The sequence below is a fragment of the Oryctolagus cuniculus genome, chromosome 19, assembly GCF_964237555.1.
Source record: "Oryctolagus cuniculus chromosome 19, mOryCun1.1, whole genome shotgun sequence".
NCBI lineage: Eukaryota > Metazoa > Chordata > Mammalia > Lagomorpha > Leporidae > Oryctolagus > Oryctolagus cuniculus.
This window is the reverse complement of record NC_091450.1, coordinates 13,134,967-13,207,055: the sequence shown is the minus strand read 5'-3', so window position 1 is coordinate 13,207,055 and position 72,089 is coordinate 13,134,967. Positions and strand designations below refer to the sequence as shown.

Genomic DNA, 72,089 nt, shown 5'->3' with positions numbered 1-72,089 from the left:
AATAGAAACGGGCTTTTCTATAAATGTGCTAAAATTAATAATAGTGGAAATCAAAACACACTTACACACTCCTGCACCTTGTGTTAGAGGGCACTATAGATGTGTCCTCCAGCTCAAGGATGGCCAACAAATCTTACAACTGCGCTTTAAACTTGTGGACTGTGAGGGCTTGGGAATTTAGGAGGCTTTTCCAAACTCTGAAGCAGTGTAATGACCGAGGTCAAACTGGACACAGGTGGCTGCACAGGAGAGAGAGAGGGGGGAGAAGGGGCCAGAGTAGCTGCGCTAGTAATAGCAGCAGTGAACATGATTTTGCAGGCTAAAGGGTCTTTTCATCATTTTCCTAAGCCCAGGTAAGCCGCTTCTAATTGTTCTGATCCATCTGATCATTCTGGACACCTTGGAAAAGAGTCGTTCAGACCTGGATGACAACTGATGTTGAGTTTGAATTGTAGACAATGATAGCTAGCTGGGAAGTCATTCATGAGGTCGCGAGTGAGTTAGAGAGAGAGCAGTCTTTCATGTTTGGGTGTCAGAAGGATTGTCACAGCTTCCTTCATAGCCCCCTGATGTTGCAGTAATTATGGTGCATGAGTAAGACTGAATATGAGATGTGGATCTCATTTGGGGTTGTTAACACTCTTCTCTCTGGCCAATCTCAAACACCAGGAGACCATTCTCCTGGTCCCTTTTACAAAAGAAAATAAATATCTAGTGCTGAGTGTTTGGTCTAGCACTAAAGACACTGGCTAAAATGCCCACATGCCATCTCATGGGGCATGCGTGGAGTCTTAGCTCTGCTTCTGATTCCATTGTCCTAACAATGCACACCCTTGGAGGCAGCAATTATGTCCCAAGTAAACGGGTCCCCAGCACCCTTGTGAGAGACTTGGATTGGGTTCCTGGTGCCTACCTCTAACCTCAGCACAGCCACAGCTGTTACAAGCATTTGAGAGGCAAATTGGCATAGGGGAGCTTACTCTCAATATCTGTCCATCTCTCTAATAAATAAATAAACATTTTTTAAAAAGAAGGGAAAGATTCGCCTTCAAACAGGCACCCAGAGCACTAGAGACTTCTCTTGGTATCTCTGTGGCCCCAGGAAATGGTTACTAGCAAGTTTTCTGGATGGATCCTTTCCTGGACAGCTTATTTCCCTGTGTGGTTTCTTGCACTTCACTCTTATCTTCCAGCACTCACGTATCGCATGGTCTATACTGAGAAAAGTCTGCTCTTACAAAGATGCCAGACTGTCAGCTGCATGTGCCTCAAGAACCAGGTCCTGTAGTCTTTTTACAGAGCAGGCTATTCTGGGGGAAAAGGCAATGGACAGTCCAAAAGGACATGTAGGATTGCACTGAAGAATAAAAAAAAGTTGATGCAGGAAGCCAGGTGCAGGCCAATGGGGTGGGGTTGAAAAATGAGTGTCAAGAACTCTCAGAGGTCCTATCTTGAGTCTTCACTTCCATTTGCAAAATGAGAATGTATCTGTGTTGCCTGAGGTCGCCTGGAACCACTGACTTCTCACCTAGCACGCTTTCTTCTACACTCACATCCGGGATTCAGGATATGAACTACGGGCATCTGAATGTGGCTTTGCCTAACAGAATGATCTTCAGAAGGGGTGTCTACAAACACCAAGAGGGCGTCTTTCTCAAAAGGCAGATGTTGAGTGTATTATTGATTATGAGTGTGCTCCAGGTTTGCCTCATTGGGGTCCAGTCCAACCTTTATAAATGATCTCTGCAAGGCAGAGGGTACTAAATATATCGGGGGCATACCACTGGATAGACCTAGAACTGTGTGTTTGACCAGTGTACTTACCTTTCAACTGCCCTTTGCCAACTCAACATCCACCTCTCAACAAGGTCTTGGAGCAATTGCTTCAGATAAGCACGGTAGCATCCCAAAGAGACCATTAGTAAGCATCTCCACTCAGAATAACTAAACAACTAAACAAAAGAAGGAAGTTTTAGAAATGACAGTCGTTAAACCCAAACTAAGTAGCTGTGAAATCTCCATCATTTATTCTACTCCTTTACTTATTTGGCAAGCATTTATGGATCATAATTATACTAGGTGCTACAGAATTGACTCTCCCCATGAAACAGAAAGATGTTCATCTGTATGGAGAAACACAGAATCTGTCCAACCAGTAAATAAGAATAGATAGGGGCCGGCGCCACGGCTCACTAGGCTAATCCTCCGCCTTGCAGTGCTGGCACACCGGGTTCTAGTCCCGGTCGGGGCGCCGGATTCTGTCCCGGTTGCCCCTCTTCCAGGCCAGCTCTCTGCTGTGGCCAGGGAGTGCAGTGGAGGATGGCACAAGTACTTGGGCCCTGCACCCCATGGGAGACCAGGAGAAACACCTGGCTCCTGCCATCGGATTGGCGCGGTGCGCCGGCCGCAGTGCGCCGGCTGCGGCAGCCATTGGAGGGTGAACCAACAGCACAGGAAGACCTTTCTCTCTGTCTCTCTCTCTCTCACTGTCCACTCTGCCTATCAAAAAAAAAAAAAAAAAGAATAGATAGGATGGTTTCCCGGAGAATGTAGGGTTCTAGAATTTGATGATCAAGGGAACCATGGACTGTAGAAGATATTAGGTGTTTCCTTCCTATATTTTTCAACTTGAGAGAAGAGTTGATACTGAACTTTTGAATTTCTAACTGAGGAAGGTGTTCCAATTTCCTGCCACTGCACACTCTGGGAGGTAACAGATCATGGCCCAAGTAGTTGGTCCATGCAACCCTCATGGGACACCTGGACTGAGTTCTTGGCTCCTGCTTCAGCATGGCCCAGCCCCAGCCATTGAGGACATTCAGGGAGTGAACCAGCAGATGTAAGTACTTTCTCTTTGACTCTCTCTCCCTTTTTCCTCCCTCTCTCCCTCTCAAATAAATCAATGATTTTTTTGAAGCCTAACTTGTTTTCTTCCCCACTTCTCTCCCTAACTGGAAGAAACACAAAATATCCTGCAGAAAACCGAAACACAACGAGCTGAAATTGCAGGATTAGATGAACCAGATTGGAAAAAAGAAAACGTGCGCAGTTGTTAAAAGATTGACAGCGCTTGTTCCATGTCTGGCTTGCCTCTGCAGGGGTCTATGAAAATGAATACCCAGAAGACACCATGCTGATCTGGGCTGGATGGAAGCACATGGTCTTCCTCCTCCTCGTGTATCAGAAAGGCTCAATCCCCTTGGCAGCTCTACCTCTGCCACTTCTTCGCTTGATGCTCAGCTAAACCTCTCCTTTGACAAAGGCTATTTCCCCTTAAATGTCGTTAGGGAATGAGTTCTGTCACCTGTTTGTTTCTAAGGTCACGAGAACAGCCTTGAGACAAGCAAAAACTCTGCAATAAATGGTAAAAGGAAGAAAGAAGTGATGTATGTTCTTTCTGATAAATCATGGAGGAACAATATTTAGTAACCCCTTTGATTCCTTCCATCCCTAGAGAAAAGGGCAGGACATGTTCGAGATGATGGCTGCAGATTCCACTGTGATTTTTCCCCATCAAAGGCAATGCCTTCCGATAGAGCAGGAGATAGCCCCTGCTCTGTCATTTAAAGGAAAAATGCATTTCTCAGTTTTTATCCCAGCTCAAGTGCTTTAAAGGGTGCCAAGGGAGAGGCCTCTTTCTGGAAATGCTTAGGAGGGCTTTGGAAGGAAGGGTTTTCATTACCCTGGACATCCAGCCAGGAGGAAAGAAAAAGCAAGAAGAAAACTAGGAACTGTTTATGCCATAGGCAGCAGGCCAAGGACGGCGTCTAAATCATAGGCTCGCAGACCAGTCCCCAGGCCAAGATGAAACCCATCATCCATCCATTTTGCTGCATTACAAGCAGCAGAGAATGCAGATAGGGGTCTCTATAAATCTCTGGTTTGTAACCTCATCTGGGCCCTCAGCCCTGCTGTTCATTCTGTTTGTTGGTCCCTAGGCAATTCTCTTTTTTTCCCCAGCCCCCTTGTGCTGACTTCAGAGACTTCTCCCCATTTTCAAACTTTCTATCTCTACTTATGTTCCCTCCCAGTTTTCCTCTTGGTCAAGGGAGTTGGCTTTGTGGAGAAGTCATGATTATGTCTCCTTGCCTCTTTGCAGCTGCGTTCCCACATCTGTCAACTAGAGACAGTGATAATGCCAGCCTTAAACAGGTCAGTGTGAGGGCTAGGTGAGAAGATGCAGAGAAGGAGCTCAAAATAGGGACAGACCAACAGGAAGAACTCGGTGAGCTCACTGTTACTGCTGTTACCATTATCGTTATCCATTAATAAGATTACTATCTGTGGCATAAATTCTTTTTTTTTTTTTTTTTGACAGGCAGAGTGGACAGTGAGAGAGAGAGACAGAGAGAAAGGTCTTCCTTTTACCGTTGGTTCACCCTCCAATGGCCGCCGCGGCCGGCGCGCTGCGGCCGGCGCACCGCGCTGATCCGATGGCAGGAGCCAGGAGCCAGGTGCTTTTCCTGGTCTCCCATGGGGTGCAGGGCCCAAGGACTTGGGCCATCCTCCACTGCACTCCCTGGCCACAGCAGAGAGCTGGCCTGGAAGAGGAGCAACCGGGACAGAATCCGGCGCCCCAACCAGGACTAGAACCTGGTGTGCCGGCGCCGCTAGGCGGAGGATTAGCCTAGTGAGCCGCGGCGCCGGCCTGTGGCATAAATTCTTAATTCCTCTGCTCGTGTCTCATCTACTTTTCTGTTAGCTCCTAACTCCTAACCTCTAGGTTCATGTACTTGAATTGTTAATCATCTTTTTTTCATTTTCTCCTTAGATTTAACATCAATCCAAAACAGATAATCCCAATCTGAATTTAAGACATCACAAAAACTTGCTGTAGCACTTCTCAAAATACCATAAAACAGCCATCTTTTAGGCCGGCGCCACGGCTCACTAGGCTAATCCTCCTCCTTGTGGTGCTGGCACACCGGGTTCTAGTCCCGGTCAGGGCACCGGATTCTGTCCCGGTTGCCCCTCTTCCAGGCCAGCTCTCTGCTATGGCCAGGGAGTGCAGTGGAGGATGGCCCAAGTTCTTGGGCCCTGCACCCCATGGGAGACCAGGATAAGTACCTGGCTCCTGCCATCAGATCAGCGCAGTGTGCCGGCCGCAGCGCTCCGGCCGCAGCGGCCATTGGAGGGTGAACCAATGGCAAAAGGAAGACCTTTCTCTCTGTCTCTCTCTCTCACTGTCCACTCTGCCTGTCAAAACAAACAAACAAAAAAACCAGCCATCTTTTGAAAGTGGATTGTACCCTCGCTCTACTCTCTCACTAAGCCAAATAAAATGCTTTGTCGGCTCAGTGATGATGTCATCATTGCCAAATACAGAGAATATTTTCAGGCCTAATGTATTTGATATCTCTTTAGTGTTTGACCCTATTGGCCAATCTCTTGTTCCATGAAACACTCTTGATCACTCTTCCACAGAATTCCTCTCCAATACCTCTCCCCTCTCTGTTCTCTCCCGAGCTCTTGTTCACAGACACTCCTCCTCCTCGTATTTTTTCATTTAATGGCAGAGGCTGCTATCCATGGTCCTGTTTTCATTATATGGATGCTCTGGATGGTCGCCTTCACTTCCGTGGTTCAAATAAGTCATAAGCTGACTCCCAAACCCATATTGTTAATGACCACTATCCCTAGGACAGCTGTTCTCAATCACCTGCACAGTTGCTATCTACCCCCCTTTCCTCTGATGACAGAACCCTGTTTTTGCTTTGGTTAGAGTAACACTGTGTGCAGGGAAAGCAGAGCACCTCTTTACCTTCAAGAAATGTTTTCCTAGCCCAGGGCATTTTTTCAACCCCTCACAATTCCATCTATTTATCAGTATCAAAAGTCATCTCTCATGATACACCCTCAAATCCAGTGTCCTTTCTGCATCATCATGGTTATGAAAGTTACAGGTTTCTCCCCCGAGACCTCTCAAATTTTGAGGAGCTAATAGAACACAACACATCTATTGATGGCCTTCTCCAAAAATATAGGGTCAGTACATCTAGCGTCCAATGAATCATATGAAATGTAAGACTACAGACACCCCTTCTAAGGTAAACAACTCCCAAAGATTCTATCTTGAGTTAAGATCAAGTACTAAGAATACAAATAGTTGGTAACTTTTAAGTAACCCTGCCTTTATTGATTTGAGACACAAAGTTACAGAGAGAGGAAAGAGGAGAGAGGAGAGAGGGGAGAGGGGAGAGGGGAGAGGAGAGGGGAGAGAGAGAGAGAGAGAGAGAGAGAGAGACAGAGAGAGAGAGAGAGAGAGGTCTTCCATCCACTGGTTCACTCCCCAAATGGCCACAACAGCTGGAGCTGGGCTGATCTAATGCCAGGAGCTTCTTCCAGATCTCCTATGTGGATGCAGGGGCCCAAGCACTTGGGCCATCCTCCATTGCTCTACCAGCCCATTAGCAGGGAGGTGGATCAGAACTGGAGCAGCCAGGACTCAAACCAGTACCCATATGGGATGCAGGTGCTGTAGGTGGATGCTTAACCTACTCTGCCACAGCACCACCCCGGGGTGATCCTGTCTTCATGCTACTCAGTCTATTTGCAGATCACCTACCTTCCTTCACAGCCAACAGTACCTCATTGTCTGTGTTTTCCCTCTCCACTACTTCTCGTCTCTCCCACTTAGACTGTAAGATTTGACAAATAATTAGAAAATATCTACAATCAACATTTATATTGCCTTAATATTCTTTATTTTATGTGGAATTCTGAGCTCTCCCCACTCCCCAATAGTGGTCTTCCTTCTATTAAGCCAGTCCCTTTATTATTTATAGTCCATGCTGCATATGGGACCATGTTAACAGACAAGGGAAACTGGTCAAGACATCCCCTTACTAATAAACTAGTCATAACCCGTGTATTATTCACTTCTGCACAACTGAAGTGGGAGCAGGGGCTACAGGGACTTCACTGGTTCATGTGACAGATTTCCAAGCAGCGGCTGGCTTTAGCTGTAATGTATAGCTAATAACTTAATCATACGGGCAAGTTTGCTCCTTTTCAATCCACTTCTCCTTGTACACTTTGTCTCCCAGTGTTTTGCTGGTCTCTTAGCTTCATTCACAGACTTTCCATGGGATATCATTATTGCTGCTTGCAGTCAATCCAACTTCCCTCTTAACAGTTCCAGAGAAAAAAGTATTTTCCCAAGAGCTCCATCACAATGGGGCAGAAGGCCCCTCAGGACCTGGAGTGCTGTCACAGTCTGGCTGGAGTCACCCTTGGAGCCACACAGAGCCAGCCCCCATCACTTCTAACTTGTGAAACGTAATTATTGAATTGGGGGGAACGATTGCAAAAGGAGATGCTGGGAAACCAATTCACTGGGTCTCATTGTTCCCTGCTGCCTCATGATCTATTCCAAAGTCCTCAGCTTAGCACATAGGCATCTTTACAGTCTGCTCCCAAGCCCCCCTTCACCCTCCTCTTTGGAAGCTATTCCCTACTCAGTGTCCTGCCACACTGATTCATCATCAATCCCTACACAGCTTTCGCTGTACCTTGTACTTGTAATATCTTCCTTACGCCAAATCCTTCCTTTTCCTGCAAAATATTACTCATGCTTAATGTTTAAAGACCCAGCTAAAATGTGCCTTCTGTTTTTTCCCAGCTGAACGCGTTGTCCCATCCTCTGCACTCCAAACGCGCTACTATTCCCCTGAAGTTCCTGGGATGCCACTTTTTTGAGGCACTGTTTATCACTAGACTGTGAGCTCCTTGGAAGGAGGAATTTCTCATTTATCTCTGTTCCCTCGATGCCCGTCCGTGGGATTAATATGGCAAACGTTGAACAAAGGGCTGGATGAAGGATTTGATGATGCAGTAAATACGTTGTTTGATGAAGACAGCACCAGGCTGAGTCTTTCGTCTTCATCTGGGCCCACCTTGCACCTCTCAATCTCACTTTCCGGATTGTTGCTTCTTCCTCCACGGGGTTTGCACATCTCTCCAGAAGGGCTCATGTGAATACATGAAACAGAAGAGCTGTCCACAAGCCTGCAGGGACCTCAGATATTCTTCTTCTTCTTCTTCTTCTTCTTTTGTAGTCATTTTTTTTTTTTGACAGGCAGAGTGAACAGAGAGAGAGACAGAGAGAAAGGTCTTTCTTTTCTGTTGGTTCATGCCCCAATGGCCGCTGCGACTGGTGCACTGCGCTGATCCGAAGCCAGGAGCCAGGTGCTTCTCCTGGTCTCCCATGCGGGTGCAGGGCCCAAGCACTTGGGCCATCCTCCACTGCACTCCTGGGCCACAGCAGAGAGCTGGACTAGAAGAGGAGCAACCAGGACAGAATCTGGCGCCCCGACCGGGACTAGAACCCGGTGTACTGGCACCACAGGCGGAGGATTAGCCAAGTGAGCCGCGGCGCCAGTTGGGACCTCAGATTTTCAATACGTATTTTCCAAGTGATGATAAGCATCTGACTTTTCATCTATAAACACGGTTAAGGACCACATGAGGTAAGATCAATAGTCCGGGAGGGACAGTTTTTAATCCCTTCCTCTTCGGAGATGTCACAACCTCACTCAATGTAGCCCTTCAGTCTACAACTAAATACCGTCAGCTTGGAGAGCTTTTTGTCAACATAGTGTTTATTGAGCATTTACTTACCAAGGGTCGGTTGCTGCTCCCTCTACATGGAATGCTGTTCTGCCAGATACTCCATTGGCTCATTGTCTTACTCGATCAGGTCTCTGCTCAAATGCGTGCAACTCAGACAGGCCTTCCCTGACTACACCCACTTGTAACAACCAACACTTCCACCTTGCAACTCTGTTCCTTTCGCCTGTATTTTTATTCATAGAACTTCTCAGTGCCTGTTGATATAATATGACCTGCATTACCTGTATGTGTTTCAACTGCTTGCTGCCTATCTTTTTCTTTTCCTTTTTTAAAAATATTTATTTATTTTATTTGGAAGAGTTACACACAGAGAGAAGAGAACGAGAGGCAGAAAGAGAGAGAGAGAGAGAGAGGTCTTCCATCCACTGGTTCACTCCCTAATTGGCCACAATGGTTGGAGCTGCTCCTATCCAAAGCCAGGAGCCAGGAGCTTCTTCTAGTTCTCCCATCCGGGTGCAGGGGCCCAGGGACTTGGACCATTTTCTACTGCTTTCCCAGGCCATAGTAGAGAGCTGGATCGGAAATGGAGCAGCCAGGACTCGAACTGGTGCCCATGTAGGCTGCCGGCACTGCAGGCAGCAGCTTTACCCACTACACCACAGGGTCGACCCTGCTACCTGTTTTTTTCAGTAGGACATAAGTACTTGGAGGCCTGGAGCTCTCTGGATCATGCCCATCAATTCTCCCTGAGCTCATAGACATGCAGAAACAATCATATCTATCAAGTCAATGGAACAATATCAGGCCCTTTCTATACGAGGTACTTCAAAATGTCCATGGAAAATTTTAATTAGAAGTAAGTTTATTTTGGTGCATAGCATTTTCAAATCTATGCAGTTTTCCATAATGCATGTTTTCCATGAACTTTTTGAAGATGCCCTGTATGCATGGATTTCAAAAATTTTGGCACTAAAATAAGCTTATCTTTTAATACTACTTAATAACATTTTTTATAAACTTTTTGAAGACCCTCGTGGGTTGTTTTACTCGATTTGACCCAGTGGCCCAATGAGGTAGGCACTAATAGTCTATTTTACAGAAGGGGAACCTGAGACCCAGAGGAGTTACGAGGTTACCTTTCAGGCCACGTAGTTTGTAAGTGGCTGAGTCAAGTCTCACTGCGTGTTTTCCCCTGTGGGACATCTCCAGGATTCACTTGGAAAGTTGAGATGAGATTGTACATTCTTCTCAAGCACCTAGTGGGACATTTGCCCAGTCCGGTTGCCATCCATTCCCTGTCGCCATGGAGACCCTAGAGGGAAGAGATTTACTACGCTATTGCTGGGCTGTCACAGATGAGCTACAGCACTGATTTCCTAACCTTCAGCCTGCAGTTATAAACTGGTTCCCTGTCTGAGATGTCACCTGACTTTTAGGAATCCCATTCTGCAGATGAAGACACAAAAGATACAGAGTTACGTCATTCCTCGCCAGGAGGGTTCCCAACTTTCCCCTTCCTGTTTATTGGTTAGGGAACAGCATATACCCAAATAGAGAGCATCCATACACTAGGACCAGGGCTTCCAACACCAGCCACACAAGATGTTTGGTCCTTTCTCTATACAGAACTTTTTAACTTGTTGGAGTTGGCCCAATCGGTTCAGAGTTCATCCTCCTATAAAACGGCCATTGTATCATATTCCTTCAATCATGGAGGTTGTTGCTCATGGATAGCCTGTGTTGCTAAGGATGACCTTGGGAAGAGGTCCCCAGATGACACTATTCTAGCCACCCACTTCCTGGATGCTCGATCTCACAACGTGCTCTGTGACCAGAGACGGCGAATGCCATCCAGAGAGAAATCACCACAACTTCTCAGAGATGACCTTATTCCACCACTGGGGAATGGCTTGCATAACTTTTACCCAGGAAAATTACTGCACTTCACCAGACTGTGAAACAATTTCTACAATATCAAAAATGGAAGCCAAGTAATAATAAACTAGATACTGGGGACACATATTTGGTTGAATAGTGTATAGAGCATATTTGTAGTATTCAGAACAAAATCAATTTGCCAAACTGTTTTATCCCAGTCACCGCTTCACCTTGCTTCCCACAAGTCCTTAGGGTCTTACACCAACCTACTTTATGATAGGTGTGTCTGCCCCTAAAGGATTCAAGGTTTATCAACACAGGTACTTCTAATGAAGCAACAGGTGGAGATTGCAAGGCCTGTAACACATAATATTTTTTTTAATAATACTGTGAAAAGGAACAGAAACATCAGTTATCTCAACAGCACCCTCCCTTTTGTTTGGAGCCTATTGTCACATGTTATTTCAGTGGCTGCGCACAGTGTCATTGGGACTGGTTCTCAAACTCTAGCATGCATGAAAATAACTGGAAAACTCAATAAAAAAAATACTGGTCCACGGCCCCTGGAGATTCTCTTTTGGTAGTTTTGAGGCAGGGCCTGAAATTCTGCATTGCTGAAGTCTTCCAGGAATGCAGATACTGCTGGTCCATGCTCCATGCTTTTAGCAGCAAACAGGAAATATCATCATACCCATTTCACAGGTGCAGACACGGGCTGTCCTCTTCAGATAGGCTTATAAAAGACAGCGAGAGCCTCTCCATGTACTGAAAACAATAGCAGCTCATTTCTCTGGCCATGAGCAGTGGGCTCCAGAATCATGCCTCCATCTTTAGTAAAGTCCTTTCTATCACCGCAATGCTCATTGTAGCTCTAGGCTAGCTGGGTGCAGGGAGGGAGAGGTGAGCTAATGTGTTGTAATGAATATTTTTACAAGCTCATTAAGGAAAGATGTATCGGGCCTAATGAGCAAACAATTTTCTTCTCTACTCCCACTGCTAAGGTTAAGACCTCCCAAGGTCAAAGCCAAGCCATCCCCAAGCTGCCTTCTTACAATGTTCCCTTGATGTTGATTAAAGATAATTTATTACAGATTCAACTGTGAGATTGGGGGTGTAGTGGGGGATGGTGATAGAGGGAAGGAGGGGCCTACATTCTGACTGATGAAACAGAATGATAATCAATTCTCAGAAAATTATCTCTTTATGAGACTCATGTTTACCTCCATATTGGGCAAGGGATTTCACAGCACGTTGCATTGTGGTTCCTGATAAAGCCATTGAAAAAACTTTATCTGCAGAATTAGGAAGTGGTGAACTATAAAATTGCTAATTATTTTCTAGTAAATTTACTTTTAAATAACTTTAGACATCAATTACAGGCACCATTAGGCACCATTAAGCACTGGGTGTGTTTACCAAACAAGGGCCGTGCCTTGCTGGTTTTTGTCCCATCTGTGTGGCCTCATCACTCAAGCTCCCCTCAGCTCCCCTCCCAAGTGCTTCTCAGACACAGCATTTGTACCAACAACTGAAATTAAACTCCATAAGCAATGACAGGCTGTTTCCATTTCAAGTGTCATTGCCTGGTCAACCCTGCTGGTGTCTTAGATGAAGGTTAGTATAGGGCAAGATTTTAATTCTAATTGTCAGTTTGGGCTACATCTCCTAGTTGAGCGTTTCTGTACCATTGCTGCAGTTTAGAATCACCTGGGGACTTAAAAAAAATAATAATGATATGTCAGGACCCCATTTCATTACATTTTCACTTAAAATTTTTCTTTTTAATCCATCCCGAGTGCCAAGGAAAACAAACACAGCCTCGTCTGTCCCCAGCTGCTGGCTCGATTAACCACCATCTTTCTCCTATCTCCTGTACCTTGAGTCATGTGGAAACTGAAGTTCAATACCAAGCTGGAGCTGTGATGTCTTGGCTCAGCGGTAACAGTGGCATCCAGTCAAGGGCGTCTCTCCCGGCCCAGTACCCACAAGGCTGAAGCGTCTTTAGAACCGCTAATCTGCAGGAGACCTTTCACAGAACATGTAGACACGCATGGAGGCAGGGAGGCCTGTGTTCTCAGTTTCCTCTGGAACTGTGGGAAGACCTCAAGTCCCTCACCTGTTGACAGGATGAGGGCTACACACCTCAGCTCTGTGGTGGATGTTCAGAACACACACTGCAGAGTGTGTGCCTCTGTGTGCTAAGCCTGGCTCTGCCACCTTCTAAGCTTTATCACTTGGTTCACTGTGCCCCAGTATCTCATCTCATCTTGGTTACTCCATAAGATTGTTGGGAGGATTACATGAATATAAGAAAAAATAAACAGAGGGGCCGTTGCTGTGGCATAGTGGGCTAAGTCTTTGCCTGCGGTGCCAGCATCCCATATGGGTGCTGGTTCAAGTCCTGGCTGCTCCTTTTCCAATCCAGCTCTTTGCTGTGGCTTGGAAAAGCAGTAGAACTTGGCCCGAGTGCTAGGCTGGAGAACATGGCCCAAGTGCAGCTGTGTGGGAGACCTGGAAGAAGCTCCTAGCTCCTGGCTTCGGATGGGCCCAACTCTGGACTCCACCTGTTATGGCCATTTGAGGAATGAACCAGAGATAGTGGTTCACTATCACACTAGGGAGTGAAAGATAGAGGGTCTTTCTCTCTGTCTCTCCCTCTCTTTTTCTGTAACTCTCTCTCAAACAAATTAATAAAACCTTAAAAAAGATGAACAGAATACTGGACAGAGCATAATGGTAGCTTTCGTATAAAGCTAAGACCACAGGATCTGAGAGTAGAGGCAATCTCCCCATGTTTATACTTTTGTAGAAGTGTGAGGTCTTGTCAGTAGTTACCCTTTCAAGAAATGGTAGGAAGGGAGCTTCCACTTACTTCTTTTGTGTGGTAGAGTAGCCAGCACAACTGATGAGAACACAACAGCTATTGCTTGCTATAGGTGTGATCACTCTTCACGTGTGACATGTTTCTGGCTTTCTCCAACCAGCCTGTGCTTAGAGAGAACTGGAGGAGACAGCACCTGCTCTCCTACTTCCTTCCTTTCTGGTGTGGGTCAACTCTGTCTCCTGTGATACAGAACAGCATGGCCCCCAGGGCTTGGGGGAGTAGAATCTGAAGCCCCTACTCTAGGAACCAAGTCTACACATGCTCTACAAAAGGTCTTCCTCCGTGGGGAGAGAGTCAAGGAAGAGTTGGCCATCAATGAAGCTGACGACTGAGTTCCCACCTGCTGATCAGTTTCTTTCCTTATTCCCTTGAGCCCAAACCTGGAACAGCTCTGAGGTGGGTTTTAAGGGCCAGAATCCAGCACTGCAAGGTGGTCTTTTTCTCCTCTCCGTTCCGTTGACTTGATTCACAAGCCAGAGTCGGAACTGTTCAGTTCCCTTGCTTGATATACCAGTCCCCTGCTCTTGCCCCAGCACCTACATGAACTTCGTACATAGGACATTTGTGAAGACCAAGTTCACATCATTTTTCCAGTGCATGGGGTGGTAAAGTTGGGGAGGAATGGAAGGATGCTTCCTGTGCATCCAGCCACGCCATTGGTGCTTCATTGTCCTTCCCACACCACTCCACTCTGGAATCAGGGCTTGAGTATTCCATGACATGTGGCACCTGGACCACCCATGAATGACCTGCAAGGCTAACCTGCCGTCTGTTTTGTGGCTTCACCTGGATACTACTTCTGCTCCTGCTGACCCTTCCTGAATATTCATGCACCTCAAAATCACGTGGAAAAATTAAAAGGAAAAAAAAAGGGGGGACAGGTGTTTAACTTCATGGCTTAACCAAGATTAAGATGGCTGAGTTCCTTATTGGAGTGCCTCTGTTCAATGATCAGCTCCAGCCCCTGGCTCCAGTTTCCTGATAAAGCAGGCCTTGGGAAGCAGTGATGAACTCTTAATTAATTGTGTTCCCACCACTGATATGAGAGACCTGAGTTAAGCTCCTGGCTTCAGCCCCAGCCCAGCCCTGGCTGTTGCCACCATCAGGGGAGTGTACCAGCAGATGGGAGTTCTTGTTCTGCTGCCTCTCAACTTTAAAAAAAAGGCTTATGGGAAAATGGAATGAAAATATAAGCATATTTCAGTGTGAAATAATTTGAACTCCATGCATTATTTTTTCATCATATACATTTTCTTTGATCTTTTGGAAACATTTGTCATAACCTTTTCCCAAAAAAGTCCAGAAATTCTGGTAGGAATTGCAGGGGCTGGGCTGCACTGGCTTTTGGTGCAGGAGAGATTTTGAGTCTTAATAATGCAGTGAGCACGGCTGTGAGTCCCCATATGTATCTGCAGTACCAAACAGCAAATGCCTGGCTTGTGAGCTCAGCGATGTTAAGTGCTTGGGGCCAGTAAGTAGAATGTTGCAATGCATTTTCCTTAGCAAAATCTGTATTCCAGGGCAAACAGCTATGAAAGGAGAGGTTGAGAAGATTAATTGATTCTTTTTTATTATAACATTTCTTACTGTTAAAAATTATAAAGTCAATATAATAACAGTATGGGGAGAGTTTGGAAAAGAGAGGAAACTAACTTCCTTAAATACCAACATCTAACACAACTCAAGTCTTACTGTTAGGCCTTTTCTTTCCCTTCCATTCCTAATACATACACAGGATATTTTGACACAATCACCATCATTACTTTATTCAATAAACAATTACTGGGCTCCTATTATGCGTGTAGCCTTCTGCTAAGGGGTCAAAGCCGTAGAAGACTTGGCCCCTGGTCAGGGCTTGCGCCCAAACAGACATCAACACCAATCATTCTAATACAAAGAGGCATCTGTGTTAACAGAGGCTGGGTCTCTCTAAGGTCTGAATCCAGGTCAGGAAGATCATGACCTGGTTCTACTTAATGCTCCAATTTGTCAGCCAGGACTGGTGATTTTAGGATCACAGGACAACGTGGTAGTATTCAAAGATCTTGCATTAGGTCCGTTTGTCACAATTCTACAATTGGAGGTGTTTTGGAAGGGAGGACCTAGTGATCTGACAAAATGGAATTCATATGAATACTAAAATAAGTTAGAGAATTTACATGAAAATCTAGGCTCTTTGAGTTCTCTTGAGGATTAGGCAGCATTGAGCCTGGCTTCTCTCTAGGGAACAAGGAAAACGAATTGAGGCTGCCCCATTCAAATGAGGCAGTGTCTCTGTTTGCTCCCTGTTGCCCATTCGTTACCTGTCTGGCCCATATGAGCGTGGACTTTTGCACGCAGCAAGGCCAGAGTCCTTCCAATGGATCCCATGGGACATCATCTCCTACCACCCTACTGTTCTCTTTGTGTTCCTGCTACTGACCTCGTTGCTGGCCCCAGGTGCACCCCATCCTTCCGCCTCAGTGTCCACACTCAGTCTGGAAGGCTCTTCTCCCAGATGTCCACGGCCTCATCCATTTGCCTCCCTCAAGTGTTCACTCCAAGGTCATGCATTCGCATGCACTTCAAACTGCAACCTCTGCTCTCACCTTATTCTGTCCCATTTCCCTACTTTAATATATCTTTTGCTTTTTACTGCCTTTTCACGTACTGAACAGACTATGTATTTATGTGTTGTGTTTGTTGCTAGTCAGCTCTCTCTCCCTGCTAGGAAGGAAGAGATGGCATGAAGTTCAGTGTCTAGAAATCTACCTGGTACCTAGCAGGTGCTCAACTCATTTTTGTGGAATAAATAACTGATCCTGATTAGACCGTAGGACTTAGAAGAATAACTACTCGCTCATCCCGACTCTGCCTTAGGAGCTAGATAACCTTGGCAAAGCATCAGAACACTAACACTCCATTTCTTTGTCAGTAAAATTAATTGGAGACTTAAACATCATAGATCTATACACAAAGAAGCTTTGCTAAAAGACATGGAAAAAACAGAATTAAAAGACACATTGATTTCTGGTGCAAAAAAAAATTCAAAATGCATGCACTTCTTTTTCATACCATGCATTTTCCTTAAATTCTAAACAATACTCCTCAAATGACAGATGTCCTGGTGCGATCAATGAGTCACCACGTGCTGGACAACAAGGCCAGAGGGCATTTACTGGTTTGATAGTAGGGGTTTATAAGCCAGTCTGGCTCCAGCTTGTCCATTAGTAGCCAAGGGATTGTAGCAAGTTACTGAGTTTCTGTCTACCTCAGTTTCCTATAAAGCTAAGTCCTACCAGACTGTCTCCTCATCCACCAGTTAGCAACACCAAAGAATACAATGTGCTTGGGTGGCAGGAGGGGGGAGTTTGGCCTTGTATCTTAACAGACACAAGTTGCGACGTCCACATCCCATAGCACAGTGTCTGTGTTGGACCTGATTCCAGCTCCCTGCTAATGTGCACCCTGGGGAGGAGACAGGTGATGATGGCTCCAGCCACTGGGCTCCTGCCACCCACATGAGGGACATGGACTGAGTTCCCAGCTCCTGCCTTTAGCCTGGCCTGCCGGAGCTGGAGAGTGAACCAGCAGATGGGAGCTCTCAACGTTTCTTCAGTCAATCATTCAATCAGGGTTTTTTTTTTTTTTCTTCAGAACAGGTGAAAAGGCCCTATAATATTAGCATAATAACTAACATATGGTTCTTCTCTTCACGTTAATATTGAAGATTCCTCAGAGGACTTGGTATGGATCCTTGGAGCAGAGCTGTGAGCTTGGCCTTGTGAGACCAAGAATCTTTGACCCATGATGATGATTTAAAGGATTCAGGGTGAGAGATGGAAGGTGAGGACTTATGCTCTTTGGACGAGAAGAGCCTTCATGCGATTTATCTTCTCCAGGGATGTAAATTTGTGGAGCATGATGGGCACCCTGGACTTTTAGTGCCTTGTGTATGAGGAGGTGGAGGACAGGCTGGTGGCAAAGCTTGGTGGTTCAGTTCTGCTTGGCTGAACTCGCTCAGGTGAACTCAGAAACTTGGTGCTTTTCCAGCTTCATCTGGACCTCCCACAGTCAGGGACAGCTAGCTCCAACAGGAGGATAATGGTGCTTCTCCCATCCCAGGGCTGCTAATGTGTGTGAAAATATCCCCATGCCAGCATCCCCGCCTGCACCAATGTGCCTGGAATCAGATAGAAAAATTGCCCCCTTTGAAGCCTCGTTTTTCGTGCACTCGAAGTTTTCAAGGCTTAAACACCATCGTCGTGATGAGAAAAGCCATCCCTGTTTACAGCCTCTGTCTCGCCCGAGCACTTAGCTAAGTGCCCTGCACAGGTCGCCTCCTGCTACCACAGGCCTAAGAGCTTGGGCCCATTAGGCTCACAATTTTGGCCAATTGTGTCCAAATTGGCCCATGGTAGGGGCTGCAAATGGCTAGGAAAGAGGCTGGTTAGGTGGAAATTCAGGTCTTGCAAGCCCACTCCTTCTCCTCTGAGGTTGACCAGATATTTAACCTCCAGGCCTCAGTTTTCTTATCTTTGAAATGGAGACCACACAGCTTACATCCCATGGGTGGGTAAGAAGTAAATGTGCCGGCCGGCACCGCGGCTCACTAGGCTAATCCTCCACCTGTAGCACCGGCACACTGGGTTCCAGTCCCGGTCGGGGCGCCGGATTCTATCCTGATTGCTCCTCTTCCAGTCCAGCTCTCTGCTGTGGCCCGGGAGTGCAGTGGAGGATGGCCCAAGTGCTTGGGCCCTGCACCCCATGGGAGACCAGGAGAAACACCTGGCTCCTGGCTTCGGATCAGCGGCCATTGCAGGGTGAACCAATGGAAAAGGAAGACCTTTCTCTCTGTCTCTCTCTCTCACTGTCCACTCTGCCTGTCAAAAAAAAAAAAAAAAAAAAAAAAAAAAGAAGTAAATGTGTCAAACACAGTGTTTGCCAAAAGTCCCTGCTCCAGAAAGGCCAGTGAGCTCTTCTTTATCGTTATTTTTCTCCCTCCCTTCTTTCCTCCCTTCCTCCCCCCCCCTCTTTCTTCAATTTCCTTTATTTATTTGAAAATCAGAGACAAACAGAGAGGGAGAGCCATTGAGAGATCTTCCATCTGCTGGCTCATTCGCCAAATGGCCACAATAGGCAGAGCTGGGCCAGGCTAAAGCAGGGAGCCTGGAATTTCATTCAGGTCTCTAACTTGGGTGGCAGGGGCCCAAGTACTCTGACCATCTTCCACTGTCTTCCCAGGTGCATTAGCAGGGAGCTGGATCAGAAGCAGGGCAGCTGAGATTTGTACTGGGTTCCTATATGAGATGCCGGCGTTGCAGGTGGCAGCTTAACCCACTGTGCCTCAATGCTGGTCCCTCACCTTATCTTTCTTATGATCCGTGCTTTGGGTTGAATTGTTATTGAGCTAAACTTCTCAAAATTCCTATGTGGAAGTCCTAACCCACGGTACCTCTCAGCATGTGACCGTTTTTGGAGATAGGGACTTTCAAGGAATGATTACACTAAAATGATGTCATGTGGGCGTGCTCATCCAGCAGGCCCGGTGTCCTAGGAAAAAGGGAGGGTTTTTTTGTTTTGTTTTTAAAGATTTATTTATTTATTTGAAAGTCAGAGTTACACAGAAAGAGAAGGAGAGGAAGAGAGAGAGAGAGAGAGAGAGAGAGAGAGAGAGAGAGGTCTTCCATCTGCGGGTTCACTCCCCAGATGGCCTCAATGGCCGGAGCTGTGCCGATCCAAAGCCAGGAGCCAGGAACTTCTTCCAGGTCTCCCATGTGGGTGCAAGGGTCCAAGGACTTGGGCCATCTTCTACTGCTTTCCCAGGCCATAGCAGAGAGCTGGATCGGAAGTGGAGCAGCCAGGACTCGAACCAACACCCATATGGGATGCCGGCACTACAGGTGGCGCCCCCCCCCCCCCCAGAAAGGAAGTTTTGGACACAGATACACAGACAGGAGACCTTATAAGGACACAGAAAGAGGATGACCACGTGTCAGCCAAGGGGAGAGGCCTGGAAACGTTAGCGGAGACAGATAGCTAGATACAGAGGGGCTCTGGATGTCTCCAGGACTTCCGTATCATAAGACACCAAAAACCACAGAGTTGGCAAATGTCCCAGAAAAGCCAGTCATACTGTCAGCCCTCGTGTCACCCTAATCAACGCTAGGCTCATTATAATATCACTAGCATGACAGTTTTGCTAAGTCCCTGCCCACCATCTTGTATGACAGGTTCCCAATGGTGCCAGATACAGCTTAAAAAAAAAAAATCCCTCCATCCTTAGGGAAAGCGAACAGTGGGTACATTCCAGGAAATCCCCACCTCGTCCCTGAAACGCTGCTCCCTACCTCATGAATATTCCACCCAGCATTATAAATACACTTACAATACGCTATGCCTGCTTGCCCGATTCAGCAAGCTTGCATCCTGGAGTTCTTTCTTGCAGCAGGTTCAAGGTCCTGGGTACACGTCCAGGTAATAATAAGAAGAAGCCAGCCCTGCTGACACCTGATCTCACACTTGCAGCCTTGAGAGAGCAGGGAGCCAAGCCACTTCTTTTGCAGAAGATCCCCAGTCCGCGGTATTTTGTTTTGGCAAACACTGGCCACCCCAGAGTGATATGCATGTGTACAGCTTTAGCTGGAGATCCCTACACCTACATGCGTATTTAGGTACATCTTTGATTACTCACTGCAAATATACTTTTTAGAAGGACAATCATTGGGTTGTTTTATATATATATATATATATAGTATAAGCATATATGTACAAGGACTATGCTTTATATCTTATAAGGCACTTGATACCCAAAGTTATAATGTCATCAAATTAAAATATCCTACAGTAGCTTGTTCCTGTTGTCTTTCATTAGTACCTGGGCATGACCTTCACCCTAACACTCACCCACAAGGGTCCCTTTTTTTCACTCCCAAGTTAATGGATGAACCTTGTGTTTTTTTTGTTTGTTTTTTTTGTTTGTTTGTTTGTTTATTTTTATTTTTATTTTTTGACAGGCAGAGTTAGACAGTGAGAAAGAGAGACAGAGAGAAAGGTCATCCCTCCGTTGGTTCACCCCCCAAATGGCTGCTACGGCTGTCACGCTGCACCAATTGGAAGCCAGGAGCCAGGTGCATCCTCCTAGTCTCCCATGTGGGTGCAGGGCCCAAGGACCTGGGCCATCCTCCACTGCCTTCCCCGGGCCACAGCAGAGAGCTGGACTGGAAGAGGAGCAAACGGGACAGAATCCGGCACCCCAACTGGGACTAGAACCTGGGGTGCTAGCACTAAAGGTGGAGGATTAGCCTAGTGAGCTGCGGCACCGGCCTCAAAACACTTTTAAACAAGGTTCGCCCAGGCTAATCCTCCGCCTTGCGGCGCCGGCACACTGGGTTCTAGTCCCGGTCAGGGCACCGGATTCTGTCCCGGTTGCCCCTCTTCCAGGCCAGCTCTCTGCTGTGGCCTGGGAAGGCAGTGGAGGATGGCCCAAGTGCTTGGGCCCTGCACCCCATGGGAGACCAGGAGAAGTACCTGGCTCCTGCCATCGGATCAGCATGGTGCCCTGGCCGCAGCGGCCGTTGGAGGGTGAACCAACGGCAAAGGAAGACCTTTCTCTCTGTCTCTCTCTCTCATTGTCCACTCTGCCTGTCAAAAAAAAAAAAGTGTTTTGAAATATTTTTTTAAATTGCTAGGGATCTAGCACATTTCAGAAGTATTGAGTATTTTGATTTTTCCCCCCAGTAAACAGCTAATTTATATGCTTTGCCCATTCTCCTAACAGGACCTATATACTTTTTATTGATTTATAAGAGCTTCACATTTTTTGAATATTCAATTTCTGTTACAGAATTTACAAATGCTTTTTCACAGTTCACAATTGCCCTTTCCATTTTGTTTGTGGTTTTTTTGATATAAATACTCCATTTAAATCATATTGAAGATAAATCTATTAATATATTCCTTCATTTTTATTTCTATTCAATTATGCTAAAAAATCTTCCCTGTAAATACCAAGTCTGCTCATTTCTCCCTTCTTTCTCCTTTCCTACCTTCCTTCCTTCCCTTCCTCCCCCTCCCCTCCCTCCCATCCTTTCTTCCCTCCCTCCCTCCCTCCTTCTTTTCTTTCTTTCTTTCTTTCTCTCTCTTTCTTTCTCTTTCTCTCTTTCTTTCTTTCCTTCCTTCCTTCCTTCCTTCCTTCCTTCCTTCCTTCCTTCCTTCCTTCCTTCCTTCCTTCCTTCCTTCCTTCTTTCTTTCTTTCTTTCTTTCTTTCTTTCTTTCTTTCTTTCTTTCTTTCTTTCTTTCTTTCTTTCTTTCTTTTCTCCCTCCCTCCCTTCCTCCCTCCTTCCCTCCTCCCTTCTGCTTACAATATTACATTATTGTATCACCTCATTTACTTTGTTCCAGGTATTCAGGTTACTATTTAACTTCTGCTTTTCCTTCTTTTTACTATCACTGTTTTTATAAGTGACTAGCAGATTGCCCTAAAACTGTGTTAATTGACTGGTTCTTCCTTTTCTTGCTGAGTTAAAGGCCACCTTTATCATATTGAACATTTTTTAATATTCTCATCTCTTTCTGGGCTATTTCTACTTTTATTTAGCTCAAGCTATCCACTCTTAAACAGGTCCTACACCATCCTAATGACTATATTAATTATACTAGTATTATAATTTATTGATGTACTTTCCTTAGCTTATTATCATATTAGTAGGTCAATATATTAGCATATTAATATATATTCATCTCATTGGTTTGTAATATTTTCCTAATTATTTCAGACTTTTTTAAATTCAAGAATAACTTTGTCTAGATGTAAAATTAGGATCTTGATTGAAAGTGTTCACATCTATAAATTAGCGGAGTTAAATATTTTTAAAATATTCTTCTAAACACAAACCTAATGTCTCTCTTTTCAGGTCTATTTTCTGAACACTCAGTAAACATCTGCATCTATTTTCTAGGTCTTGAACATTTTGTGTCCTTCACTAACCTGTTACAACTACTATTTCTATTGTACAGCTTTGTAATACTGGAGAAGTCACCTCACCTCTCTGCTCTTCCCTTGCTCTTCTTTAAACTGGTCGTGTTCCTTCCTCCCTCTGCCAGAGACTGTTCACAGCATGCCGGGTGATGGTACGAGCTGTTGTTAATTTCAAAGAAATTGTAGAACAGTACTAGATCATCATAATCATACTAGACTACGAGGAAAATCCCTCTTCCACATGACAACTCTCTGTGCACCTGCTACAATTAGCTTATAAATCTTTGAAGTGAGGCCACGAGGCAGTGAGATAGCAAACAACAATCCACGTTGGAAGAATGCAGCTTTAACTCTTTCTACCCTGCTTCATGCTCCCTACCAGCTCACTCCAACTGCCTATCAGAAATATTTTTTAAATTGCTAGGGATCTAGCACATTTCAGAAGTACTGAGTATTTTGATTTTTCCCTCCAGTAAACAGCTAATTCATATGCTTTGCCCCTTCTCCTAACAGGACCTATATACTTTTTATTGATTTATAAGAGCTTCACATTTTTGAATATTCAGTTTCTGTTACAGAATTTACAAATGCTTTTTCACAGTTCACAATTGCCCTTTCCATTTTGTTTGTGGTTTCTTTTGATATAAATACTCCATTTAAATCATACTGAAGATAAATCTGTTGATATATGTTTAGTTTCTGATGGAAGTGGAAATGCCCATGATGTGTTTCCATCCATGAGGTGTGAGTTGGCTCTCAAGAGTGATTCCTGATTGTATTATGTTTCCTTCCCCACTGTCCTAATCCTAGTTACTCTCACTCTGGAATTCTATCTGATGGATAATTCTATTCTATTCTATTCTATTCTATTCTATTCTATTCTATTCTATTCTATGATGGATAATTCTATTAGAGGATAATTCCCCGTGACTGTTCTGTAGGATGATTCTACATGAAGATTCTAAATGATGGCCTATGAGCACTGCTGTTGTTGGAATGGGATTTAACTGTGCTCCCCCAAATTTTGCGTGTTGGAAGCTTGGTCTCCAGGATGGCAGTGTGGGGAGGTGATGAGACCTTTAAGAGATGGGGCTTAGTGCAAGGTCACTGGGCTATTGAATGATTAATGATGTTCTTGTGGGACCCCAGTTAGCTCCCACCTGAGAATGAGCTGCTATAATAGAGTGAGAACAAGACTTCCTCTCCACCCTGGCTTCCTGTTTTGCTGTGTGGTTTCTCCTTGTGTATACTCCCACCATGCTACCCTTTGTCCTGACGTGCTGCAGCCAGGGTGTTTTTTGTTGTTGTTGTTGTTGTTGTTTTAATTTTTAGCCTCCAAAATGATAGAAATCAGCCTGTTTGCTTTGGAAAGTACACAGCTTCTGGTTGTTACAGCAGTGGAAATGGACTAATATGAGCACTCTTGATGGTACTGATTTTAACACTAGTGTGGGGTTTCCACTGGGGGTCCCTCTAAGTTGTTGTGGAAGACAGAAGGTTGACAGACAGGACAGGAAGAAAGACAAAACGGGGGCTGGCATGGGGTCTGGGAGAGGATAAACGGGAATCAGAGTGGAGCTTAAGAATGGATTGTAGGCCAGCGCCATAGCTCAATAGGCTAATCCACTTGCGGTGCCGGCACCCCGGGTTCTAGTCCCGGTCGGGGCGCTGGATTCTGTCCCGGTTGCCCCTCTTCCAGGCCAGCTCTCTGCTGTGGCCCAGGAAGGCAGTGGAGGATGGCCCAAGTGCTTGGGCCCTGCACCCCATGGGAGACCAGGAGAAGCACCTGGCTCCTGCCTTCGGATCAGCGCAGTGCGCCTGCAGCAGTGTGCCAGCCACAGCCATTGAGGGGTGAACCAATGGAAAAGGAAGACCTTTGTCTCTCTCTCTCTCTCACTGTCCACTGCTTGTCAAAAAAAAAAAAAAAAAAAAAAAAAGAATGGATTGTAGAGTGAATGTCCGTTGTTGGGAAGAAACAGGGATTGACAGAGGGCTGGGTGGGAGAGAAGGACCAGCAGACATGAGGGGGGAGGAGTTTAAAGGGAAAGGAAATAAAATGAGAAGTCTCAGATTATTCAACTTCTGTGCAAACCATTGTGAAAATGTCCCCAAATGTTGCCAACAAAACATTCTGTGAATAAGTTGTTATGCAGTGAGATAAGCTGGGGGCTGGAGGACGGAATTAATATAGTAAGTAATTCTATCCCTTTGGCAATGTCTTTCTGCATGAAATAATGATTTTATGTCTCACTTCTCTCCAGCCTGCACATTCCTCATCGCAAACAGTTCCACAGTGAGTGACTATTTATGTTTCAAGGCAACAGAATCGACATAATGGGCAATCCTCTGAATCCCTTTTTGCCAAGGACTGCCAGAGCCACCTAGGGAGCCTGGGAGAGCTTTCCAGGGGGAAGAGTGATGTTGCTGCTGCCGGCTGAAGGCGACGGGGTTTGGAATATGGACTCAGGCAGACCCTGCGCACGCCCAGCCAGCCTCAGCCACCTTGTCTGCATCTCCGTCTTCTTGTTTGAAAAATGGGGGTGCACACATCCAGCTCCCACTGTTTAGGCAGACAGTGCCATCATGGCTTAGCAAAGGTACTCCGGGAAAATGGCCCATCTCTTTCCAGCTTCTGTGTTTGCAAGGACACAAAGCTGGGTGATGAATTTCCTGCCTGTGGGTGCTGAGCAAGAAGCAAGATGTTATCTGGTCCTGGTCCCTGCACTTTCCTAAGAATGCTCACTTCATATGCAGGTCCTGTGGTGCAGTGGGTTAAAGCCCTGGCCTGAAGTGCTGGCATCCCATATGGGCGCCGGTTCGATTCCCGTCTGCTCCACTTCTGATCCATCTCTTCTATGGCCTGGGAAAGCAGGGGAAGATGGCCCAAGTGCTTGGGCCCCTGCACCCGCGTGGGAGACCTGGAAGAAGCTCCTGGCTCCTGGCTTTGGATCGGCACAGCTCCAGCCATTGTGGCCATCTGGGGAGTGAACCAGCAGATGGAAGACCTCTCTCTCTGTCTCCACCTCTCTCTGCAACTTTTTCAAATAAATAAAATAAATCTTAAAAAAAAAGAATGCTCACTTCATTCATTCACCAATGCCTATTTCACGCTTCCTTCATTCCAAGCAGTATACTGCAGGGATCAAAAAGATGAGTGAACATATAATCAGTCACGGATCATCCAATGACCTTTGTACACTCCCTATGTGCTCCGTGGTAAACCAGGCAATGGCACTGGGAAGCATTCTATCTACGTTCAATCCTTACCAAAGGAAGAATACAATGGTCTCTTTTGTGCCCGTTTTATAGATTAAAATGATCCAGAGGGCCAGTGTTGTGGCACAGCAAGTTAACATTCCATGTTAGAGTGCCAGTTCGAAGCCTGAATGCTTTGCTCAGATTCAGCTCCTGGGAAGGCAGCGGAGGATGACCCAAGAGCTTGGATCCCTGCTACCCAGGTGAGAGAGTCGGATGAAGTTCCAGGCTCCTGGCATCAGCCTGGCCCTGCCCTGGCTGTTGTAGCCATTTTGGGGCATGAACCACAGGATGTAAGACCTTGCCTTTATCTCTCTCTCTCTCTCTCTCTCTCTCTCTCTCTCTCTCCATTCCTCTTTTTTTATTATTATTTATTTGTTTGACAGGTAGAGTTATAGAAAGTGAGAGAGAAAGAGAGAAAGGTCCTCCTTTCCAAATGGCTGCTATGGCTGGCGCTGCGCCGATCTGAAGCCAGGAGCCAGGCTTCCTCATGGTCTCCATGCGGGTGCAGGGGACCAAGGACTTGGGCCATCCTCCACTGCTCTCCTGGGCCACAGCAGAGAGACTGGACTGGATTAGGAGCAACTGGGACTAGAACCCGGCACCCATATGGGATGCTGGCGCTGCAGGCGGAGTATTAACTTAGTGAGCCACGGTGCCCGCCAGTAGTCCATTTTCTACTGCTATAACAGCATGCCCTGGACTGAATAATTTATAAAGAAAAGGGATTTAAGGCCGGCGCCATGGCTCACTAGGCTAATCCTCCGCCTAGCGGCGCCGGCACACCAGGTTCTAGTCCCGGTTGGGGCGCCGGATTCTGTCCCGGTTGCCCTTCTTCCAGGCCAGCTCTCTGCTGTGGCCAGGGAGTGCAGTGGAGGATGGCCCAGGTGCTTGGGCCCTGCACCTGCATGGGAGACCAGGAAAAGCACCTGGCTCCTGGCTCCTGCCATCGGATCAGCGCGGTGCGCCGGCCGCAGCACGCTGGCCGCGGCGGCCATTGGAGGGTGAACCAACGGCAAAGGAAGACCTTTCTCTCTGTCTCTCTCTCTCACTGTCCACTCTGCCTGTCAAAAAAAAAGGGGGGGATTTATTTTGGTCAGTGAGGATTAACCAAGTGAGCCATGGTGCCAGCTCCTTTTCTTTCTTTTTTTTTTTAAGATTTATTTATTTATTTGAAATTCAAAGTTACCCAGAGAGAGGAGAGGCAGAGAAAGAGAGAGATAAAAATCTTCCATCCGTTGGTTCACTCCCCAGATGGCCACAAGGGACAGAGCTGTGCCGATCCGAAGCCAGGAGCCACGAGCTTCCTCCAGGTCTCCCACGCAAGTGCAGAGGTCCAAGGACTTGGGCCATCCTCTACTGCTTTCCCAGGCCACAGCAGAGAGCTGGACAGGAAGTGGAGCAGCCGGGTCTTGAACCAGTGCCCTTATGGGATGCTGGCACTGCAGGCAGCAGCTTTCCCCACTATGCCACAGCGCCGGCCCCTGCATTTCAAATAAATAAATAAATCCTGGAAAAAATGCATCTGCAATGTATAAAGTTAAACAGTTCCCCCACCCGAGTCACATGGTATTGTAGTCTGATTTAGACTAAAACCGTACGACAGCACAGCCTGAGTGCTCCACCTTTGTGCTCTGTTTCCCTGAACCTACGTGTCCCATAGCCCAGCGAAGGAGGCAGATCTGCCCATCAGCACGGCCAGCTCAGTGTTAAGGGCCCTGGGACTCTTACCTAAGACTCGGTGGGATCGTACACCATGAGTTACTGTCTGAATACCAGTCGGACCCAACTTAATTATCCTAGGGTTTTGAAGATGACAAAGGTGCTGAATGTCTGATTTGTGTCCTGAATAACAAGCAGGGCTAGGCAGCACAGGCCTGCCTCTCTGGGTGGGGGTGATGTGCTCCTGGAGGAGGAGAGGTCACTGGAACACAGTGCGGCGGTCTTGTGGAGGGCCTGCAGGAGGCAGAGTGGGAGAGACCCAAGGGAGCAAGGCCTTTGTGGGGGAGAGCACCCCATTGCCCATCTGGAGAGCTTACCCTCTGTCCTCAGGGCCAATAAGAGCCACTGAGGCATTGTGTGGAAGGAGTGACGATGATTAGGTTGGTGATAGGGAAAGCTCATGCCTGGCGAGTGAATGGGTGGCTGCAGCCTGGTGGCAAGTGACACCAATGATGGGTAAAAGGTAGGTGAGGAACAACCAGATCTTGAACTAAGGCATTGGGAGTGGAGAAGAGAGAATGATTTTTTTGAAGATTTATTTATTTATTTGAAAGGCAGAGTTACAGAGAAGCAGAGGCAGAGAGAGAGAGAGAGAGAGAGAGAGAGAGAGGTCTTCCATCCACTGGTTCATTCCCAGTTGGCTGCAACAGCCAGAGCTGAAGCCAGGAGCCAGGAGCTTCTTCTGGGTCTCCCACATGAGTGCAGGGGCCCAAGGACTTGGGGCATCCTCTACTGCTTTCCCAGGCCACAGCAGAGAGCTGGATCAGAAGAGGAGCAGCCAGGACTTGAACTGGCACCCATATGGGATGCTGGCACTGCAAGTGGAGGCTTAGCCCACTACACCACAGCACCGGCCCGGAGAGAGTGCATTTGTAAGAGATTCACAAGGAAAATTCCTTGGTTCTGAGGTGGTGCAGCCACTGGGGAAGGAGACCGGGCGAGAGTTTTCAGGAGTTCTTCTGGATGTTCTGGGTCGTGACGCCCCCTCCTTGCCTGCCCCAATAGAGACGAGCGAGCCTGATTTGACATCTGTATAGAGCTTTCCCAATGTGCCAAAGGTCCTTCAGTTTTAAAAGCACGGCAGAAGCCTCTGATTATTCCCTTTCAGTGTCCTTTTGATCTGAAGGCAAGTTTAATCAACCAGAAGCCCACGGCAGGGGGTTGAAAGCGTAGCCAGCCATTTGGCCTCTTTCATTCTCCAAGGCAGATCTCTCAACCAAAGTGGCTGAGTGATCCCTCCCCCTTTCTCCTCCTTTCTGGCCCCGTGATGATGACAACACGTGCCGTGGTGACCCTAGTGTGTTAGGACACCAGGCATGAGCGTAGCAGCTCCCACGGGGCGGCAGCCCCATCCCTGTGACCGCGGTGAGACTCTCCCACAACTTGGCAGTTCTTCCACGTATTCAACAGATATTCACTGAGCATCAGTAGGAAGGGTCTCCGACCAGTTCCCGGGAATGCATTTTATGAAAACACTATGCAAAGCTTACCAAACAAGCTTATCTTTGGATTCTATTATTCCACAAACTTTTTTAAAGAAGATTTATTTATTTATTTGAAAGTCAGACTTATACAGCGAGAGGAGAGGCAGAGAGAGAGAGAGAGTCTTCCATCCACTTGTTCATTTCCCAATTGTCCGCAACAGCCAGAGCTGCACCAATCCGGAGCCAAGAGCCAGGAGTTTCTTCTGGGTCTCCCACATGAGTGTCGGGGCCCGAGGACTTCGGCCATCTTCTACTGTTTTCCCAGGCTATAACAGAGAGCTGGATTGAAGTGGAGCAGCTGGGACTTGAACCAGTGCCCATATGGGTTGCTGGCACTGCAGGTGGGGGCTTTACCTATTATGCCACAGCGCCAGCCCCTCCATGAACTTTTTAAAGTACCCTTGCACATTCCTGGTTCTGCATTATGTGCCAAACATACCACAGGGAGCAAAGAAACAGTCCCAGGTCCTGACCTCACAGATCTAATCTTCTAATGGAAGTTGGTAGGGTGGACGTTGTTCAGACCAATACATACTGACATGCAATAAAAGCTGGAAGTGCTAAAAAGGAGAGTAGCCCAGAGGTGTGAGACTCCACGTTAGTAAACGGATTTCTACTGCTTCATGAGGTCAAGGGAGATGCTCCTAAGAAAAACAACCGTTACTCTTGACATCTGAAGGATGACAACGTGTATTGCAGGAAAAGAGAAAAAACAAAGGAAGAGTTGCCCAATATAAGATCACTCTTCCCAGTTAAATTTTATAATACTGCTTTTGTAAGATCTAAAGTAGCTTCTCCCTGCCTGTAGTCCAGGTGGACACTTTGTTAAGAAAATTTACTTATTTATTTGAAAAGCAGAGACAGAGGGAGAGACAGAACGAGCTCTTCCATTGGTTCACTTGCCAAGTGGCCACAGGTGCCAGGGCTGGGCCAAGCTGAAGCCAGGAACCTGGAACTCCATCCTGCTGTCCCCTACGTGGGTGGCAGGGGCCCAAGCTCTTGGTCTGTTGTCTGCTGCCTTCCCAGGTGCATTAGCAGGAAGCTGGATCAGAAGCAAAACAGCCAGGGCAAGCGCTGTGCCTTAGTGGGTTAAGCTGCCAACTGCAGTGCCAGCACTGTATATGGGTGCTTGTTTGTGTCCCAGCTGCTCCACTTCCTATCCAGCTCTCTGCTAATGCACCTGGGAGAGCAGTGGAGGATGGCTCCAAGTCCTTGGGCCCCTGCACACATGTGGGAGACCCAGATGAAGCTCTTGGCTCCCTTCTTCAGCCTGACCCAGCCCTGGCCATTGCAGCCATTTGGACAGTGAATCAGCAGATGAAAGATCTCTCTCTCTCCCTCTCCCACTCCCTCTCCCTCCCTCCCGCCTCATTCTGTGATTCAGACTTTCAAATAAAAAATATTTTCAGAAAAAGCAGCTAGCATTTGTTTTTTATTTTTATTTTTTAAAGATTTATTTATTTTTTTGAAGTCGAGTTACACAGAGAGAGGAGAGGCAAAGAGAGACAGAAAGGTCTTCCATCCACTGATTCACTCCCCAATTAGCCACAATGGCTGGAGCTGGGCCAATCTGAAGCCAGGAGCTTCTTCCGGGCAGCTAGCATTTGAACTGGCACTGTAATACAGGATGCTGGCATCTCAAATGGTGACTCAACCTGCTGCACTACAACACCAGCTCAGGTGGGCACTTTTGATGTGGCACATCAGTCCTTCTCCTATGCACTGGAATCTGGCCTAGACACGGTGGTTAGGAACCCTGAGTTTGGTACCAGACAGATCCAAGTTGAATCCAGGCTTCATCCCCTCCCAGCTGTGTGACCTTGGGCTGGGGGCACGCCCAACCTGTGCCCAGGCCTCTTCAGCTGGTAAACTGAGACTAAAATCCCCTGTACTTCCTAGCGCTTTGGGAAGAGTTAGTGAGAGAGCAGACACAGGGTGCCCAGCAGGTGCCTGGCACGTGAGTGGGTACTCAGTGGTAGATGGCTTTCGTCAATGTGGACTTTTGAATTTGATTCCAAGTCAACCCACTGAAAACCAGCTCTCCAAAGCCAACCTGAAAACAGAACTAAAAAACAAAACCAACTCCATCAGTGACCCACTTGTCCCACGACTGAATGCAGAAAGCGTGGTTGCTGGTACGAAATAGAAATGTGAAACAAAACCTGTGCTGAATCCCACATCATTCTGCTCTTCCCAGCCAAACGACTCAAAAGAGGAGTCTGAGCTGATGTGTCAACTCAACTGCTCCTATCACAACCCGTCTCCGCTCTCGGGCTCCTGGGCTCCTGCCTTCAACAAGCCACCAATCCTGAGATCACCCATTGCTCATGTTGACTGGATCCTAGGTCTCTTTCCCTTCCCGGCCTGACACTGTGCTTCCTGCTTATTTGATTGGGAATCGTTATAGATTTTTCTTTATAGAAAATTTTGCTTTTGCTTCTTTTACTCCTCTGACTCTCCAACTCAAGTTACTTAAAACTTTTTATTAATTTGAGAGGTAGAGACAGACAGGTCGAGAGAGTTCCCATAGGCTGGTTCACTCCCCCAAATGCCCACATCAGCCCCTGGGGCAGGGACTGAAGCCAGGAACTAGAAACTCAATCCAGGTCTCTCTCCCTCATGGGTGGCATGGGCTTAATTATTTTAACCATAACCTGCTGCCTCCTGGGATCTGAATTAACACCAAGCTGGAGACAGGAGCCAGAGGTGGGTCTCAAATGACTCAGGCACTCGGATGAGGGACGCAAGGTTTTTTTTTTTTAATATTTATTTATTCATATATTTGAAAGAGTGAGACAGAGAGAGGAGAGGCAGAGAGAGAGGTCTTCCATCCAATAGTTCACTCCCCAGATGGCTGCAACAGCCGGAGCTGTGCCTATCCGAAGCCAGGAGCCAGGAGCTTCTTCCAGGTCTCCCACATGGGTGGAGGGGCCCAAGGACTTGGGCCGTCTTCCCCTACTTTCCCAGGCCATAGCAGAGAGCTGGATCAGAAGTGGAGCAACTGGGTCTCAAACCAGCGCCCATATGGGATGCCGGCGCTTCAGGCCAGGGCGTTAACCCACTGTGCCACAGCGCCAGCCCCAAGGACTCAAAGGCTTTTAACTGGTGTCTCAACTACCGCTAGGCCAGACCCTTGCTCCTCACTTTGGGATCTTTCATTGCAATTTCTCAGGGCACGATCCCACAGCCGCCTTCTTCACATTGCCCTCTTTGACCTGTTCCCACACGGTGGTATAATATGCACAACCATCGGTTTTATTGTCATCTATTTTCTTATAACTCCAGAGTTTTATTCTAGCTGAGACCTTGGGAGGTTCATGCTCATATATTTAACTGGAATTTGAGATCATGACTTTCAATCTATCAACACCCATCAAAGTTAGACTCCTGACTCCAGTTTCCCCACACCTGCATTTGGCCCCAGTGTTTTGAATCTTACTCTGTAGCATCTCACCCAACCAGATATTAACATCTCAACCCTAGGGCTAATCTGTAACCTCCCCTCCCCGACTCCTCTCACCAACCTACATCCAAAGAATCAACCAATCTAGCAGATTTTCCTGCCAATCCTTGTCTCAGACATTTCTCTCCTTTGCAGAGAGCTTTTTAAAAAATGCAATCTGATTATGTCACTCCCTTGCTTAGAGTCCTTAATTCTGCAGGGATTAAGACCCAAATCCTTAGCACGGCTTGTGTAATCACATCATGACTTCTCTCTCCAGCCATATGTCATGCCATTTCCATCACGTGTCCTGATCTCAAGCCGCAATGCCTTAATTTTTGCTCGCTGACAGCCTCATCCTGTCTTGCCCAGCTGCCTTGATATAAGGCTCTCCCTCAACCTACAGTCCTTTGCTGTGTCTGCCACCCAGTACCACCAGCTAATTCTTTTCATCCTTCCATTATAAGGGTGCATGTCACTTTCTCAGATCCTCTGAGTTTCCTAATCAAAAAGTTTAGGACAAAAGGGGACTATAAAGATAAATATCTGGGTGCAAAATGTTTTTGGAATCCATGCTTTTTTATTGATTGCATTTTATTTTTTGTATTAGATTCTCACATTTTTAATGTTTGAGATAACATATTTTTAATTTACAGTTTAGTCAAAGGCTTAAGGCTCCACTAAGTAGAGTTCAGCAAGTGAAATGCAAACAGACCACAGTTCAGCAGAAATATAGGCAAGGGTTATAAACAATAATCAAATGAAAAGATATCAGTTTCACTCATATAGACTTTTAAAATAATCACGGATCATTAAAATTATAGTAGTTTATCATTCTTAACAATGTGTTTGAAGTAGAAAACAAAGTTCAGGACCTGATGGCTTTACTACTGAATTCTACAAAACATTTAGAAGGGAACTAAGTCTAATACATTTCATAATATGCATTTTAGTGGCTTTTTGAAGACCTTTTGTATGCATGAACTTTGATTTTTTTTCCACCAAAATAAGTTTATCTTCACATTTCATTTTCTTTTCTTTTCTTTTTTTTTTAAAAATTTATTTATTTTATTTGAAAGGCAGAGTTACAGAGAGGCAGGGAGAGAGAGAGAGAGAGACAGAGAGAGAAAGGTCTTCCATCCTTCCATCCTCTGGTTCATTCTCTAGATTTACGCAACTGCCGGAGCTGTGCTGATCCGAAGCCAGGAGCCAGGAGCATCTTCCAGGTTTCCCACACAGGTGCAGGGGCCCAAGCACTTGGGCCATCTCTTGCTGCTTTTCTAGGCCATAGCTGAGAGCTGAATTGGAGGTGGAGCAGCTGGGACCCACATGTGACTTGCTCACAACTGTGTCTTCAGTGTGTTGACTGCTACCTGCTACATAGGAGACACTTAGCAAATACTCTTTGGGTGAGCAGATGAATGAATAAATAAATCTGTATTTCTTACAATACTGTTGTGAAAGTGAGATAAGTGGAAATACTATGCAATCTGTAAAGTGTGGCATAAACTGCACTCACTGTCTTCATTAAAGTCTAGAGCAGACAGCTATAATGCCAGAGCAACTAGCTACAGAGTCTGAGCTGACAGGAACAGGGCTCTGGATAGGATCAAAGATGACAAATGGAATCTGACACACGTTTAACAGTGACGAACCTGGGTTGTGCGTGTGGGAGTCAAGTTCCAGTGCCTAGTTGTATAAGGCTGCTGGATGATACAGCACGCGTGTCCTGATTTCCCCCTTCTTGCTTCTTCTTCCATCTATCCTTTTGGGTTCTCAAAAAACGGTAAAGGAAGATTGATTTCCCTGTCCACACCCCTCCAATTGTGAAATCAGGGTTTGCCTCCGTGTTCTGACAACATCCTGCACATTCTACTATCGGGGCATGTGTGTTTGCATTTCAGCTTACTCCCACTAATACTTACAATAGCTCCGTTATACAGAAACGGCTCTGCCATGCATTGTGCTGGCTGCTTTACTTCACTTTCAATTAGTATTTGAAACAGCCCTCTAAAGGTAGGTGTGGTCATTTGCAGATGGAGACCTGAGGCTTAGTATTGTTCAGCGCTTTGCTGAGGGGTTTACATATCAACAGACAAAGAGAAAATAGAATTTGAACTCAGATACGCATGTCTAGTTTGATAGCACGTTGGTACGTGTTCAAGGTAAGCTCTCTAGAATACAGAAACAGTCCTCACTTGTAGAGTTTGATGACTTTTGGTGTAAATATTCCCATCGTAGCAAACTTCAAACAGCATCCCACCAATCTGATGAGGAATCCTGCGCTCTTCATCCTTGTCTCGAAGCAGTAGCTCTTCAAGTGCAGTTCCAGGCAGGCATAGCACCACTGGCCTCACAGAAGGGCATGCTGGAATTGCAAATTCTGGAGGTCCTTCCCAGATGTCCTGTCTCAGAAACTCCAAGGTGGGGCCTGGAAATCTCTGCTTTAACAATCCTTCCAGGGGATGCTGATGTTTGATCACCCTTGTTTTGTAGAGTATAAGTACTTCACTGGCACGCTTAAAGATTTATTAAACTGGCCGGCGCCGCGGCTCACTAGGCTAATCCTCCGCCTAGCGGCGCCGGCACACTGGGTTCTAGTCCCGGTTGGGGCGCTGGATTCTGTCCTGGTTGCCCCTCTTCCAGGCCAGCTCTCTGCTGTGGCCAGGGAGTGCAGTGGAGGATGGCCCAGGTGCTTGGGCCCTGCACCCCATGGGAGACCAGGAAAAGCACCTGGCTCCTGGCTCCTGCCATCGGATCAGCGCAGTGCGCCAGCCGCGGCGGCCATTGGAGGGTGAACCAATGGCAGAGGAAGACCTTTCTCTCTGTCTCTCTCTCTCTCACTGTCCACTCTGCCTGTTAAAAAATAAAAAAAATAAATAAAATAAAAATAAATAAATTAAAAAAAATTAAAAAAAAGATTTATTAAACTGAACTGAACTGAATGGACAACTATCAAGGGAACACTAGTCCCTCAGCCAAGTTTAGCCCCAGGGAGTCTTAGTTCCACCTTTTCAGGACAAGAGGAAGATGGAAAGGACTTTTGGTTGGAGCTATTTTCCTTAAATCCCCCTGAGGATCCCTCCCCCATTTACATCCTCAGATTCCTGAGACACAATTGGAAAGAGTGTTCTCTGAGTTATTATTAAGAAGAGCAGTTCCTTCAATTTATTCCTGCCAGAAGTAAGATTTTAACTTCTCATGTTCCTCCTAAAACGCCTTTGTCTAATCTGAGATCACAAAGATTATTTTCTTCTGTTTTGTTCAAGAAGCTTAATTGTTGTGTTTTTTACATTTCGGCCTATAATCCATCTTAAATTATTTCTGCATATGGCATTAGATAAAGATCAGTGTTGATTCTTTCTTCATACAATTATCCATCCCTATACCGACATTCAGTTTGTTCATCTTCTTTCTTGATAAAATGATAATTTCCTGATTGAATTGCACTTGTAGTTTTGTCAAATATTGGTTGGCCATATATCTATAAGTCTATTGGATTTTCTGTATGGTTCAACTAATATCTGTCTCTGACATTTTGTCCATGCCACATTGTCTTGGTCATTGTGTCATAACATTATAGTAACTCTTGAAATCATGTAGTTTTTAAAATAGATTTGGTTATTCTATGTTCTTCACTCTTAGATGCACATTTTGAAATCAACTTTACCATTTCTACAAATGACTCTATTAGGATTTTGATTAGGATTTCATGAACTCCTCTATATTTGGGAAGAAAGAAAATTTTATCAATTTTGAATCTGCATTTATGATATTACATCTTGGCCAGCGCCACAGCTCACTAGGCTAATCCTCTGCCTGCGGTGCTGGTACTCCGGGTTCTAGTCCCGGTTGGGGCACCGGTTCTGTCCTGGTTGCTCCTCTTCCAGTCCAGTTCTCTGCTGTGGCCTGGGAAGGCAGGTGGAGGATGGCCCAAGTGCTTGGTCCCTGTGCTCACATGGGAGACCAGGAGGAAGCACCTGGTTCCTGGCTTCAGATAGGCGCAGTGCGCCGGCCGCAGCGGCCATTTGGGGGGTGAGCCAACGGAAAAGGAAGACCTTTTTCTCTGTCTCTCTCACTGTCTAACTCTGCCTGTCAAAAAAAATTACATCTCTTTTCATTTAGATTGTCTTTCATTTCTCATATAAATGTACAATAGTTTTTAGAGAAGAATCTCGCATGTCTTTTGCTAAAATTTATTTCTGAATTTTTAAAGATTTGTGTAGTAATATGTCACTGTTCTAAATTTATTGTGCAATTGTTTCTTTTGACACCCCAAAATACAACTGATTTTTATATTAACTTTTATCCTACAATCTTGAGAAATTTAATTTTTAGTTTGACTATTGTTTTGTAGGTGACTTATGTTTTTCTGTAATTGACAGATGAGATAGTTTCACTTCTCTCTTTCCAATATGGACGCCTTGTATCTCTTTTTTCTTGCATTACACTGGCTCCTATATGATGTTAAATAGAACTGGTTTAGGCAGATATCCGTGTTCTGCTTCTCAGCTGAGGGGAAAGGCACTCACTATTTCAAAAGAAAGCGTGTGATTGGCTGGAGGTGTTTCACAGATCCCATTTGTAGAGTTGAGGGAGTTCCCGTCTATTCACAACTTGCTGAGAGGTTTTTTTCTGTTAAAATCACAAATGAGTGCTGACTTTTATAGGATTGTTCCTTATCTATTAATATGATTGCATTTTTTTCTATTGTGCTAAATTAGACTAATATATTTTAGAGTGCTAAGCCAACCCAACTAACCCTAGTTTCTGGAATAAAACCTAGCTAGTTACAAAGCATTTTCCAGTTTTATATATTGTTGGATTTAATTTGTTCCTATTTTGCTGTGTCTAATCCTCATAATAGACATTGGTCTTTAATTTTTTTATTGTAATATTTTTATTGGGTTTTGTTATCAGAATGATTCCGGCCTTATCTAACACATTGGCGAGCATTTATTCTCTTTTTCTGAAATAATTTGTGTAAAATAGTGTTATTTCTGTTTTTAACTTACATTTCAATATGGCGATACTGCCTGTTGTATCCAGAATAGACTCAAATGTTCCATGAAATGAGCAGAGAGGACTCTTAGGAATATGTCACAGTGATCTAGAAAATAAATGATGGTTTCTTGTTCCAGAATGGTGGTGAGATTCTGAATATCTATGGAAGTAAAGCAACAGAATCTCCTGGCAGGTGCTATAGGGATATAAATACGAAGGATGGCCTCAGGAGTTTTGGCTTTGGGAATGCAAGGGTGGAGCTGCTCTCCCATGAGACAAGGGCTCTGGTGGCTGGAGCAGAATTTGAAGGAGTCAGGAGTGTAGATTTAGGTATCTTTCAGACACCCCATCAGAAATGCTGACTAAGCAACCTGACGCCTGAGTCTGAAGATTAGCAGTGAATTCCTGGTGTCTCTAAGAAACATGATGAGATTCAGTGAGATAAGAGCACACGTGTGCAAGCAGAGGTGACAGAGCTTCAAGGACAGTCCTTGGCACTCCAACAGGAACAGGTTAACGGAAGAAGAACTGCAAAATAAGTGGAGGAGAAGCTGATGACATAGGAGAAGAACCAGCAGTCAAGTGAAGGAAGTGTGGCTGGGAGGAGATAGACAACCAGGTGCAATACCAATTAGCAGTTTATGAACAAAAGGGCTTCAAAAAAACCATGGACCACAAAATCCAAAGATAAGTTTATTTTGGTGCAAAACTCTTAGAAATCCGTGCATAGAAGGGGTTTGCCAAAACCTCATGAAAATGGTGTATTATGAAAAAGCTACACATAGATTTCAATTTTTTGCACCAAGATAAACTTATGTTTTAGTTCCCATTTCCCATGCATCTTTTCACGAGACTAAGAATTTATCAGAGGATTGGACAACTTGGAGATCACTAGTGATCTGGAAGGAGAACAACTTTTGTGGAAGAAGGTTAGAAACAGGATGGAGAGAAGAATTAAGGACAGAAAATTTAGAAAATCATATGTACTTTATCTCCAAAGAAATCAAAGTAATAGGCCAGGAGCTGGTAGGTGAAGTGGAACCAGATATGTTTCATTTTGAAATGGGAGACCTACCAGCATACTCAGCTGTGAGCACCGTGCCCCTCTCCCTTGCTTTGACTGACGCTCATGATGTGTTTCCTACTATTTCCTGGGGCAGCCCCCTCATATTTCAGATTCGCTGCTTATGTAGTGTATGGCTCTTAAATCTTCCTGACTTCAATTCAGAAAACATCTGGCTAAAGGCTGTCTTTTTTTCTTCTTCTTTGTCCCAAGACCTTCCGTGGCAATATGAACAGAATGTTAAGGCTAACTGGTGTCTATTCATCTGCTCCCTTTCTTGCAAAGAGTAGCATAGTCCATTAATTTTGGGTCATCAACCCTTGTTCCACTTCAGCGTCCAGCCCAAGTGTCATTTTCTTAAGAAAGGCCTCTTCGACCTCCTGTCCGTCTCTACCATCCCCTCGCCTGTGTATCTGTTTCCTGGAGCACTTATTGCTGGTGCACTGGTTTTATGATTTAATTATTTTCCTAAAATGCAAGCTTCATGTCAGTTTTACTTCCTGTCCGTAACCCCAGTAGCCTGGAATTCACTCAACAACACTTTTCCTGGTGTGCTTAGTATGTGCTAGACCCATTAGGGTTACTGAGAAAGCCAAGATCTAGAACCTGCCCGTGAGGCACTCACAGCTTAATGGAAGGAATAAATGTATAAAAACTTATCTATAAATAATACGCTATAATATCCAGGAATCTGGAAGAATCAAAGACCATCCGCAGACATGAAAAATACAGATAAAAAATTTAAAATAATGGTGGCCAGCGCCGCGGCTCACTAGGCTAATCCTCCGCCTTGTGGTGCCGGCACACCGGGTTCTAATCCCAGTCGGGGCGCCGGATTCTGTCCCGGTTGCCCCTCTTCCAGGCCAGCTCTCTGCTGTGGCCCGGGAGTGCAGTGGAGGATGGTACAGGTCCTTGGGCCCCTGCACCCCATGGGAGACCAGGATAAGTACCTGGCTCCTGCCATCAGATCAGCGCGGTGCGCCGGCCGTGGAGGCCATTGGAGGGTGAACCAACGACAGAAAGGAAGACCTTTCTCTCTGACTCTCTCTCTCACTGTCCACTCTGCCTGTCAAAAAAAAAAAATTAAAATAATGGAATAGTCCATAATAAACAGCAAAAATAATTTGCATAGCCTTTTCCCTCATTTTGCCTTCCACTCTAACCCTATCTTTTACTGCTCTCGATGGTAATCTCATATTTTAAGACAATACTCCTATTCTGTTGTTTTGTTCTTTTCCATCCTACCTAGATTTCCTTTCCTTAAGAAAATACACAGGACAGGCAAAATTCCCAAACAGTAGAGCAGCAGTCTCCCTGGAGACGGTGCCCAGCAAAATCCTGAGAGTCACAATCCCCACCACCACAATCCCAAAAGTTGAAATCCTAAAAGATCGTAGTCCTCCAAATCACAATCCTGGAAGCCTAAAATGAAAATGCTGTGGATCAACATCTTGGAGACGGCGATTTCCGTAAAAAAGAAACACTGCAGGAGGTGTCTTCTAACGCAATCCGCCAGGCACTGCCTGTAAATACCCGCGTACTTTTATCCCGGTGAATTCTAACGCATTAATTCATTTCAGTGCTTTCTTCCTCTTCTAATTCTTTTCAACTTAATACTCATTTATTTATTTTTTGAAATAACATTTTTAATTTATGTTACAGTCAAAGGCTTAGTGGCCCCACTAAACAGAATTCAACAAATACAAAGGTAAACAGACCCTAGTCCAGCAGGACAGCAGGCAGGGGCTATAAACAATAATCAAATGAAAAAATATTCAACTTCACTCATATAAAGTAGATTCTAACACAGTCACAAAATCACTAAAACTGTAATAGTATATGACTCCTATACATTTGATTGACTAACATTTATCAGCTTTATACCACGTAGGTGACTGGCTACAGTGATGGAGCATGAGTCAGCCCCCTTGTGTCTGTCTGAACGCGAGCTTTCTCTTTTCCCTTTCCCCAGTCTAGATCCATCACTATTCTTGGTATTTCTACTAATCCTTTCTGCTCACTGAAGCAAGATACTTAAACTCTGGTTTTAGTTTTATACACCGTGGGGAGGTTGTTAGTTGGTTGAGCTTGGACTTGAAGCGGTAGAACTTTGTTAGAAATACAGGGAAGAGTAGAATACTACTAAAGGGGGACACTCCAGGGGGGTGACAAATGATGGCATGCATAAGAGAGGGGTAATCAGCCCAAAGTAGGAGGATAGTTCAAAATATCTGTGGAAACGGAATTAAACTATAACTTTGTTTTGTTGCAAAACATTTTGAAATCCATGCAGAGCTTTTTAAAAATGCATATTTCCCATGAGCTTTTTAAAGAACCTTTGCGTGTCTGAGTTTCAACCATTTTTTGAGCTAAAGTAAACTTATCTCTGAATTCCATCTCCCGTCAAGATTCTGTAGTATCCTCATACACACAACCCCTACCCTCGGGTACAGAACCTAGAGCGGAAGTGAAAGTTTCCTGGTGAATTGTTGAGGGCATTGGGCGTGAACACAGCACATTAAGGAAATAACAAGGACTAGGTTAGGGCAAGTCAACCCCGGCGGCTCGCAAAAGCAAGCCCTATCCCTAGTACAGTCTCATTAGTAAACACAAGAAGCCCAAAGCACTTTGCATTGAGAAAGACTTTCCCAGTTCAATGAGACACATTTTAAAATGCCTCAAACTTTTTAGTTACTTTCATTGTTTTGGAAACCAGATAGAAAGTGCTATTTTTAAATGAAGTCCTGTCTGATGTGCATTTGTATATGGAGAGGCTGCAAGGAAAAAAAAAACTATATTTTGCCCATCTTCAGTGTGATCACTTAATTAAAAGAAATCATCTTGTTAAAACTTCAACTGTCCTCTTGCTGCATACCAGGTTAAATTTTAGGCAACTCATCAGAGTATTTCTTAGGATGTGTCAGTATGCTGGGAACTTCTAAATGGCATAGTGCAATGACTACCCAGCAAATCTCTATGAGATAAGTATTCTCACTATGATCCGGGGTAACCATAGTAGTCATTCTGTGCATGTTTCAGCAACATTGTCTCAACGCATCCTTACAATAGCCTGGATAGACAGGCTCTGTTGCCCATTGTGCGGATGAGAAGGTTGAGGATGATGGTTGGGAGTGTTATAAATTTACCCCACCTATTGGTTAGTTGGGCCAGGGTTCTCTTCTCAACCCAGTCATTTATCTTAATGAGTAAATGTGGAATCCAAAGGACAGCTCCACCCTGCCAGCCACTAATCCAACTCCCTTTGCTCTGCCCCACCCTGAATTGCTGGTGGTCGGATCCTCCCTGGGTGGGTAAGGATATGTCACTATGCCTTCTAGTCTAGGAACAGTTGAACTGCCACAGCTGAATTTATCCTGAGTGTGCTTCTTCTTCTTCTCCTCTTTTTTTTTTTATTTTTGACAGGCAGAGTGGACAGTGAGAGAGAGAGACAGAGAGAAAGGTCTTCCTTTTGCCATTGGTTCACCCTCCAATGGCCGCCGCGGCCGGCATGCTGCAGCCGGCGCACCGCGCTGATCCCATGGCAGGAGCCAGGTGCTTCTCCTGGTCTCCCATGGGGTGCAGGGCCCAAGCACCTGGGTCATCCTCCACTGCACTCCCGGGCCACAGCAGAGAGCTGGCCTGGAAGAGGAGCAACCGGGACAGAATCTGGCGCCCCAACCGAGACTAGAACCCGTGTGCCAGCGCCACAGGTGGAGGATTAGCCTATTGAGCCGCGGCACCGGCCCTGAGTGTGCTTTTTAACCCTTCCTGCTGAAGACAGCCATGATGGCCAAATCCACTTCTGACTGCATTCTGCTGCCCAGGAATCTTCATGAAAATGCTAGAAGAAAAGGCAGATTTGAGGCTGGTGTCATGGCGCAGTAGGTTAATCCTCCGCCTGCGGCGCTGGCATCCCATATGGGTGCCGGTTCTAGTCCCAGCTGCTCCTCTTCCAATCTAGCTCTCTGCTATGGCCTGGGAAAGCAGTGGAAGATGGCCCAAGTCCTTGGGCCCCTGCACCCCTGTGGGAGACCAGCAGGAGGCACCTAGCTCCTGGCTCCTGGCTCCTGGCTTCCGATGGGTGCAGTTCTGGCCGTTGCGGCCACTTAGGGAGTGAACCAATGGAAGGAAGACTTTTCTCTCAGTCTCTTCCTCTCACTGTCTGTAACTCTACCTCTCAAATAAATAAATACAAATCTTAAAAAAAAAAAAGGAGCGTTAAAAACCACCCCAAATAATAAAGGCAGACAAGGACTGTCTCTGCCCAAGTGTATTTTCTAAAATTGCAGAGTTTTTAAGTTCTCAGAATACAAAGAAATCTTAGAGGCCACCCAGCCTGTTTCTTCCTTTCCCCACGGAGCAAGGCTCCTCTTTCCAACATTGCTGGTCAAAGGTAGAAAGCACGCACCTGAGTACTTGCCCAGGTTCTTTATTGCATGGGGTGGAATTCTGCTTCTTACATGTAATTTCTATCCAAGAGTCCTTATTTCTCTCTGAACTCACAGAAATCTGCTTCCATTTTAAACACATTGATTTATTTAATCAACAATATCTGTTGAACTCCCACTGAAAGGTTAAAATGGTGGAGATAGCTGGACAAATCTTCCCAAAAGCCTTAAAGCAGGAGGGAGAGAATAAAGAATGGGGAAACATTAAGTCTAACTGGAAAAGAGATTGTTGTAGAAATGTGTAGGAGCAACCACACTGAAATTTCTTGTGTCTTACAGCAATAACTTGCTTGGGATGACAGAGACATATTTAAAAGAAATAGGAGCCAGCTTGAGGGGCAACCTCTGGCCAAATCAGGGGCTACTTGATCATAAAAATAAATGTTTCTAGAAAGGGATTCTAATCCATAAAATGAAATGAAAATCAATGAGTCAGTTCTGTTACATATTGGGGGATAAACGCCTAAGTAAATGCTGGGGTAGCTCTTTCTTATAGATAAAATGCCATTAATAAATACAGAAGAAATGATGGACTTTGCAAATTATCAATGGAAGATAAAACTATTGGGTAAAAGTTTATAGGAAATAGGATATTTATTTAACTTCTCACAAGACGCTTATTGATAATACAAGGCAGATGTCTCAACTTTGTAGCGGAGAACTTTAGTAATGCTAAATTGATCAAATCATTGCAGATACTGGTGCAACGTGATATCATGGACCCCTTGGCCTATGATGCACTGAGAACACAGCATCACCTTTTGGAGTTCCTGCCAGAATTACTCACCAAATACATTTACGAGGCAAACACAAGTTGAGGGACAATCTACTACATAACTAGCTTAACTAGCTTGCTCCCTTTCTTTTTTTTTTTTTTACAGTACTAGTGATGTTTAAATAACACACCAGATTATACATTGCAGCATAATTAAAACTACACACACATTCTTGGTACATGCTGGTATATAGGATCTCACACACACGTTAGCTACCATGCCCTCACACAGGTAGTTGCACACTCTCACGCACACAGATACATTTATCACCAGCAGTCATACTGCATTCATTTCCACTTACAGTTTCTGAAGGCTCTATATAAGGTAGATTGCTATATCATCTGGAGCTACCACTTTTTATAAAAGCACATGCTAAAAGATCATGTTCACTGTAATCTTGCAGCAACACTCGAACGATCGCACAAAAACCAGGGAATGTTAGTGCACACACAAAATTAAGCTAAAGAAAAAGTCTTTGGAGTTCCAATCACACAGTTAGTATAACAATCCCATAATTGTGAAGACTAATTGTAAGCTTTTATAGTTGATTAAGTCACACAGTGCAAAGAAAGGTCCATTGACCCTTTTGGTAAAGGGAGGGCTGGAAGCCACAGAGTAAGTTCAATGGATAGTCCGTATATACATGTGATGAGGAACACCCAAACTCAATTTGTGCTCTTAGGTTGGTTATTCTGAATCCCGATGCACTTCTGAAGCATCAGCTCGGCAAATTGGGCAAGTACGGTTTGCCTTAAGCCATTTGTCAACACACTTGGCATGGAACTCGTGGTTACAGGGTAAGACTCTAAGTAGCTGCTTTGACTCAAAATCACACATGCACACTACACACAAGATCTGTTCTGACTGGTGGTTGTTAGGATTGAACCTGTAAGAAGGAAGTTGTTCAATGTCAGCTTTTGTCAGTCCTCGAGGCTTTGCCTCTCCCAGACGCTCTGCCAGGTTTAACAGGGCCTCGTAATTTTCTACCTCTCCATCTTCCACGTCCAATTCAAAGCTGAAAGTTGGACCCACGGCAGGTGGCACTGGAAGCATTGATAATGTGTATGGCAGCAAGCTGGGGTGGTAAGGGGGTGGTGGTATTGGCTGCTGGGATCGATGATATCTGCTGCGTCCAGTGAGCCTCCGAGGCATAAATGGAGGGTAAGGTACTCCAAAGGACACCTCTTGATGCAAAGGGTCATGTGTCAAGAATTGCAAAGGAGCTGATGGAGGTAAGGTTGGGGGATGAGCTGATGCGGGGTACGTAAAACCTCCAACTGGAAGATGTTCTCCTAAGAGTTCCACTTCGTTTTCTATCCTCTGCAGAGGCGATCGTGACTGCTGTGTCTGGAAGGGGACAAACTGGCCTGGTGGTGGCAAATGAGGAGGATGATGGGGAGAAAGGTGAGGAGGATGTATAAGAAATGGATCACTAGAAATAAGGGGTGGGAATGCAGCATATGGTACTGGTAAGTGCTGAACTGAACATGCCTGAAGCATTGGAGGAGGCAAACTACGGACAGGGAGGTGCTGTCCACTGAAAACCACAGAGCATCCTGGGACCTGTTGCCTACTGCAAGCAGGGATGTGCTGGCCTGTGCAGAGGGGAATTCCGTGTGGTGCCACTGTTGTTACTGTATAGGAAACAGGGACGGTTCCTTGATGGAACTGATCATGTATATCAACCATTACTGCATTCTGCTGGGGTGGATGAGCGGCAGGATGTAACAGACCGGGAGATACATTCGGAGGGTGGAAGGCTCGAGGTTCCTCTATTGCTTGCTGCTGTGCATAAGGGAGATGGTGATAGTTTTCATCTTGACTAATGGAATTATGTCGAGATAGGCGATCTCTTCTTCCTCTCTGGCGCCTGACAGGAGGACTTCTTCTGTTGCGTGCAGGTGTGTTGCATCGTTCCCCTGAGAAGTGATGCTGGCTTGGTCGAACTGAAGGGGGCTGCCTATTTGATGTCATCTCCCATGGTCGCATTGGTGGTGAGGGAGCTGGTGATGCTGATGTATAATCAAAGACTGAATGAGAGAGGCGCTGTCTCTTGGGACTTGGAATATCTTCACTCTGCGAGGGGAGGCTCCGCCCTGTGGGGCTGCTCCCGCGGCTCCTCTCCGGGCTGCCGCCTCCTATTGTGACCGCTTGCCCAGCCAGCGGCCAGCTCGCCAGATCCGCCGTCCCCGGGCCTCCTCACCCCCGGACCCCGGGCTCCGACTGAGGCGCTGTCACGGCGCTTCCTTCCTCCCGGCACCATCACACGCACGGGTCGCGCCAGGAAAGGACGACTGCATGCTCAGACCTGGCAGAATCGGCTAACGCCTAGGAGGCTCCATCCTCTCCGCCCCCGCGCCCTAACCGCCCGGCCTCGGCACGGTCCGCACCGCCGCTAGCTTGCTCCCTTTCAAAAATGTTCAGGCCAAGAAAGACAAGGCAGAGCCTAGAAGAGTTATTGATTCAAGGAGATTCAAAGAGCTGTGGCAGCACCAGGCATGGCTCAGGGTTGGATTCTGCACTGGGGAACAACAGATAGATTTTTAATATGGCCTGCGGATTACACAACAGTATTAAATTAGTATCAAATTTTCCAATTTTGATAACTAGCAATAAAAGAGAATGATCTTGTTCTTTCTAAGACACACTGAAAATACCCATCGTGTCTTATTTCTCTATCTACCATATTTATCCATCAATTCAACCATGGAAAGAAAATGATAAATCAAACAGGGGCAAAATGGAATGAACTGATGACTCCAGGTGAGGAGAATATGGGAGTTCTGTGTGTGTTATTCTTATGAATTGTCTATAAAATAAAAAATTATATAAAAATACTCAAAATAAGAAATTACAAATCCAAGTTACCCAGCAAAGAAAGCAGAATTACAAGCAGAGATTATGCAGGTCATGTACATTCTAGTGTAGGACCCCAAAAGCGGTGTCCTTTTGTGACGACCCCAGAAACACAGACTCCAGACCAGACGATGCAAAAGGCAGGAGGCAATTTTATTTCATTTGCGCAAATGGGCCCTCTACTGCTGCAAGCAGCGAGCAAGAGAGAGGAGCCCCGAACAATCATTTTACACAGTTTTTAAAGGGCAAAACCACAAAATTAACATACTATAGGGTGGCGTAAGTTTATTGGGCAACTACAAGGGGAGGAGGTCGTCGAGGAGGAGGAGAAACGGGGGCTACGTGCCCTACGTGTCTTAGCTTGGATATGGGGAGGGGGTCCTTGAAGAGCAGAAAGGGGTGGCTACGTGCCCTACGTGCCTCGCGGTTTCTTTGTTAAGCTTGAACAAGCACAGGGGAGGGGGCTTAGGTGCGTACCAGGATGTTCTGTCGCCCTTATCTCTGGGTAGTAGCCCTTATCTCTGGGTAGTAGCTATCTGTCTTCTCTGTGAACTTAGTTTACTCCCCATTTCCCAGGACTGTTTTATTAAGGCCATTCTTATGGTGGCTCTTGGCTCTCGGCCGTTCCTTTCACTAGAAAGGGATCCTAATCCATAAAATGAAATGAAAATCAATGAGTCAATTCTGTTACATATTGGAGGATAATATGGAAGATAAAACTATTGGGTAAAAGTTTATTGGAAAAAGGATATTTATTTAACTTCTCACAAGACGCTTATTGATAACACAAGGGAGATGTGAGAAGAGCTGTTGGAAAGTCCTGAGATACAGTAGTTTTGGGTGCAACAAGAGGGGAGGCAGTGAGGCCACCCAGTCTGGAAGGAGGTGATGTGGCTGCCGGGGGCAGTGGCATGGAACCTTAAGGTATAAAGGGACTTAGGAGGTTTAAGGGGAGGTCGAGGAGGCTGGACGTTATGACTCATTGCATGTGGGTAGAGAAGAAGAGGAAGGAGTGCGCCTTGAACAAGTGGGTGGATGGCATCTCCGAGGTGAATTAGCAGTTCTTGCCGCTTCCTCCTGTGTCAATGTGGCTCCGTCTTTCACAGACAGGGTGACCAGACCTGAATGTTCTGTCCCATGCTGTGTGTAAAGTCAGAATTGTAAAGAACAAACATCTCTAGTTTTTCCCTCTCGCAGATTCTATTTCCCAATTTATCCAACTAGTTAATGAGTCCCATGGTGACTCCAAAGTCCCTCCCCAATAGCACATGGATCTACACCTTCCTCTGCATCTGTTTTTGTCAAAACTGTAATATTCTTCCTTCCAGCCCCTTAGCTTCCTCCTCCTACCTTTCTCCTTCCCTTAACCCCTACATTCATCTCACGCAATAAGTTGATTAAAATGCAAATCCAGTCATGCTTTCCTTACCTTAGAAAGACCCCCAATTCTAATCTGGCCTTGCAAAAACTTCAACCACATGGTTTCTTCCAAGCCCCTACCGTTGTCTGCTCCTTCTACTCACTGTGCCCATGAAGCACAGTACTTGTGAACACCAGGCTTGAATCCCAGCTCTGATTCCCAATCACCGTGTCTCTTTGTGCAAGCTTTAAAAACAAAAGAGAATTGGGGAACTTATTTATTCACTTGGGAAATGGTAATGGTTACCATGTTTGTAATATTGTTATGAGGCTTAACTGAAGTTATGTTGGTAGCTCATTGCTTGGCATGTGAAGATTACCAATGCTCAAGATGCCCACAGGTCCTCAGTCTTCCCAGACATGGATCCATCCATGCTCTTTCTCGTCTAAGCCTTTGCAATCACTCTTAGCTGACAGATCCTGTTCATCTGTAAAGGCTCTGAGCAAATACCACTTCCTTTGGGAATCTTCTAGAATTCCCAAGCTCTGAGGAGATGTCCAGAAGAGCCATAGCATAATTGCATTGCTAATTCAATAAATGTTTATCGGGAGTGTTCAGTGAGGAACCTGGAGATATATCACTGGAAGGAGTCTGTGTCCCCATGAACACATGTTCTAGTGCAGAAGGCAGAAAAGGAGGGAAACACACAGATGAATAAAAAGGTAATTGGAGAGAGTGCAAAGTTTCATCGCTTAGGGAATTAAACATGGTGATGTGCAAGGGAGAAGGACATCGTGTGGAGTCTACAGTGGATGAGGCCATCAGGAAAGACTTCCTTGAGATCATCAGTGAGCTGAGATCTGAATGGAGAAAAGAGCCCCCTGGGAAGCGCAAGAGGAATTATTCATGGCAGATCAAAGGATCTGCAATGAAAGTAGGCTCCTGTTGACCCAAGGACCAGAATGCATTGGAGCATTTTGAGCAAAGGGTAGAGAGGAATAAGTGAGGTTTCGAAGAAATAGTCAGGTGCTGGATTATCCATGCCTAGAGCCAAGACAGAGTCCCAGATTCACAAGTCTAATGACCTTGATGCTCCCCCCTCCCCTAGTCGAAAGAAAATTTCTGCTGGGAAACATGAAGAATGCTTCTTATTGGAAATAGAGAAACTTATGAGGGTCATTTTCTAAATATATTATTCTTATGCTTACTGCCAATACTAGGGATGTGACTAACGAAAGTCTTAATGAAAGTGTATTGAAGCCGGCGCCGTGGCTCAATAGGCTAATCCTCTACCTTGCGGCGCCGGCACACCGGGTTCTAGTCCCGGTTGGGGCGCCGGATTCTGTCCCGGTTGCCCCTCTTCCAGGCCAGCTCTCTGCTATGGCCAGGGAGTGCAGTGGAGGATGGCCCAGGTGCTTGGGCCCTGCACCCCATGGGAGACCAGGAAAAGCACCTGGATCCTGGCTCCTGTCATCGGATCAGCGCGGTGCGCCGGCTGCAGCGGCGGCCATTGGAGGGTGAACCAACGGCAAAGGAAGACCTTTCTCTCTGTCTCTCTCTCTCTCACTGTCCACTCTGCCTGTCAAAAATAAAAAAAAATAAAAAAATAAAAAAAAAAGAAAGTGTATTGAGAAAAACATTTGTGCATCAAAAGCATTACTGTTTGTTTTACCTGCATTGGAAATACATAATCTATTTCAAAACAATGCAATATTGAAAGTTATGGTAAACAAACCTTATTTTGTGGTTACCTTTCTGACAGTCACAACGTAAATCAAGTCAAGATGCATATTTGGGTTATTTTCACATTTTGAGTGGATAATACTGCTATAAATATTTGTGTGCAAGTTTCAATGTGGACATATGTCTTCATCTCTCTTGGGTATATACCTGGGAGTGGAAGTTCTGGGTTATACAATAAACTCATGTTTAACTTTTTTGAGTAACTTCCAAACTATTTGCTCTGATGGCTGCACTATTTTGTATTCCCCAGTTATGTACAAAGATCCTTACTTCTCAACACTGTCATTTACATTTGTTTTTTTAATAAATAATTAAAATCATGATAGTGAGTAGGAGGCGATATTGTGGTTTTTTTATTTGCATTTCCTCACTGACAAAGGACGGTGAACATCTTTTCATATGCTTATTGGCTATTTGTATGTATTCTTTGGAGAAATGTCATTTCTCTGACCATTTAGAAAGCTGGGTGGTCTTTTGGTTCTTGAATTTTAAGAATTCTTTTTATATGCTGAGTAGTAAACTCTTAGGCAAATCCACAGCGAGAGAAAGCAGGTTAGAGATCACCAAGGAACAGGGAGAAGGGAGTGGGGAATGATTTCTTAGTGAGTATGGAATGCTTTAAGGATGATGAGAAGTCTTAAAACTACAGCTTGTGGTTGCACAGCGTTGTGAGATGGTAAATACCACTGAATGGTGCAGTTTACAAAGGTTAGTCGTGCTCTTGGATTTCACCTTAATTTAAAAAAATTCACGTAAAATTTAAGACCAAAATTTCTCAAAGATGGACAAGGGTTAAGCAAATAGCGCTACTATAAAGCAGTTATATACAAGTTTCTGTGTGGACTTACTGTGCCTGGGAATGGAAGAGTTTGATTAGGTAGTAAACTCATGGTGAACTCTTTTGAGGAAGTGCCAGATGTTTCCATAAAGAAGATTTACACACATTGAATCTTCTTACATGATGATATCATTTCTTTTGATAAATTTCTTTATCTTTTGTTGGCTTAATTAGCCCTCAGGCAGGAGAGTTTAATTACCACTTACAGGACACTTAGACGCCCCACCTGTAGTGAAAACAGATGTATCGACTTTCCTAATTTCCTACCTGCAAAACTTCTGTTCATTCTTTATGCCGTAGCTCCAATAAGGCTGAAAAAAATATATCTCTGACTAGCTTCTGCAGATACTGTGCTCTTAAACTCTTCTAGAATAACGATTTCAGTTTTGCATCAGGGTTAGTAATAGGATAATTGATGTTAGCTGATTAAACAGAAAAATTGGAATATGAGTGTTTCAGCTCAACTGAAATTTATTATTTCCTCTCTTTCGAGAGGATGCAAGTTTCTAAAAAAGATGGATTAATGGATAGACTGAAGGGTGGAAGAATGGATTGATGGACTGATACGTAAAAAAACAAATATAATAAAATGTTATTTATAGAATCAAGGTGATAAGTATATAGGTCTTCATTTCACAATTCCAACTTTTCCTGTATTTAAAAAGAACCATAATAAATTGTCCGGTGGGGGTGGTGGTGGTGGGGAGAAGGTGATGTACATCAAAGTCGCTCCAATATTAGGTAGCTAACACATTAGAAAAAAGTAGACCCAAAATACATGACTGTAGAATAAAGGAGTGATAGCAGTTCCACACCAACTGTTAACTGCCTTGGCCTGGAAGTGTTGCACATCACTTCTGTTCACAACTCACTGGTCACTTCAGAAATATGGCCCAGCCTACCACGGAAGTGAGGATAAGCATTCAGAACTTTGCCGAGTGTCAACATCTCTGCCACAGAGATCCAGTAATATATTTCCCCTTCAGCTGGGGCTGAAATACGGGCTATCAGAACCTGTTTGCTTCTGGCAGCTTGCAGAAGCAACGGTAAACATGGCTTGGGGTGGGCATTAGGCCTAGTGGTCAGTTGAGATGCCCATGTGTCATATTTGAGTGTCGGGATTTGATACTTGACTCCTACTCCTGAAGCCAGCTTCCTGACAATGCAGACCCTGAGAAGTAGTTTGTGATGTCACAAGTAACCTGGTCCCCACCATCCACATGGGAGAGCTGGATTGATTTCCTAGCTCCCAGCTTTGGCACTGCCAAATCTTGTTGGTTGTGGCCATTTTGGGAGTGAATCAGTGGAGGGGAACCTGCTTTCTGTCCATGTGTCACTCCTAGAAGAAAAAATAATAATTTTGAAAAGGTAAAGATGGCTTTGTTCTGGCCATCTCTATACCTGTTATTGGGTGTCACTGTTGCCTTTCTGTTTGGGGTCATTGTTCCTAGACTAAGTCTGTACTACAACATCTGAGACCCCAGAGTGTGACAATGGCAGCTTTTAGCCTTGTTTGTCTGCAGGATCACTTTTTCAGGGGGTAGTGTGTGCAGATCAAGACCATCCTCACTATCCATCTAAGCATCATGCTTCCAAGATTAGTTCCTGCCTCTTGCTTTTGACAACAGATGCATGAGTTTCAACTGTAGCTTTATGAGCTTGAACAAGTGCCTTAGACTCTGCACTTTGCTTCCTTACCTGATGTTTATATAAAATATCTCCATGCCAAAGTTTATGGCATATACATTTAACAAAGATGAATTTATTCTAAAGGAGTGATATCTATTTGAAAATGATGAGGCAAACTGATCAGTTAAACTTGAGGATACAAAGACATATAGACTACTGAACACCAGCCTGAGGATTCTTTATTTGATCCAGTTCACATTAAAAAGCCACTCAGTACAAGTTCTTTTGGACTGAAGGGTATGATTATTACCATGGTTAAGACAGATTCTTCAGGAAACTGCAAACAGGGAGAAGTATGAGTGGTATTTCAGACCTGACATGGGGTTCAGAGAATGTTTCAGGACCAGAATCTCCATGCTTCTGCGGATCCCCCCAAAGCTTCCTCATGACAAGGGGGCTACTGGGCAGATTTGTTCTAAGTGACAAGATGCTTTCCTTGGGCTTTCTAATGTGTTAGCCATTAGTTCTGTTCTCATATTTCTTCTCCTGAATGCATTAAATTATGCTTCCTTTCCCTCTGGAGTAAGGTAGAACTATGGATTTGCTTCAGCCAATGGCATGTAACATAATGAGGTGTGTCCCTTCAGGAAGAACTCCTGACACTGGGTGTGTGATAGGCCATATCCTATCCCGATCCACCGACAGCCAACCTCAAGTCATGGGAGCGAATTCAGAGAACACAAGATGTACACATTTTCTAGCAAGCCTTAACCCACTCACCCATCCAGCTCAAAATATTCATAACATCAGAAGCCACCGTGCTGTTCTGTGATTTAGAATTATTGTGACACTAAATGATTCACTTGACTAGTTAGTATATTAATGTTGATGGACTTTGTTATCATAGACCTGAACAAACAGCTTTCTAGCCTACCATAAATTTGCACAATAGTTTATTCGTGCATGAATATGTTATTTCTTTAATCGCACAAGGGCAGTCAGAAGACACGACAACTAGCAATCAGAATGAAAAATGTGAATTGTAGTCAGGGCTGTGGCTGTCTGGCTGGGTGAAAACTCATCTACGTCCACTTGGGGAACAGACAACACTTGTAAGTGAAAGTACTCAGGGTCCAAGGTCTGATCTGTATGGTTTCAGCCATTGGCTGTGTGACTTGGGAAAGCTCAAGAATCTGCCGGCTCCTCCATTTCCTCATCTCACTATGAAATTGTCACCGGAAAAGTAAAGTTGTTATGAGGATTCTGTTGAGACAGTCAATGTAACAGGTTAGCACCCAGTCTGTTTCCAGAAAACACCCAGCCCTTGGTAGCTGCTGCTATTGTCCTAACTACTCACAATAACTGGCAGAGACTACACTTAGACTGGCACCTCCATGAGGACAGGGCCATGAATGTCTTGTTCCTCCCTCTATCTTCAGCATCTATCACAGTCCCAGCCACAGTGTAGGCATTCAATAAACATTTTTAAATGATGAATTGATTACAAGACTTCTGAAGAAGTTCATTTGTGAGGTGGTTCATTTTAGGCGTCAATTTACCCGGGCTACAAAGTGTCTTGATATTTAGTTAGACATATTCTTCTGGGATTCTGTGCAAGTGTGTCTGAATGACATTGACATTTGAATCAGTAGACTGAGTAAAGCAGATCGCCCTGGCTACTACACGTGGGTCTCATCCAACCCTGCAAGGACTGACTCAAGCAGAGGGCTGAGTGAGGAAGGTCCCCACCCCCACCCCCAGCCCGTCTTCCAGCTGGGATTTTCCTTTCTCCTGCCTTAGGACTCTGATGTACCAAGACTTACACCATCTGTTCTACCAGTCTTCAGGCCTCCGGGCTTGGGCTAGAACTACACCACCATCTCTCCTGGGTCTGGATTCCTCAGCCTCCATCATTGCAAGAGCTAATTCCTGTTTGTTTATATTCTAGGAATGAGGGTTGACATAAACATCCCTACTGTCCGTGCTCAGATATTTGAGGACTGAAAAACAGAATCAGGTCTGGGTGTGTCTGGGAGATCCAAAAAGGACGTATCTGTGTCTGGGGTGGGTGGAAGTGGCGACTTTTTTTTTTTTTTTTTCTGCTGAGTGTGAAAGACAAGTGCTGAGGCTACAAGATGCATTCCATGTCTCTGGAAGGAAGGGCAGGTGGCATATGTGGGGGCCCTGGGATTTCTACTCAGGATAAACCAGAAGTGGAAAGGTTAGGAGAATCAAAGATCATCATAGGAAGAGAGTTGGGTGGACGGTCCTCCATTGAATGCTCCACACAGACCCCACATAGGTACACTCCACAGCTACTCTGTTAGGTCTTCATTCACAGGCTCATGGATCTCAAATTCCCTTGGCTGGACATTGCCCACCCCCATCTCCCCTTCCAAAAATATAAAACCCACAGAATTCCCTGTGGACACCAGGGTTTATAGTTCTGTGGTTGAAATTGGCCTATGCTGGGTGGAAGCAAGGACTGCACTTACTGATGGTTCAGCTTCAGCTTCTCCTGTGTAAGATGAGGCATTGCTTATTTTAGCTCTACATATTCTTCTACATCTTCATTCATTCATTCACTCATTTTTTTTCATCAAATTTTTCTGAAAATGAATGTAAGTCACCTTCCTACTTGCCAGCTCTATGGTGATGAACAAGAAGCACACAACCCTGCCTTGATGGAAGGTATTGTGGTCCAACAGATCAGAGGGACAACCTGAAACTCATTCCCAGCTAGCTCTCCATAGCCGGGGGTTATGCATCTGTAGATTCAACCAACCATGGATCGGAATTATTTGAACAAAAATAATTGGACACATGCAAATATTTTGTCTTTGTCATTACTCCCTAAACAATAGCCTAACAACTATGTACCTACCATTTACTCTGACTAATCTAGACCTGATTTAAAGTGCTATATATGGAAGGCTATGCATATGTTATATGCAAACTTGACACCATTATAAGGGTGTTGAGCATCTTCAGATTTTGTCCTCAGGGTGGAGGGGGTGGGCTTCTGGAACCACTCCCCCATGGACCCTGAGGGAAGCCTGTACAGGTACTCAAGATTGTTCTAGAAGAAACAAAACACCCAGTGGATGAACACGCACAGTATAATCTCTTTTTTTGAGAGATGGGCTGGGACAGCAAAGGCCATATGCTCTGAGTAGAACTGGCTTGGCAAAATCACCAGGGAAGAATATTCTCATATTCCCCACATGGGATGAGGAAGACTCAGAATTGAGAGAAAATGGCCGGCGCCGTGGCTCAATAGGCTAATCCTCCACCTTGCGGCGCCGGCACACAGGGTTCTAGTCCCGGTCGGGGCGCCGGATTCTGTCCTGGTTGCCCCTCTTCCAGGCCAGCTCTCTGCTATGGCCAGGGAGTGCAGTGGAGGATGGCCCAGGTGCTTGGGCCCTGCACCCCATAGGAGACCAGGAAAAGCACCTGGATCCTGGCTCCTGCCATCGGATCAGCGCGGTGCGCCGGCTGCAGCGGCGGCCATTGGAGGGTGAACCAACGGCAAAGGAAGACCTTTCTCTCTCTGTCTCTCTCTCTCACTGTCCACTCTGCCTGTCAAAAAAAAAAAAAAAAAGAATTGAGAGAAAATATGACTGTATATCTTGAAGGAAATCAAGGCTTTCAATGTGCCCTGGGGACAGTGGCAGTGGCAGCACACAAGGTTGAAAAGTTGCATTATTAAGGATCTTCAGTGCCAAATTAAGGTTCTGCTGTGTGCAGGGTTCCATGGACAGTGAGCTGAATCCTCCTCACCAGCTGTCTGAGTTTTCCTCCACCTAAGGACTCAGAGATGGAGGCCCGTCCCATTCCCGGAATCCAGTGTCTTTCACACCCTCTGTTTCTTCTGAAATGTCCCTGGCAATTTCTGTATCTGGGCTCCATCCAGCTTTTCTGGCAAAAGATGGAAACACACTCAACTTCTTCCAGCCTGGGCTCAGAACATGCCTTCCTCCCTCCAAACAGAATTGCTGCTCGAGACATCTAATTTTACAGATCATGGTTTTGGAGAAGAAATGTCGCCCGGGCAGCAAGTGGGAAATCACTCACTTCTGTAGAGATGGATTGGTCAGGCTCCAAGCTGGATGGCTGGGCACTTTACCCAGAGGGTCAGGGAATCCAGTACTTTCTCCCCCGCCTGTCTCAAGGTGGTACAGACATGGAAGTTGGCAAATGCTACACTGGGATCCTTCTCACTTCCAAGCCCTTTTTCATGCTGCTTCCTCTGGCTGTCCTCTCTCCCCATTCCCCTGGATAACACTTACACACCCTCTAGCCTCAATGTTGCTTTCATGGAGGTCTTCCCTGGATCCCGTGGTGGCTCAGATAACCTCACTCTGTGCTTCCAGAATGCATTCTAACACAGCTTCACTGCAATGCTGTTGTTTTTATTTGTTTTGTGTTCTTACCCTTCCAAATCTGCATATTCATGAGTGCAGGACAAACGTGCATTTTATTTTTTCCCCCTAGTAGCACCCTACATAGCTTCTGGCAAATTTGAGGATATTTCAAATGGAAAACGCAATTAAAAGATAAGTCTATTTTGGTGAAAAATTTTTTTTCAAATCCATTCATACAGGATGGGGGAGAATTCTTCAAAGCACTCCTCAGCATCTACAATGTTGGAAATAGCAGCTCTGTAGGAGCTATTTGACTGCTGTAGACCGAGGTAGGCAGCGGGAGTTAGGAGCCATCCCTGAGTCCCCGCAGCAAAGGGGTTGCACCCAATGCAGAAGGAGGCATTGGCCCAGCCAGTGGAGGGGCCAGCTACCAGGCACAACCTCTGGGAGCAGCCCGGCCAGGTCATGGGCTCAGACTTCCAAAGCAAGGATGAGGGCGAGGAATTTGATGACTGGGAGACCAACTCTGACTATCCTGAAGATGAGCAGCCACGTGGTGCAGTCTACAGAGGGTCTGCAGCCTTGGAAGAAGCCGACAAGGAGTTTCTGGGCACAACCCAAGCCACAGAAGCAGCCCTCCATGGCGGGTTTCAGATGCATTATGAGAAGACCCCGGTTGATCAGTTAGCTTTGATTGAAAAGCTTTTTTTTCACTTACGGTTGTCAATCATCCAATGAAGAGCTCGTTGGGTTGCAGTGAACTTATCCATAGGGAGTAGCTGAATGCTGATGGAAGCGCAAGCAGCTACTTGATGAGACACCCGACATTCCACTTGCTCCGGAGTTCGCTCCGAATAGGTTCTGTGCCGGTGAAAAAGTGGATCTTCAGAGCAGGACGTTGTTTTTGTTTTTTCGGAATAGAAGACAACAGGACAGTGAAGATGTAACTGTGAAGAAGGAAAAGAGTCAGGAAGAAAAGGAAGAAGGAGCTAGGACTGTTGAAGTCCATTTCCTAGAGCGCCTGAATAGCCACGGCTACGACTTTGTTAACAATCCGGATGGTGTTCCTTGCATTTGGGAAACATGGTTTTCATATTTGTTTGGCTGAAAAGATGGTCTCGCAAGAGAGGACATGGCCAAGCCTGCCAATGTAGGAGCCCAGTGATAATAATTATATACAATAAAAAACTGTCCACTGGGTTATTTGGACTAAAAGCCTGCTGGGAAATCTTTGATAGTTATAATTTGTGGTCAATTTCCACCACGGTTATCAAAGGCTAACTTTTCTGTGTAAGGTAATTGAGTATTCTTCATTATCCAAAAAGATGAGCAAACTCAAAAAGAAATATTTATCACACATGCTATATCTTAAGATGTGTTTCCAAGAGCATCTGAAATCACGAGTGTACATTCGTCTTGATTGTTTGTAAAGCTACTGTCATCTATAATTCAAGAAAATCTATTGGTGTGATTGTTTTTAAAAGTCAAAAATTAAGATAGCCTTTAAAAAGTTGAGAATGTAGCCATTAAAATGCACGGGGAAGTACGGAAACACTTTCTCACACCCTCATACACCGGAGACATGTTGTTTTCCTTGCTTTGTTTTTGGTTTAGCTTGACAGATGAAAGACGAGTTGAACTTCTTATGGTAAGAACTGTTCGTGAAAATTGTCAAGTGAAATCCTTTTTTTTTTTTAGATATTATTTTTTATTTACTTGAGAGAGTTACAGACAGAGAGAGAAGGAGGGGCAGAGAGAGACGGGTCTTCCATCTGCTGGTTCACTCCCCAGATGGCTGCAATGGCTGGAGCTGTGCCGATCCAATGCCAGGAGCCAGGAGCTTCCTGCAGGCTTCCCACACTGGTGCAGGGGCCAAAGCACTCGGGCCATCTTCCATTGTTTTCCCAGGCCATCAGCAGAGAGCTGGATTGGAAGTAGGGCAGCCAGGACTTGAACCCGTGCCCATATGGGATTCCAGCACTGCAGGCAGAGGCTTAGCCCACTACACCACAGCACCAGCCGCTCAAGCGAAATCTAAAAAAGGTTCTAGACTCTAGAACAATGAGAAAATAAAGAGTCTCTGTCAGTAGGTCACCCAGGCTAGTGTGCTTTGTTACAGCAGCTCAAGGAGACTGAGATAGCAAAGAAGGTCTGCCCTTACGCAAATTCCAGCCTATAAGACAGAGAGACACGTTTCCCCAGTAATTCCATACATGTCTAAGACACCCTGGACATGCAATGAGTGCTATTTGGGGAATAAAATATGGGAAAAAATATGGAAAAGAATGGGAGGGCTGGTGTGGTTGGCTTTGCAAAGGGACCAAGAAGTTAACTTGTCTGTCTGTTTCTGATTCGCATCAGGAGCACCTCCACAAAGCGCGGCAGCCCACGCAAGGAGACGTGACTTCTCCTGGAGGTAGCTTCACCGTTCTCGGAGGACCCCAGGGGCAGCGAGGGTCGAGCAGGGACCGCCAAGGCATGCAGCCATGCAATCCCTGAGGTCAGCATTTCAAATTGGGGGCATCTGAGGAAATGGAGAGATTCCAGCGTATATTTTTCAATTCTGGCTTCTTAGTGGAGTCACCTGGGGCACTTCGAAACGTTAACAATATCTGAGCTCTTGACCCAGTGCGGCTGATGCCACTGGTTCTGAGAGATGCCAGCACATTGGCCAATTGGAAAAGCTCCCATGATTCTAACAGGAAGCCTGGCTCAGGGAACACCCTAAAGGTCCAGCGAACTTTGCTACATTCTTTCCCCATATCCCCTCTTACTGATGGGTTTTCTTGTCTAGTCAATTCTCCCATGCACACCAAGTAGCACTTCCTGCCTGCTCCCTCACAGCGGGTTTTCCCCGCTGTGATCCATCCAGAGCAGCCCCAGTGTTGCTTACTTTCCTGTGTGATGCAACGAAGCATCGTGGTGAGGAAGCGCAGCAGCAGGAAATGAACTGGGCAAGAGTATGCTAACAAGCCAGCTTGGGAATTCAAAAAGATTTAGCGCTGGAGAGAAATCTGGTGCCCTGACAACAATCCTGGATGTTTTAAAGACCCTGAAGTCGAGTCACGGAACCTGGTGCAATGAATCTCAAAGTGTGGTCCTCAGAGGAACAGCCTCTTGTGGTCCGAGAACTTGTTAGAAATGCAAATCTTGGGCCCTGCCCTAGATCTACTGCCTTAGAATGCGGGGGATGGGGGGCAGGAATCTGCGTTTCCGCAGCCTTCCAGATTATTCTCAGGGGAACTCAGGGAGTAGGTACTCAACTATGGCTATGTAAAAAAAAAAAAAAAATGCAATGGTGCTTTGCAACGTCTATGGATGTGTGGCTTCTTTTACCCAGATGTCCATCAAGCCAGCTGCTATGATAAAGAGTTCCTCCAGGACTGGCCCTGTGGTATAGCAGGTAAAGCTGCCACCTGCAGTGCTGGCATCCCATGTGGGCTCCGGTTTGAGACCCAGCTGCTCCACTTCCTATCCAGCTCTCTGCTATGGCTTAGGAAAGCAGTAGAAGATGGCCCAGGTCCTTGGGCCCCTGCACCTGCATGGGAGACCTGGAGGAAGCTCCTGGTTCCTGGCTTTTGATTGGCATAGCTCTGGCCATTGCAGTCAACTGGAGAGTGAACCAACAGATGGAAGACCTCTCTCTCTCTCTTTCTCTCCTTCTCTCTCTGTAACTCTTTCAATAAATTAAAAAAATCTTTTAAAAAAAGAGTTCCTCCTATTTGCTTACCTATATTTGGCCCTTCTGTTCACATATGCCTTTAGAAAATTACTGAGCATTCGCTTCCTCCTGGGTGCGTAGACTGGCCCTCCCTTAGTGGGACAGACACGTGCAGAAATAACTCCCACACGGAGTCTAGATGTCACCAGCCCTTGACCAGGCCTTTGAAGCTCAGAAGAGAGAGAGGCTGACAATTCAGTCTCTGGCAGTGCAGCAAGGTTCACAGAGAAACTCGGCTTGACCTGGGTCTTGAGAGAGGGGGTCAGCCCTTCACAAGGCTCAGAAGCGGAGGACAGGGGCTGCAAGCAAAGCTTGACCAGGCCAGGGCTTGGAGACACAAAAGGACGCTGCATGCTCCAGGAGCAGCCAGTCCCTCCTGCGTCAAGTGCTGTCAGAGTCTGAAATAGGACGGGGAGTGTTGAATTCTGGGAAACAGTGAGCCCAAGAAAATGTTTTAATCAAGAAGCTGCCGCTGTTGAGTGTGGCACTGGAAAATAGAAACTTTTCAGTCTTGACTCAGCCCGTGCCTACCATTGGAGCCTTCAGTGAAACCTGTCAGCCTCGAGATCAATATTTCTGTTTCTTCTCCCCAGTCTGTCTCCCAGCTTCTCTTATCACCATGCTTCAAACAGGGCCTGTATCTTTCTCAGCTTGCACCTGTCAGTGCTTGCGATGGAGGGAGAGTGTGCCAGGGAAAGTGGGCCACGGCCTTCGAGGTGCATTTCTTGCCTGTGCCTGTTCACAATGGGAGTGTGGTGTGTGTGTGTGCGTGTGTGTGTGTGTGCGTGTGTGTGTATACACTTGAGTTTTCTTGCACAAACTTAAAACAAGGAGAAAGGGACTGTAACAAAGGAGCTGCCATTGCGGCAGGATTCTGGAGCAGGAAGTCCACTAAAAAATCATCTGGCCCATCTGGTTTTTTTTATTTTAAGGTAAAGAAAAAGTGACTCAGAGAGTTTGGTCATCTCCCAAAGTCACACAGCAATGACCCCGTTGGTGGGCAGCGTGCAGTAATTAATAGCTCTACCCAAGCCTAACTGCCCATTAGGAACCTCTGCCTCTCCTCACATTGAGATGTGAACAAATCCCAGAGAAAGGAGGCGAGAGGCAGAGCGAAGCAAGAGCAACAATACATTCTCACTACGCCCGCCTCCAAGTTTGGGGGCCATAAATGGTAGAACTGGGACCAGATTCAAGTTCCTAATTAGAGTTTTCCATGGGAATACCAGGAGGAGGTATCGTAGCAGGTGCACACACACACACACACACACACACACACATATATATATAACATTTCCTTCCATCATGAATGCAATCCTGACCCAGGGTACATTAACTCTAAGTATTATTTGAAAATTTTAAAGTGATTTTTGTATATATTTAAGGTACAGAACATGATATTACAAAATGTATATATGATAAAATGGTTACTACTGTGGAATAAATTAACACATTCATCATCTCCCTTAGTTACCCATTTTTTTTCACTTTATGACTGGCTACATGATTGGACTCCACTCTTGGCCCCATAAATAGACCCTGCACGTACACTTTAGCAAATGCAAGTTTTAGGCATTGTTCCCTCTTGTTTGTAACAGATTCTTAGTAGCTCACCCCCTATCCACTCTGTCCTCTTTGTCATATGGTTTCAGGCGAACACAATTCCCAACGTCCCTTGCAGCTGTTTGTGGTCATGTGACTGTAAAGTACCCAGTGCCCGATGATCCTTGGAAGATTCTTGGCTCTCTTATACCCTCCCTGCAGCTAGGAAAAAGGAAGAGATGGGTAGCTGACCCCAACCACAAGTAGAAGTTCATGTTGAGAGTGGCAGAGTCACATGATCAACTCCTCTACAACCTGGCTACCTTAAAACAGTTTTTAAATGCAGGGGGAAAAAAAACTCTATTTTTAAAGTCACTGTAATCCATGAACTCTTTATTATAAAACCTGCCTTCCAGATTAATAAACTACCCTTATGATTCATCTGAATAACTTCAGCCTCACTTCTCTCAATCTCATCTCCATTCCACCCTTTATTGACTTCTAAATTCGCTGTGTTTCAGGGGTTCTCAAAAACACCGATGGAACTCTATTTAACGCACGGGAAAATTGGACTCCTCAAAGGAAACCCGGCTGATTGATCTGAGACTCTCCTTTGAAGCTTTTCCATACAGTGGTTGAAAGCGAAGAGTCATCAGCCGGGTTTTCAGGGTCTCATGAACCAAAAGACAAGAGAAGGGAGAAAGGGGAGGTGAGGAGAGGAAAAGGAGGAGACTGGAGGAAACAGGGGGAGAGGAGGGAGGAGGTGAGGAGGGAAGAGGCGAGGTGGGGAGAGGGAGGGAACCGGAAGATTCTCTGTAGTGTCCATCAGGTTCTCAAAGAAGGCACCGAACACTTATCTTGTCAGATCTGTGATTTTAAACAGAATTCCTGAGTTCAAGTCCAAGCCCTACTGTTAGATCAGTAAATTATGCTCCTTAGAGTCTCTGTTTTCTCACCTGGGAAGTGGACAAGAAGTTACAGTGATCCCTTTTTCCGAGAATGAATTGAGATGATGTGAATGGAAGCAGTTTGTAAGTTAGAAAACACAATGTCAAGATTTGCCGGTTTGCTTTCTAAAATGCAGCCTTCTTGATCTACCGTGGTCTTTGGAAGAAGTGAGTTGTTTTCCTCTGAAGTCAGCTGGGGGATTTCTGCAGGGAACTCTGAATGTTCCGTGTTGGTCCCTTGGGTAACCAGCTTTGGGGACTACTCTTACCAGAAGTGCACAGATCACGGCTGAGCAAGCGGAAGGCTCCACTTCCACTATCCAGCTCTGCCCCCCTCCGCCTGAGGGCACCATCCTAGTTTTTGGCCCATGGAAGCACCAAAACTGGAGTTTGATTTTTAGCCATCTGGAGGAAAAGCTTCTCTCAGGTTGTAGCTCACAGTGTAGACACTCCCCTGGTGTGTGTTGTTTTTTACTTAAAGTACAGTGACTAAGCCTTTGAAATCTGGGCATGCTACCCTGAGTTCTAATCAACAGTAGTACCCACCTCATTGGATTGCTCATTCTTTCAAAATTATCTCCTGCCCGTATTCCAGGTTGCAGGCACTGTTCTGGGCATGGGTGGTGCTATACTGAAAGAGAAGAGGCAGCGCATACTTCTTTGAATTGTGTAGGGCACAAATGAATTGCCGTACATCAAGTGCTGAGGCATTAAGTGCTAAATAAGTGTTAGCTGGTGGCATTGCCACTGCCATAGCTGCTGCTGCACCTGCCGTCTCCACTGCTGCCACTGCTACTGTCACTGCCGTTATCACTACGTCACTGCCACTCGGGCTTCCTTCTACCACTGCTCCATGTTGTTGCTACTACTGTTACCAGCACTATTCCGACTGGCACTGTGACTTCTGCTGCCACCCTGCTGCTGCTACTATTGCTGTTGTGACTACAACTATTGCTACTGGTATTATTGCTCCTGGTACTACCACTATTTCCGCGGGCACTTTGTTGCTGCCACTACTGCTACTGTTCCTGCTGTTACCACCACTATTACTCCTGGTACCGTAACTGCTGCTACTATTGCTGTCATTACTGAACTATTACTACTGGTATTATTGCTGCAGCTACTGCCACTATTACCCCGGACACTTTGTTGTGACTGCCACTTGTACTATTACAATCGTCATTACTTGGAGTCTGACAGCTGCTGCTACTATTGTTACTGCTACTATTGCTGATATGGACGTTATTATTATTAACTCCATTGTTGCTACTGCTGATGCTTTGACTACCTTTGCTGCTAATGCTACAACTCTATTATGACCGTGAATGATATGAATGTGAATACAAATATTGGTTCTGTTTCCACTACTGTTTGGCCACTTCCCTTCTGAAGTATGTTCCTGCTTTGGGGGATTTCCTCATCCAAGGAGACAGAGCCTGCTTCCCAATTTGGGAGTTGCTTTCTCCCCATCCTGCTTACCTAGTAACGGGGGCGTTTTTCTCTGGGCCTTGGAAGAGTCTGGGACTCACCCAGCATCCTCCAGCTGTTCTTCCTCTGCTTAAACCCAGACTAACATCTCTTTTGTCTGCAACTGAAAATCCCAGTGGCGGCATTCCCCCACTTTTCTCTCCTCTGTTGTGTGTGTTTGTGTATCCTTAACTGATTAATCAGAGTTTTTTTTTTATGGTGTGTTTTATTCCTCTAGAAATAATTCATGAAAAGAAAACCTATGTGCCCACAGACAGTCACTGTGCTGTTACCTGCACTGGTCAAACGTAGAGTTGCCGATGCCCCACTTACTCCAGGGCTTGCCACTGGAGTGTGACATTTCCACAATGTCCTTGCCTAAGTGCAGCCAGCTTGCCCATGCCCAAGCAGCATGCGGGCTGAAGAAGCCATTCCCACATTGGGAAGGAGGCGCTACCTTCATCCTGTGGTTGCCTGATTAAACAATAAAGCCAACGTCATAAAAATCTCAAAAATGCCTCTTAGAATTCCACCACCGTAGTCACATCACCCACTTTCTACTGTTTTCCATCACACCAAACCTTGGGAAAATAACAGAAGAATGTTTCCCAAGCTTCAGCTATTATACACCACTGTCATGATGTGGCATTATGCGCAAACTCTATGTGCTATGAAATGATAATAATAGCAGTAACAACAATGGTTGAACACTTAAGTGTTTATCAACCTATGAACTCATTTCCTCTTCACTAAATCTTACATAGTGAGTGCTGCTATTCCCGCTTCTCAGCACCGACAGCCAGCTCTTTCCACCTTGAAGTGCTTATATCCAATCCCTGGAGCAGATGTAGTGCATCACAGATGCGATCCTTGTGCAAATAGGATTCCATATTTTTATAGTTAGCATTCTGTCACAAATATTTCCCATATTTCTCTGAGAGCTGCACACTTATTATTTCAAGATCTACTCATTATTGTATCCAGTTTGTGCCCTATCATTTCCTAAACACTCCCCAAAGTGAGAAGCACTTGCAAATCAACATTTGACTACTACAGATAACATCATAGTGTACATCTTTGGGTACATAGATTTTCTTTTTCTTTTCTTGAATCATTTCCAGAGAAAAATGTTTTTGAGAAGTAGGATTAACCAGGTAATGTTACACACATACACACACACACACACACACACACACACAAGAGGAGTCTTCAAAAAAGTATAAGGAAAGTGTATATTATGCATGGATTTCAAAAATTTTATAGCAAAATAAACTTACCTTTAAATACCATTTGCCATTAACTCTTTGAAGTACTCTCATCCAGGTACAGCTATGTGTGTATATGTATAGACAGATAAAGCTTTAAATTTTACTTTCTTTTTTTTAAAATTTTGCTTTCTATTTTTTTTTTAATTTTTTAATTTTTGACAGGCAGAGTGGACAGTGAGAGAGAGAGAGAGAGAGAGAAAGGTCTTCCTTTTGCCGTTGGTTCACCCTCCAATGGCCACTGTGGCCGGCGCGCTGCGGCCAGCACACCACGCTGATCCAAAGCCAGGAGCCAGGTGCTTCTCCTGGTCTCCCATGCAGGTGCAGGGCCCAAGGACCTGGGCCATCCTCCACTGCACTCCCGGGCCATAGCAGAGAGCTGGCCTGGAAGAGGGGCAACCGGGACAGAATCCGGCGCCCCGACCAGGACTAGAACCCGGTGTGCCGGCGCTGCAAGGTGGAGGATTAGCCTATTGAGCCACGGCGCTGGCCCTAAATTTTGCTTTCTAAAAGGAGAGTACCAACTTCCATTGATACCAAGAGTCTCAATAACTGCAGATTAAGTTTTTATATTACATAAAATTTTAGTATATAATATGCAGGGTGTGTTTTATGTATGTACACACACCAAACATATATTCATATATATTACATATATACATATACACACATACATTCATGTGTGTACACACCAAACATACATTCCTATGCATATGCATATATATTGAAATATATGTATATATACACACATTGAGTCAGGCAGACATTTGATTTATTGGATTTCTTTGGATTCCATTGTGGAAGAGCCTTATTTTCTTATGTTGCATTAGAATTCTGTCTTCCCATCCTAATGACAATGATGGTCATAAAAACCACCATAACTAAAACAGATAAGATTTACCGAGTGCTTACTACCATATATTGTGCTCCATAAGTGTTTTTAGGCCTAATGGGGTAGGTACATGATTTATTCCAATTGACAGATCTACAGACTGCAGTAAATAGAAGTTGAACAACTCATCAAGTTATCAGGAGTGGAGCAGGACCTCCTATTTGTCTGGTCAATGTTCACACTCTCTTGTGCACAAGGAATGAATTCATAAAAGGTTTTGCGCAGAGCTCAGCCAGGGTTCCCCCATGCCAAGAACTTTTCAACACAGCAGACCCATGGAAATGCTTTCTTGGCATGGTTTCATGGAGGCGATCCCTCTCTGCCAGAGGGCACTCCCTAGGCGTACAAGGGGCGGGTACACCTTTTCTTTGACGTTGAGGTGCTTTGATACTTTGCAAGACGTCTGCATGTGCTACTTTCACCATTACTCATATTTCTACTGTTTTTCATCACCCCAAGTGTTATTTCTTACATACCACTGTCCTGATTTGACATTATGTGCGTACTCTATATGTATTATATATGATGATTGAACAAGTAAGTGTTATTGGTGTGATAACTCATTTCACCTTTACTAAGTGCTACCATTCCCATTTCTCAAACGAGAAAACTAGCAGCACCATTTGGGGAGCTTGTCTGAGGTCTTAGTGCTAATGAGAGGTACAGCCTGCCTCTTAACCATTTAATTAAATTACAAGGTAGTTTGATTTTTTTTTTCCTAAACCTCAACAACGTTCATCTTCTTTTCAGTCATACAAAGCTCAAGATCCATGATCCACAGGTTCAATAGGTTGTCTAGATTTTTAAAATTTATTATTAAATACATAATAGAAAAAATGAGAATCACAGAATGAGCTCATCCACACCCAGGGGCATGAGCGTTTCATTATGGGAAATTCTGATGGGCAAAGTCCTTAGCTTTGATTTAGCGCTCTGCCTGTGTGTTCTGACCGTTCCACCTGCTAGGTGACTGTATTTTCCTTTTGTGCACTAAGTCCTCCTAATTTTTCCTTCTGTAACGTTGGAAGTAGAGCTCTGACCCCTGTGGCAGAAGTTAATGGGGGATGAAATTTCAGTGAGAAACATAGAAACAGCTAATGCCGCATTTAGCATAGGTTGATTTGAAAACATCTGTCATACTTATACATGGTGCCTGTTCTATGCAAAGAGCTGTGGACAGCATGTCTGAACACACACTCGCACACGGGCACACACACACACACGTTTCAAATGTTATGCATTTTTCAAATCTGCATTGCCACTCCTCAAAGCAGAGAAATGGATGCTGAGAAGTTAAGAAACTTATTGATAGTGACACCAAGGCTAAATGAGGTGGTAAAGATTTGAACTCCGGTTTGTCTGTATCTGAGTCTGTTTCTTTATTATTTCCAAATTGCATTATCTAATACTTAATTATTTTTTCAGCCACACAAATGGGCTCCCTTTGGCTGTGTTCTAGACACTGTACTAGTCACTGAACAGAAAATTAAAAAAATTTTTGGAGGAGTGGGCATTTGGCAGAGAGATTAAGATGTCAGTTAGGGTATCCACATTTCCACAGACGTACCTGGGCTTGAGTCCTGGCCCTGCATCGGATTCCTGCTAACGTGCACCCTGGGAGGCAGCAGATGAAGGTGCATGTACTTGGGTCCCTGCCACCCATGGGGGAGACCTGGGTGAATTTCCCAGCTCCCGGCTTCAGCTCACCCTCGCCCTGATCGCTGTGGACATTTGGGAATAGAATCAGCAGATAAGAGATCTCCCCTCCATCCACCTGGCTCTCTCTATCTCCTGCTTTTCCAATTGAATAAATAAACAAAGCTTATAAAATTTCATGGGAAAATGCAATCAGAGGATAAGTTTGCTTAGAAAATGAAAGGTACGGTCTAGTCCATCGGGGAGGGAAAATCGGATTCCTGAGACAGAGCGAGAGTCAAATGTCACAATGAGGAGTGGTGAGTCCTGGAAACGAGATTTTCACAAGGTGCTTTGGGGATGCACAGGAGACAGCTGAGCTGGGAAGCGATTACCGTGGAATCAGTGCCCATACTTTCCGGGGTGCAGAGTGATATTTCAATACATGCATACAAAATGCACCCATCCAATCAGTGCAATGAACAGCTCCGTCTCCCTATCATTACTTTGTGGAATTAAAAAAAAAATGTTTAAGGAGATGGAAATGCTAACTCTCCTAACTTGATCATTCTACATTGTATTGAAATATCATTCTATATGCCGCAGAAATGTCCCAGAGAAACAGAAATAAAAATAAAATAAAAGTTGAGACAAGGGCTGAACAGGTGCTCCTCAGGGTCAGTTGAGGTTTCATTCTAGGGTGATGATGAAGGATGGCAGTTAGGGGCCTGCTGAGGATAGGATCTTGGACAAGTCCAAGCACAGGAATCCCCAGCTTTGCTGTCCTCCTTATGTCACTGTGGCAGATGCGTTCATCAGAGGACGGACGCTGGCCACCTGTCAGGTGGACGCCGCTTCCTCACGGCGGTCCCTCTAGGCCCCTCAACCACTCAGCAAACGTCCACTGCAGGCTTGCCCTGTGCCTGGCTCCGTGCTGGATGCTGGGGTCTCAGAGATGCCGTGGGGCTACTGGGAAACTGTTGTCCAGGCAGCACTGACGTGGCAGGTGCCACCGTCTGAGGCCAGCTTGTAAAGGGCCTGGAGCGAGGGCGTCTCTGGTAGAGCGATCAGAAACTATTAAGCAGCAAATAGGCACTCTGCACGTCTCTGTTTCCTGCAATTCTCCCAAATCTTTGCAAAGATTGCTTCGGGAGAATTACGGGAACCGGAGACGTGCAGAGTGGAAGCGCTGGGGTCGGAAGACTCAAATTCATCAGCTTCAATATCTTCAGAAACTAGCAACGTTGGTTTGTGAAAAACGAGAGCAAATTCCCGTTTTATTTACTCTGAGGAGGGACTCAGAGTTGAAAAATCCATGTGAAGTCATGCCTTTTTTCAGTTACGACTGACAGCAATCCGACTAAAAAGGACCGCAGCCAAAAGGAACTTCCTTTGTTCACGCAACTAAAAAGTGCGGGGATAATTCCAGCTTTGGGTCTGGCTTAATCCAAGGGCTCAGGAAACGCCTGCAGATACTCGCTAATGTCAGGGCTGCTTTCCACAGCCTTGGGTGAATCCTTTCCAGCAGCTCCAGGTCCACTGGCTGTTTGCTCAGGATCTCCAGCAGGAGGAGCGATTCTGGTTCCTGATGTGTGGGAGAGAGTCCTCAGAAGCAAGCCTTATTGGTGTAGGCAACCCATTTAAGCCAACTAACTCTGGATTTCTTCAGAGAGAAATCGCTCTAGCAAGAAAATCAGACTGGTGGCATTTTGTTGTCGCAGTTGTGTGTGTGTGTGTGTGTGGAGGGGGTTTGCTTTGTACTTAAAGATGAGAAAATAGATGCTTAGGTGAGCATGAGGAAGAGATGTGCCCGCCAACATGGCCACTGTGATTGACAGCATGGCTCTAAGCCAGGGCAACAGCGGCGGCGGCGGCTGCTGCTGCTTCTTCTTCTTCTATTAAAGATTTATTTATTTATTGGAAAGGCAGAGTTACAGAGAAGCATCGGCAGAGAGAGAAAGAGAGAGAGAGAGAGAGAGAGAGAGAGAGAGAGAGAGAGAGAGGTCTTCCATCCGCTGGTTCACTCCCCAGATAGTAGCAACGCCTGGAGCTGCACCGTTCTGAAGCCAGGAGCCAGGAGCTTCTTCCAGGTCTCCCACGCAGGTGCAGGGGCCCAAGGACTTGGGCCATCTTCTACTGCTTTCCCAGGCCATAGCAGAGAGCTGAATAGGAAGTCGAGCAGCCGGGACTCGAATTGGTGCCCATATGGGATGCTAGCGACCCAGGCAGCGGCCTTACCCACCATGCCACAGCCCTGGCCCCAGTCAGGGCTTCTTAACCAAAGAACGGTGCTTCTCCCCAGGGGACCCTGAGCCATGTCTGAAGACAGTTCTGGTTGTCACAGCTTGGGGAAAGGATGCCACTGGCGTTTTGAGAGTAGACATAGGGAGGCTGCTAAATATCATCCCAAAGTCAGACTACCCCAGAATTCACTGGCTTATTATCCTAAAGGCTCCTGAAGCCCTGACATTTGGTTATTCTAGTCATTGGTGCCGTAAAAAGTAAAGAGCATTTAGGGACAAAAAATTTAGCAGGAGGGGACTTTAGCCTCCCCCCAGATTTCATTCATTCATTTATTCATACTTCTGTTCATTCTTAAGAAAATTATTCAGCATGGTTTATAAGGTCCTCGGAAAGTTAGTTGAAATGGAACCCAAAGGTAAGTTTACTCTGGTGCAGAAGTTTTGACATTCATACACAGTTGTTTCTTTGAACTTGATATTTTACTTATTTGTCAGGGTAACACATTTTAATTTATATTATGGTCAAAGGCTTAATGGTCCTCTAAGTAAAGAGTTCAATAAATAAAAAAACACAAAGGCCACGGTTCAGCTGAAAAATAGGAGGCAAGGACTTTAAGTGACAATCCAATGAAAAGATATTCAACTTCATTTATATAGTGAATTTTAAAGTAGTTACAAAATCATTCAAGCTATAGTAGAATATAATTCCCATCAATTTGTTGGACAAAGATTTAAACCAAAATTTAGAAAAAACTGCAGTTTCAACAAAACTGATAGACATGGGCATTTCTTTTTTTGTTGTTAATTTTTAAAAATTTAGCTCGCATATGTTAAGGGAGAACATGTGGTATACATTTTCCATGATTTTTTTTAAACAGAGAACAACAATCTATTAATGCCAGCAGTGGTGCATAACAGATACTAGGTTTAGTTGGAGGAAGAGACAGAAGGAAACTTTAGCTACTGAGCTGGATTTCTGGGCAGATTGAAACCTTTAATAAAACATGCCAGCTTGGTCATGTTTTAGTGAGGGCTCTTCCTGGCTCGTAGGCAGCAGCCAGTTGCAGTGTTCTTATATAACTTCTGTGTGTGAGTATATAGGGCAAGACATACGCCTGAGATAAAGAGAGAGAGAGAGAGAGAAGTCAAAGAAGTCGCTAGTGTCTCTTTTATTAATTATGTTAATGCTACTGAACCAGGCTCATACTGGTGTGACTTAATCACTTCCCCCAAACCCCATTTCCAAACACTTTCACGTTAGTAGATGGGGTTTCAGTATATGAAGCCACAAACATTCAGTACCTGGCAACTATCCACTGCCGATTCCCTGCACAGGAGGCAGTAGGTAGTAGGTTTTGAGTAATTAATTCAGTCATCTCAAAGCTTATCTCCATGACAGTCCTATGAGCAACCAGAGATGCCTTAATTCTTCCAGAAAAATCCAAACAACTGAAGATTCAACTACAGTATGACTGACTTCTCTTTCATCTTTCCAGAACAATGGATGGGGGTCAGACTCTTCCTTGCTGGATGCGAGCAGGGGGCGGTCAACAGTGGATGCTGCACTATCTGCTTTTACCTTCTGAGGTCTGACTTCCAGAATGTTTTGTCTTGCAGAGGCTCCCTTCCCACCCACATGGCAACCCTGGAGAGGAGCAGCAGGTTTTGGAAGTCTTCTTTTATTCCAGATCCATTTGACAGGCATGAAGGAAAACATGAAAAAGAAAAGGGAGTCTAAAAAAAAGACCCTGTGTGTGTGTGTGTGTGTGTGTGTGCACCCACTAAAGAATGTTTGTGCTAAATATATAAGAGAAAGATTCTGTATAAAAAAGGGTGGTTTGTGGGGCCAGCACTGTGGCATGGCACGTACCTGGGACAGCAGTGGGACATGGCCCAAGTCATCGGACCCCTGCACCAGTGTGGGAGACCTAGAAGAAGCTCCAGGCTCCAGGCTTCAGATTGGCCCAACTCCAGCCACTGCAGCCATTTGAGGAGCAAACCAGCAGATGGAAGACTCTCTCTCTCTCTCTCTCTCTCTCTCTCTCTCTCTGCCTCTGCTTCTCTGTAACCTTGCCTTTCAAATAAATAAATAAAATCTTTA

General features: G+C 45.3%; 1 protein-coding gene across 1 annotated transcript; it reads right to left on the bottom strand.

Moving 5' to 3' along the window:
- Nucleotides 1-44,000: 44,000 nt before the first annotated feature.
- LOC100358346 (E3 ubiquitin-protein ligase RNF38-like) lies at nucleotides 44,001-45,786 on the bottom strand. Its single transcript, XM_070064688.1, is given in 2 exon segments — nucleotides 44,001-45,566; nucleotides 45,568-45,786. Coding segments are annotated over 2 exon segments (1,575 nt in total). The 5' UTR covers nucleotides 45,750-45,786; the 3' UTR covers nucleotides 44,001-44,173.
- Between the last annotated feature and the right edge of the window lie 26,303 nt (nucleotides 45,787-72,089).